The sequence below is a fragment of the Macaca mulatta genome, chromosome X (assembly GCF_049350105.2).
Source record: "Macaca mulatta isolate MMU2019108-1 chromosome X, T2T-MMU8v2.0, whole genome shotgun sequence".
In the NCBI taxonomy this organism is placed as follows: domain Eukaryota; kingdom Metazoa; phylum Chordata; class Mammalia; order Primates; family Cercopithecidae; genus Macaca; species Macaca mulatta.
Genome location: NC_133426.1, coordinates 136,173,429 through 136,234,376, shown reverse-complemented (window position 1 = coordinate 136,234,376; position 60,948 = coordinate 136,173,429). Strand labels below are relative to the sequence as shown.

The following is a 60,948-nucleotide window of genomic DNA, read 5'->3' as shown; positions in this document are numbered from 1 at the left end:
TGTAATCCCAGCACTTTGGGAGGCCAAGGTGGGAGGATCGCTTGAGGCCAGAAATTTGAGACCAGCCTAGGCAACATAGAGAGACACCATATCTACAAAATAAAAATTAAAAAAAAAATTAATCGGGCATGGTGGTGCATGCCTGTAGTCCTAGCTACTCAGGAGACTGAGGTGGGAGGAGCGCTTGAGCCCAGGAGTTCAAGGTTAATAGTGAGCTATGATGGCGCCATTGCACTCCAGCTTGGGTGACAGAGCAAGACCCTCTCTCTAAAAATAAAAAACAAAAAAACAAAAGGACGATTTGTGTATGTACGTATCTACCTATCATCTTACCTATGCACTTTTCTATTCAGATTTGAAGCTTGAAGGAACGTAGCTCAACACTGCCATCACCATTGTTGTCATAGCTGTGTGACCTCCAACAGGTCTCCTTGGGTCTCAGTGGGTCATTAGAGGCAGTAAGGGAGTGACAGAAGCACACACTGAAAGCAAGAGCGGAGCCATTGAAGAGCTGAGTCAGTATGCTGCGATTTAGTCCTTGCTCTGGCCCCAACGGACTGTGTGACCTTGGGCAAGTCCCTTCCTCTTCCTGGGTTGCTGTTGAAGTTTCCCCATCTGTACACTGAAAGGACTGCACCAGGGTTGTGTGTGTGTGTGTGTGTGTGTGTGTGTGTGTGTGTGTGTTTGGTCATGGAGCTCCTATTCAGGATTGGCTCTGGAATTTTGGGGGCCTTGTGCAAAATGAAAATGCCCGGTGCCCCTTGCTTAAAATTATCGAGAATTTTGAGACACTGACAGGCGAGCATTAAACCAAGCATGGGGCCCTTCTAAGCACAAAGAGGGAATGCACAGGTCCTACATCCGTGAAGCTGGCCCTGCAACTACTTCAAGTACAATTTTATGGGAAGCCCATCAGGGCTACTTCGTGCAGCAGCTGTTTTCCTCGACAGTCCCTGTGGTGTTTCTGAGGCATCTCAGGCTCCTGGGAGCATAGTTGGAGAGACATAAACTAGATGTTTGCTCCAGAGCCTTTCTAGTTTCGACTATTTATATATAAAACTTGGATCCCAGACCTTTTTCTTACCTACCTGCAAAGTTGAAGCTGAGTTGAACTCGTGCTGGGCAAATAACAGCAATATCATTTCTTGTCTGTGTGGCTTCCTGGTTTAGAGTGCTGCCACATCCGGGTCTCATGAGCTTCTCACTGTAACCTCACCAAGAAGGCAGTATGGGAGATTCCAGAAGGGATAACTGAAGACCAGAGAGAAGTGACTTGCCCAAGGCCACACAGCTGGCACAAGTGGGACTCAAATCCCAGAATCTTAACTCCTAGGAAAAGGGGCTTTTCCACATGGCCCACTCCCCAGGCAATCAGCAGGCGAGGAGAGGTTTGCTAAGCCCCATCCTCCAACATTAAAACAAAGTACTAGAGCCCAAGGGGACAGTTCCTAATGATCTTTCATTCCTAACGATGTCACAAGAGTCCCTGTGTATCAGCCCTGGTGTATGTGCCCTGAATGTTTTCCTGCCTGACCTAGAGTTAACCCCTTAAAGCAAGAATGGTCAAGGCTGGCCATCTGGGTCCCAGGGGAGGGAGGAGCTGGGGTGACTGTGAGCCCTCGTTCCAGCCATGTTCCAGGGCTGGGTTCTTCCTCCCAGAATGGTAAGCTGGAAGGGGCAGTTAAGGGGAATCAGAGATGAGGTGGAGTCCCGGGTCTCGCACTGAGGAAAAAAGCACATGGGCTGCCTCGGGCCAAAAGGCCTGTGTGAGGGTGTTGGTCAGGTGCCTGGTCTTGCCACCCATGACCTGCCAGAACCCCAGGAGCAAGTGTCAGCGTACAAAGGGAAAGGTCTGGCAGGGTCTGGGGAGGCATTATGGTGTGGATCTGCTTCTCACCAGCGGTGTGATCCTGCTTGAGCCTCAGTTTTCCCATCAGTAAAATGATGAAAGCCATACCACTCGCCCTTTATTTTATTATTATTATTATTTTTTGAGACGGAGTCTTGCTCTGTTGCGCAGGCTGGAGTGCAGAGGCACGATCTCAGTTCACTGCAACCTCCGCCTCCTGCGTTCAAACGATTCTCCTGCATCAGCCTCCCGAGCACCTCGGACTATAGGTGTGTGCCACCACGCCCAGCTAATTTTTGTATTTTTAGTAGAGACGGGGTTTCGCCGTGTTGCCCAGGCTGCTCTCGAAATCCTGGCCTCATGTGATCCTCCCATTTCAGCCTCCCAAAGTGCTGTGATTACAGGAGTGAGCCACCACACCTGGCCAGGACTCGCCCTTTCTTGAGAGTGGATTCTAGAGTCCTCTGACTGGTTTAAATCTGGCTTTTTTCATTTACCTAATGAAAAAAGTGACTTAGAGCCACTCTCTATGGGCCTCACTGAGTTCCCTCACTTGTAAAATGGGAATAAGTAAAGGCCCTTCTCAGAGGTTGTGAGGATTAAATGAGAAGATGCATGGAAAGCTTCTTGCATGGTGGCACATAAACACTCAGTAAATGGTAGCCATGATCATGATGATGGTGATGATGATGAAGGTGATGATGACTTTAATTCTATTAGTAGTCCCTGTCTGTGTGGGGTTAGCAGGTGAGGGAGCAAATGACTTAGCAAACAGAGGCTCATCTTTGGGTACTCAGTAAGGCTTGGTCAGGGCTGGGGCCTCTGGATGCAAGCATTGGTGATGGTAACCATCACAGGTCACCCTCACCCTCAGCAGACTAGGCCTGATGGTTCCAGGCCAGGAGACTTTTCTGCCTGGTGCCTTTGCCTGGCACCCTGCACCCAGAACCTTGGGTCTTTCCTTCCACCAACTGGGCGCTGCTTGGCAAAGGTGCTAGCCCCAACTTTTCTGGACAACATTTGACAAGTTTACCAGTGTAGGGCTCCTTTCTCTCCCCTCCACAAGGTTACAATACCTTTTTAGCACAGGCTGGAGGTTGGCTGATTGGGTGTGGTGTGCACGTGCATCTGTGCACATGCGCACACATACTCACATGCATGCCCCCACACACACTCTCAAGCCCATGTGCTCCCCCGCTGAGCTTCTAGGAGCCTCATGTCCCCACCCCCACCGTACCCTCTCTTCTTCCTCCCCCACCACAAAAGCCACAGGTGACAGCAGTCTCTGGCAACACAGCAGACACAATGCAAAACCCAGAGGCAAGTGTCTTTGTTAGACTGTTTTAAACGTCTTAGCAGGATGTGGACCCAGGTGGCTAACGGCCAATTTGGCCGGAGCAAATTCTTCTCACCACAGTGGGTTCAGAGAATGAGGAGAGGGCTGGGAGGTGGGCTCAGGGACTCTGCATGATGCTGAAGGGTGAAAGAGCTGGAGTGCCGGTTCATCCGGCCCCATCAGCTCTCAACCAAATGTATGTGTCCTTGGGCAAAACCTATCCCCTGTCTGAAGCTCAGTTTTCCTGTCCGTAAAATGGAGAAACCAGATACTGTCCACACAAGGTGAAGGGGCATCCAAGAATGTGGGAGGATTTAACAGCATTGTAGCTGTGGCTGCACTTTGGAAAGTTCAAAGGGCTCCTTGAATGCCAGGGAAGTCTAGAATAGTGACGCGCTCCGGCTGCCCAAGTTTGTTTTCCAAACTCTGGTAGGGTCATATTCCAGAGTGCCTCACCGCATTCCCTCCTACTCCACAGCCAAATTCCTGTGGCTTAACTCCCTCTGCCGTTACTTGGCATAGAGCCCACCCAGGGTTTAGGAATGATGGGTTCACATGTGGGGGGTTGCTGTTTCATGCCCTGACTGGGTGGGAAAAGCTCTGGCTATACCCAACAGGTGGTGATAGGTTTGGACTCTCCTGGGACCATGGCACCCTGGGGTGGTAGGGGCATTGCTCTCTTGGGGTTTTGTTTGGCGGGAGGGGAGCAGCTGTAGCAATCTGTGTTAGGTTATAGGTTAGGCCTACTGAGATCACAGGAGAGAAGAGACCAGCTGGCTCTCCTATCTCGGGGCCTGGGGTTAGGAGCCCAGGATGCAGTATACAACCCCGGGGTGCAGGGAGGTGTCGTCTGGGGCCAAGAAGCCCCGTGTTCCTGGGGCCTGGTCTTGGAGAAGGAGGATGAATGCAAAGGTTTCCAGGTGATGGGCCAGCAGGGACCCTTGGGGTATGTTCGGTGCAGGGTGAGGGCATCTAAGCAAGGGAGCCCCCCATCTAGATGGAGGGTTACCAGGGTAGTCTGGAGCCTCTAGACACTCCAGCTGAGGATGGCAAGAGTGGAGACCACTAACACAGAGGCCCAGGAGGCGGTGTCCGGGGCCCTGGCAGCCAGGGGCTCTGTGTGCTGTTGAAGCCACTTGAACTCTTCCAGCAGCTGGCGCCTCTGCAGCTCTGGACCCACCTTCTCCCGGATGGTCTGGTAGTAGTGATTCAGGTACTGGAGCTGCGAAGGATAGAAGGGGTGAGAGCCTCTCCAAGCCAAGCTGCCAAGAGGTGAAGTCTTGGTGACACCCAATCCCCTGCTGTGGTACTCCAGCTGTCACCGTGGTCCAGATTGCCACAGGTCCCCCACCATCATCAGGACTCAGGAATTCTCTGGGGCTTTCCAGAGGCAGTTCCCTCGGTGGCTGTTTCATGTCATGGTGATGTTCATGGGCGGTGGGGTGGGTAGATTTCAGGCCCGGTAATGGGAGTAAGCTGGGCAGGCATTCTTATCCTCCGCTTACAAAATAGGAGACTGAGGCGAAAGAATGGAAGGGATCACTTATAGTTCCAGGCCTTGTAGTGGCTGAGCTCAGAGGCCCAATCTCAGACCCCTCCAGTTATTCACTACCTGGGGTTGGGCAGGCTGGTCTGACTGGAAAGTTCTAGAAGCTCTGGGGTCTCTGATGAGCTGGGGAGGAATGCCCTAGTGTGTGTCTGCAGGTGCCACCAGTGTGGACCCTCCTGGGGGAGGTGAAGGGACAGAGGATGTGGTGGCAGGTAGCAGAGGCAGGAAAGGCCCAGGATCAGGGAGAAGGCAATGCTGAGGGGCACTCACATGCTCGGGAGACAGCAGGCTGACATCGATGAGGTTCCGGTCATAGGGCACAAATGATACCACTTCAAAGGTCAGGTAGCTCCCTGGGTACTGGGAGTCCACAAGAGAAGGCAGGTAAGCAGGACAGTGAGGGAGGAGGAGGAGCTGGGCTGAAGGGAAGGAGGGAGCACTCCACCCAGAGGACACAGGGAGCTGGGCTTCATCAACCCTGGACACTCTGGGTAGATCTGAGCCTTCTAGAGTCCCTTCTCTTCGCCAGCCCCCTTGTCTGCCACTTAGTGCTTCACCTTTGGTGCTTCCCTCCTGATTCTGGAAATTTAGACTTGAAGTATGCACATCAACAGCACTTAGGGAGCATGATAAATATGCAGATTTCAGGGCCCACCTCCCAAACCTACTGGAGGCAGAATCCTTAGGGCAGGGCCCAGAAATCTAAATTTCAATTATTTTATTTTATTTTTTTGAGATAGGATCTCCCTCTGTTACCCAGGCTGCAGTGCAGTGACGTGATCACAGCCCCCTGCAGCCTCTACCTCCTGGGCTCAGGTGATCCTTCTACCTAAGCCTCCCAAGTAGCTGGGATTATTGATGGGCACCACCACACCCAGATAATTTTTGTATTTTTTGTGGAGATGCAGTTTCACCATGTTGGCCAGACTGGTCTTGAACTCCTAAGCTTAGGTGAACCACTCACCTCAGCTTCCCAAAATGCTGGGATTACAGGCATGACCCACCATGCCCGGCTGATCTGATGGTTTTATAAGACAGTTTTCCCTGCTCTTGCTAGTTCTCTCTTTCCTGCCACCATGTCAAGATCCTTGCTTCCCCTTCGCCTTTTGCCATGATTGTAAGTTTCTTGAGGCCTCCCCAGCCATGTGGAACTGTGAGTCAATTAAACCTCTTTCCTTTAAAAATTACCCAGTCTTGGGTAGTATCTTTATAGCAGTGTGAGAACAGACTAATACACCAGTTTCTACAAAAAAATACAAAAGTTAGCTGAGCATGGTGGTGTCCATCTATAGTCCTACTTATTTGGGAGGCTGAGGTGGAAGAGTGGGAGGATCACCTGAGCCCAGGAGGTCGAGGCTGCAGTGAGCTGTGATTGTGCCACTGCACTCCGGCCTGGGCAACAGAGTGAGACCCTGTCTCTAAAAATAAAAGAGGTTGGGTGCGATGGATGGCTCACGCCTATAATCCCAGCACTTTGGGAGGCCGAGGTGGGTGGATCATTTGAGGTCAGGAGTTCAAGATCAGCATGACCAACATGGTGAAACCCCGTCTCTACTAAAAATACAAAAATTAGTAGGGCATGGTGGTGGGTGCCTGTAGTCCCAGCTACTCGGGAGGCTTGAGACCACAAAAGATGTAGAGGAGAACCTCTATCAACTCATTTATAATCTCAGGGTGGAAAAGAATCTTTCTGTGCAAGACCAGAAGCCATAAAGGAAAACATTAATAACTCTGACTAAACTAAATAGAAAATGGAAACAATGTTTATGGAAACAATGCCATAAACAAAGCCAAGAGATGTGTGACAAATATAGCACATATCACAGAGAGATGGTGAATTTTCTTATTTACCATGAGCTTTTACAAATCCATAAGACAAAAATAGGCAAAACAGGAAAAAATAGGGCAAAGGACATGAAAAGGCAATTCACTAAAATTAACACCAAATGGTCCACATACATGTGGAAAGATGCTCAAGTCCATCCTTAAAGAAATATAAGGCCGGGCATGGTGGCTTACGCCTGTAATCCCAACACTTTGGGAGGCCGAGGCTGGTGGATCACGGAGGTCGGGAGTTTAAGACCAGCGTGGCCAACATGGTGAAACCCCATTTCTAATAAAAATACAAAATTTAGCCGGTCATGGTGGTGCGTGCCTGTAATCCCAGCTACTCGAGAGGCTGAGGCAAGAGAATCACTTGAACCCGGGAGGCAGAGGTTGTGGTGAGCCAAGATCTCGCCACTGCACTCCAGCCTGGGAGAGGGAGACTCCATAAAAAAAAGAAAAGAAATACAAATCAAAACAACAATAGTATACCATGTTTCGCCTATCAGATTGGCAAAAATTAGTGACTTTGGTGATTCTCAGTGCTAGTGAGTATGTGAGGAAATGGGCACTCTCACACACTGTTGGAGAAAGTACAACTGGTGCAACCTTTCTGGAGGGCAGTTTGACAATATCTATCAAATTACCTATTAAAAATGCTTGTACTTTTTGTCTCTGAAATCCCGACGCCAGATATGTACCTTCTGGATATAGTCCCAAAAGCTCACCAAGATGTTTATACAGTGATGTTGATTTGTAGCGTTGATGGTAAATATAGTAAAAATTTGGAAACAGCCTCAATATCCACGGCTGGTTAAATAAACCATGGGACAGCCACATACTGTTGTTGTGGCTCTTCCACAACCCTTAAAAAGAATGAGGTAGGTCTCCCTGCGCTATTGTAGAGCACTCTTCTAGGTTTACTATTAAGTAAGGGGCAGCCGGGCAGGAAAGGAAGATGCAGAAAAGTATGTATGGTAGAATTCATTTTGTGTGAATTTTCAAAATATATACATAGATAGATACATATGCTGTGTGTGCCTGAAATGTTCTCAGGAAGGAAACTGAGCAAGAAAGATACTTTTTTCCCCTTCTCTTTTCTTTCTTTCTTTTTTTCTTTTTCTTCTTCTTTTTTTAGAGACAGAGTCTCGCTCTGCCAGCCAGGCTGGAGGGCAGTGGTGCGATCTCGGCTCACTGCAACCTCCACCTCCCGGGTTCAAGCGATTCTCTTGTCTCAGCCTCCTGAGTAGCTGAGATTACAGGCACGCACTACCATGCGTGGCTAATTTTTGTATTTTTTAGTAGAAATGGGGTTTCACCATGTTGGCCAGGCTGGTCTGGAACTCCTGACCTCAAGTAATCTGCTCACTTTTGCCTCCCAAAGTGTTGGGATTACAGGTGCCTAGCCCTGATTTCTATTTTTTTGTTTGTTTGTTTTGAGACAGGGTTTTGCTCTTGTTGCCCAGGCTGGAGTACAATGGCATGATCTTGGCTCACCGCAACCTCCACCTCCTGGGTTCAAGTGATTCTCCTGCCTCAGCCCCCCGAGTAGCTGGGACTACAGGCATGCGCCACCACACCCAGCTAATTTTGCATTTTTAGTAGAGATGGGGTTTCTCCATGTTGGTCAGGCTGGTCTGGAACTCCTGACCTCAGGTGATCCACCTGCCTCGGCCTTCCAAAGTGTTGGGATTACAGGTGTGAGCCACTGCGCCTAGCCTTGTATTTCTTTAAGAATGAACTTGAGCATCTTTCCACATGTATGTGGACCATTTGGTGTTAATTTTAGTGAATTGCCTTTTCATGTCCTTTGCCCTATTTTTTCCTGTTTTGCCTATTTTTGTCTTATGGATTTGTAAGAGCTCATGGTAAAATAAGAAAATTCACCCTCTCACAATGCCATAAACAAAGCCAAGAGATATTTGTCACACATCTCTTGGCTTTGTTTATGGCATTGTTTCCATAAACATTGTTTCCATTTTCTATTTAGTCAGAGTTATTAATCTTTTCCTTCATGGCTTCTGGTCTTGCACAGAAAGACTCTTTTCCACCCTGAGATTATAAATGAGTTGATAGAGGTTTTCCTCTACATCTTTTGTGGTCTCATTGCTTACCTTAAAACTTTGGTCCATCTGGAATTTTATTTTGGAGGTTATTCAGTTTAATCCCCCCAAATGATTAGCCGTTTGTTCCCCCTGTCCATTTGCTGAATAATCATTTTTTTCTTACTGTTTTGCAAAATCAGCTTTCTTGTAAACTAAATTCCCATGTTGTTTATGGAAATAAGAGGGTTTATTTCTGGACTAATTGTTCTGTTTCATTGTTACAGCTGTCTATTTCATCTCCAGTGTCATACTATTTTAGTTGTGGTAGTTTGTGTTCAAATTTGAGAGAGCTGGCTTTTCTTATTGCTTTTTTTTAGATGGGGTTTTGCTCTGTCACCGAGGCTAGAGTGCAGTGGCGTAATCACGGCTCACTGCAGCTTCAACCTCCCTAGGCTCAGATGATCCTCCCACCTCAGCCTCCTGAGTAGCTGGGTCTACGGGTACATGACACCACACCCAGCTAATTTTTTTTTTTTTTGTATTTTTCGTAGAGATGGGGTCTTGCCATGTTGCCCAGGCTGGTCTCAAACTCCTGAGCTCAAGCAATCCTCCTGCCTTGGCCTCCCAGAGTGCTGGGATTATAGGCATGAGACACTGCACCTGGCCCTGCTCTTCTTTTTCAGAATTTTCCTAGCTATCTTTGCATGTTTATTTTTACAAATAAACTTTACTATCATTTTGTGAAGTTACAAAAATATCCAGTTAGCATTGGAATTGAGGTTGTGTTGAATTTATAGATTAATTTAGAGATAAATGATATCTTCATAATATTGAGGCTTCTCTCCAGAGAGCACCATTTACTTAAATCTTTTTTATGTCCCTTAGTAGAGAGTTTCTCCATGTAAGCCTTTTTAAGTTTACATCTAGGTATTTTATCTTGTTGGCTGCTATTATACAGAATCTTTATTTCTAACAAGTTCCCCTGGCGATTATTATGTGCATTGAGGACCAATGATATAGGGCAGGGATAATGATTCACTTGGTATGGAGTGGGGCCTGGGCATGGGCATTTAAAACATGAGAAAGCTCTCTGGGTGATTCAAATGTGCAAGTGAGTTTGAAAAGTCTGACTTATGGAATTCCTAAGGAAGACTCCAAATAAATTCATGCCTGCACACTAAATGTCCTTCTCCTTTGATCTTCCTTCCCAAACCTTTCCTCCCATGCAGCCCAAAGTCACTAACGTGCTGCCCACACCTCCAGCCCATCCTGGTGGCAGTTTACCTTGGTCTTTGCTTCTACCACGAGAGCCACGTCTTCGAGACGGATCCCAAATTCTCCATCCTTATAGTAACCAGGTTCTGGGAGACACAGAGATGCTGGTGGCATTAAGCCGGGAGAGGGTCTAAGCCCAGGCTTCCTGTACCTACTGATGAGTGGCTGGAGGGACTGGCTGCCTGGCTGTCCCCTGGCTGTTCCCTGGCTGTTGATTCTGGTAGCCCCACAACTGGTTAGATGCTTGGCTAAGCAGAGGCAACTCATCCCTGTCAGGCCTCAGATCCCCCACAGCGGCATCTGTGACTCACCCTCTCTTCCCTGTAGCCCAGCAGGGAAGACCTAAAAACCCACTTGGGTCCTGAAGGTACTACCATCTCTCTGGATGCCACTGTCCTGTTACTCCAGCATTTGGCAACTCCAGAGTCTGGATATACCACTGGGTCTACGGCCATACCACCCTCAACGCGCCTGATCTCGTCTGAATATATAGCTGGGAACCAACTCCCAAGGGCAAAAAGAGGGTCTGGGCTGAGCGGAGCTGGGGTTAGGGTGGGACAAGTCATTTGGGGCTGGGTGTAGGGGTGGGAATGGGGAGGTGAGTCCCGAGCTGTACTAGTGCCTGCTGTGCTCCTCTGAAGGCTGGTATACCCTAGCCTGCAGTTCTGGGCTAGCCCTGCTCTGGGATGGGGTGGTGAGGTAGAGGGGCCTGAGGGCCATACCAATGGAAGTGAACATGCCCTTGGCCATGGCGATGTTGTTGGACTGGAATCCCACTGGCCCTAGAAAGGAAGACATAAAGATGGTATTAGTTATCGTATACTCACCAGCTTGGAAGTGAGCAGCTTCCAAGGAAGAGCAGGTAAGTGAGGATCCCGGAGCATCTCTACGAGCACAGGTCCATTACATCATTGTCTGCCTGGGCCTGGCACACACCAGATTGGCTCTGGCTTTAATTATTTATTTAGGTATTGAGGGGGTCTTGCTGTGTTGCCCAGGCTGGAGTGCAGTGGCGCCATCATGGCTCACTGCAGCCTTGACCTCCTGGGATCCTCCCACCTCAGCCTCCCGAGTAGCCGGGACTACAGGCACACGTCACCACACTTGGATACTTAAAACATTTCTTTTGTAGAGACAGGGTGTTGCTGTGTTTCCCAGGCTGATCTCAAACTCTTGGCCTCAAGTGATCCTCCCACCTTGACCTCCCAAAGCAGTGGGACTACGGGTGTGAGTCACCACATGCACCTGGCTCTGGCTTTTATTTCTCTGGGGTCTATATAAGTTAGCCACTAGACTTTGACCCTCTTTCTGGTGCCCTCTTGAATGCCAAGCAGCCAGCAGGACTGGCCTGCTGCTGGCATTCCTCACTTACCCTGTGGAGCTGGGTAACCTTGGTTAGATCACGGCATCTTTGTGGGTCTTTGTCATTTCCATACCTGTGAAATGTTCTACCTTCATAGAGAGTATAATAAAAGGGGGGGGCTGGGGAGTGCTGAGGAGACACCTACACTCATGCACACACAGGAAGTTGCCAATGCCGTGGCCTGTCCCGTGACCATAATTGAGCCCAGCATCCCACAAGGCTCTGCGGGCAAAGGCCTCCACCATTCGCCCTGGAAGGGAAGAGAGATTGACCCCAGTCAGCTGGCTTTACCAAAGACTGTCCACCTTGCCCCTTCCTGCTCCACTATCAGAGTGGTGCCCAAGAAGAGGGGCCCCTGAGAGGCCGCTAAGTATGCACTGATGCAATGATGTTGGGTTGGGATGGAGAAGGGCTGATGGATGGAGTTAGTGGTTCCCTCGCCAGACCAGCCCATCACTATCTCCAGCTTACTGTACATTGTATCCATTACCTGGATTGATGCCTCTACTATAATTTCTCCCTGTCTGTCAGGGCTTTGCACTTTGACACCTAATTCCTCTAAGAATCCTCCCATAACTGCTGTGGCCCACTGATGTCTCTCACCTCTGAGCAACAGTGTTAGATTAAGAAACTTGAGTTCAAGGCCTGGGTCTCCCGCTAACCTTCTGTGTGACGTTGGGCAAGTCACTTTCTCTCTCTAGGCTGGATTTTCTCACCTACATAAGGGATGGGATGATGACAAAATCCTTGCCCCACCAGCCTCCCAGGGTGATGGTCTGAGTCCTGGTCCTGTGAAATCAGGGCCTGAGGCTGTGTCCATCCTGGTTTCTGAAACCCACCTGATGTAGCAGCAGGAAAGATGAGCCTGGACAAGTCAATATTTCCTATCAGCACACGGGTGTACGCCTCCTGATAGGGAGAGGAAGAGGTGATGTGGAGGACGGGAGGAGGAGCCAGGGGAGTTTCTAGTTGCTTGGCCTATGGATACATGGTGCAGGGCCCAGGCCTGGGTGTGTGTGGGCAGGGTGGGGGGAGTTGCATCGTCATCTGTGGCTGCCCAGGTTCTGGAAGATGGCCAGCAGAGACTGAAGAGGGCCTTCCCAAAGCTGGGGCTCCATCACGTGCTTCTCTATGGCTGGTTTATGAGGGTCATTACAATATCTACAGGAGACACTTGGTGACGGTGAGCCGAGGCTGTGACTCCCTGGGCTGAATCCTGACTCAGCCACTCACTCTGAGACCTTGGGCAGGTGACTTTAACTGCTGTGTGCCTCAGTTTCCTTATCTGCGATGGGAAGATAACAGGACCTAGCTCCTAAGGTTGTTGGGAGAGGTGGGCAGACTAATGTACAGAAGGTGCTGCCAACAGTGCGCATGCTTCGTGGAAGGTTAGCGCTCTCATTCCTGTGGTTGTGACGGCTGCTGAGTTTTCTTAAGGCCTTTCATGAGGGTTGAGGTTTGCTGACTTGGCAGCTTAGCCTTCCTCTGTCAGGGGAGGGAGGTGGGCTGACAGTGGCCTCTTCTGGTCACTTCCAGAGGCGATGTGGTAAATCCCCATCACCACACACAGTGCATAGGCTTGTCACTTTGTGCAGGACAGCCAGAGGCAGCAGACTCTGCCGCTAAACTGTGAGCTCCTGGAGGCCTGCACAGCATTTTGTTCCTCTCTCTGTGTTTCCAGCACAATGTCTGCCCCATAGTTGGCCTGCTGCATGCAGCATGACGGCAGCTCGCTGCTCCACCCCCAGGGCCCTCTGGTGTACAGAGACAATGCCTTCGCCTCTGCCCCAGCTGGCCAGCCTGAACACCTCTGGCTCCTTTCCACCGTGGAGGCTTCACTTGTGCTGTTTTCCTCCACTTGGGATGCCTTTCTTTCTTCTTTCTGCTGAGTATAGGGCCAGGCACACAGGCAGCAACCAAAAAATATTTGTGTACTGATTTACCAGAATAGGACGAGGCTCAGCTTGGGCTGAGGCCTTGTCAGTGGCCTGAAATATCCCCAGGGAAGCAGCAGGGAGCACTGGGTTTTCTGGCACCATGTATGACCTTGGGCAAACTACGTAACCTCTCTGTGCCTCAGTTTTAGCCTCTGAAATGGAAGGGATCTTGATTGCTTGGGTGCCCCCTTGAGGGAGGGGGGAGAGGGGAAATCTGGGCCCATGCTTACCTTCTGGAAGGCAGACGGGGTGCCCCAGTGGACTGTTCTGGTGATGTCTGTGGTCCCGTCCCTGTGGAGAAGGAAAACCAACACGTCCTGCTCTGCCAAATGCCTGGGGCTAGTGACTGGGGCCATGTGCTTTCTGTGTGCTTTCCATAAGTGGCAGGGCTGGGATGGGATGTGTGGACGGCAAAAGGAAGAAGACAGCTACCATAATCAAAATCACCTCTTCAGTGCCTATGTGTGAAAGGCCTCTGCAAAGCTATCAAGTTAAAAGCCACTAAGTTGTCTGACAAGTGTGATTCCCTGCCCTACACACTCCTCCCCCATCGCATCATTTTGGCTGTTTTGTAGATCTGGGTTTCCTTGGGTCTGGCTGGTTCTCAAAGCAAGGCTTCTTCCAGGTTTCCTGGGAGGCAGAAAGGGGATTGTCCCCTTTTTACAGCTGGGGAAACTGAAGTCCAGAGAGATTATGTTATCATAACACTCTCATATTCAGATAGTTATTGACCATTTATAGGACACTTTTGCTGCTCCCCGGGAAGAATGGCAGAGGAGGCCTCATTATCCCCATTTCACAGATGAGGCCATTGAGGCCATGCAACTGTTTCCCTCTCTGAACCTCAGTGAAGCCAGGCCTAGAGGAAGCACTGCCTTTCCACGCAGTCCTCTCCATGGCAAACACAGATCTGACCCAGTGATTTGCTGAGTTCCATTGAGGTGAAGCCTCAGCCCCAAGGTCTGACTCTCAACCCTCAGCTGCAGCAGTTGCCACAGGATGGTCCCTGTGATCACGCCTTGGTGAGGGAGAGGGGAGAAATGGTCCCAGGGCCCTGGGGCTCCTCCTTGGGTCATAGGGTGTGGTGGCCTTCTTCTTCAGAAGGAAAGAAGAGGAAGTGAGGTGACTATTTCCCCGGCCTCACCCTACTCTGAACACACTTCATTCCAGCAACGCCCCCACAAATTCACTTCCCCTTTGCTCACTGGCCATCTCAAGTACACCCAGCATCAAACTCCTGACCAGCAAAGGCTGCTAAGCTGAGCGTCTGCTACTCCAGATCCCCGAGAGCTGTGCTAAGAACAAGCAAAGAGCCTCTGTTGTTAGCACATTCGCCATTTCCACAGGATAGAGACTGGGAAACCATTTGAAACTACTCCTTGCTCCTCCATCAGTTCAGCGCCGCCCTTCTTTTGCCCCACCCCATGCTTCCCACAGTCTACTTCCTTCCTTAATGAGAAGGGAAAATCTTTCAGGTCAGCTCTGCTCAGCTCAACTCTGGTGTGAATGATTGGTTACACGTTTGGAAGGAATAGGGTTAGCCTTTTTTTTTTTTTTTTTTTTTTTTTTTAACACAGTCTTGCTCTGTTGCTCAGACTGGAGTGCGGTGTCACCATTGCGGCTCAGTGCAACCTCCGCCTCCCGGGTTCAAGTGATTCTCCTGCCTCAGCTTCCCTTGGGAAGCATGCTCCACCACACCCGGCTAATTTTTGTATTTTTAGTAGAGATGGGGTCTCACCATGCTGCCCAGGCTGGTCTCAAGCTCCTGACCTCAGGTGATCTGCCTGCCTCAGTCTCCCAAAGTGCTGGGATTACAGGTGTGAGCCACCATGCCTGGCCAGGTTAGCCTATTCTGCATGGCTGTCATGTCTGAGCATTCAGGTTGTACACTGTACAAGGGTAGCCCATCGAAAGGGTTGCTTCTCTCATCTGCCCCCACCTCCACCCTGAACAGTGCCATGGGGAAGAGGGGGCTGAGGAGTCTGCATGATGTTGGTGGTGCAGGGCTGTCCAGGGTGTGCACGAGTGGGTGACAGTAGGGTGTATGTGTTTGTGTAGCCAGGCAGGGACATTGAATATAGTTGCTCAGACTGTGTAATAATACGTGGACTTAGAAAACATTTTACTTGAGGCTTGGCATGGTGGCTAACGTCTGTAATCCCAGCACTTTGGGACAGCACTTTGGGAGGGCAGGGCAGGTGGATCACCTGAGGTCAGGAGTTTGAGACCAGCCTGGTCAACATGGTGAAACTCCATCTCTCTCTCTCTCTCTCTCTCTCTCTATATATATATATATATATATATATATATATATATCCAGGCATATGGTGGTGAACACCTGTAGTCCCAGCTACTTGGGAGGCTGAAGCAGAAGAATCGCTTGAACCCAGGATGCAGACGTTGCAGTGAGCCAAGATCACGCCACTGCACTCCAAACCTGGGCAACAGAGTGAGACTCTGTCAAAAAACAAACAAACAAGCAAACAAACAACCCACACAAAACAGTAAACATTTTACTTGAGCAAAGGAAGTCTTTTCCTAATTCCCACAGAGGTGCTGCCTGGGTCCTGCCACTGTTCCAGCCTCTGTGTATTTCCCACTGTGCAGGGACCCTGTGTGTGAAAATGGGAAGGATGTTTGGGGCTCATTCCAGGTCTCTCCTTTCTCAGACGAAGAATCCATGGCTCAGGAAGGGAAAGCTTTGGCTGACTCTTGGCAGGCTCAGGAGGTCTGAGCAGAGACATCTAGGCCAGGGTGAGGTGAGGGGTACATACCAGTACTGCCCCCCAGAGTCCAGCAGGTACATCTCATCTGAGGACAGCTTGCGGTTCAGCTCCTTGGTCGGGCTGAGAAGGGGAAGAGAATGCTGAGAGGGGCAGCCTAACCCTGCACTGGATCACATGGGGGCCCTTGGTGGGAGGACCTCTGGGGTCTGGGCTTCCAGGCCAGTCCCTCTGGGGGAAGTCATTCTATCCCAAAGGGCCCTGGAAGAGAACTCAGCTTCCGTTGCTGCTGTCTTCAGCACAGGTCTGCTAATCTTGCACCCGGCTGAGCCAGGCCCTGGACCCCGGGAGGAGAGAGAGGGTGAAGTCCAGAATGTGAGAGCTGGGAGAGCCCTAGAGACCCCCCAGCCCAGCCGTCTCCTTTTCCATAAGGAGAAGCAGGCCCGTGGAGGCCAAGGGGCTTGCACGAGGATGCGCGGTACAGCGGCGAAGAGTTGGGCCTCTACCTGGATGCTCCCTTCGGCCCTTTGTCTCTAACTTCCTGCTGCCTCTGAGAGCAGAGGGCCCCGAGAAGAAGCAGAGCACAGGAAGGGAGGGTTCCTCCAGGGTGGGGCTGCAGAGCAAGAGGTGGTAAAGCGGAGGAGCACCCACCGCGACACTCTAGCCCGAGTGGGTAGGAGGGCCTGGGGCAAGGCAGCCAAAAGCGTGGGAGACACCAGGGGACACCAGGGAGGGAATTCTGGGACATATCAGGCACTCCCTTGGAGGGCACTGACCTCTCCCTGCTGTGCCCATGCCAGGCGGAGGCAGCTGGTCAGCTTGGCCCCCCACATTTCATCAGGCAGGCCTGCAGGGCTTTGTTTTCTATAGGGCCAAACACCTGGCTAGCCTGCATCTTGGGCCCACCTTGGTTGGTTCAGACTGAGTGAACAGGCCTCTCTTCATGTGACCTCGTGAGCTTTAAGCATTAGCTAACATTAAGCAACACACGGGAAGCCAGGGAAAAGCATCCAATGGTGTCTCCCTTCCAGGTCCCCTAGCCTCCAGTGCTCAGGCCTTTTCATTACACAGCAACTCCCTACTCCACACTGAGCTCCTCTCCCAGCCCCCACAGGGCTAAGAGCCTCAGACCTCCAATGTGGACTCAGTTCCCAGAACATCCCCCTCCCCTCACCCTGTTCCTCTATACACACAATGGGATCTCCCCAACAGGGCCCTAGAAAATTAATTTTCCTCAAGTACCTGTAGTGGGCCAGGGCAGCATTCAGACCACTAGCAGAGATGGTTTCAAAACTGGGTCCAGAGGAGAACTGTTCTTCTCTGGAAAGTACAAGGCAAGGCATGGTCAATGAATCGGCCCCTGGACTGGGCTGGGCCTGGGATATCTAATAAAATCCAATGAAGGTCACGGCTGCCTCTACCAGACACCATTTGGCTCTCCCAGCCCTCACCTCCTGGTTCCATCTCCCCAAGCCTTGACCTGTCATTTATAGAGGAAGATCAGAGGACACACTGTAGACACCAATTATTCCCTCTCCACCTCCATTTTACGGATAGTAGTGAAGAAACCCAGCTCTTTGTATCTGAAAACTCCCCCAGTCCTGGAAGAGCATCCTGTACCTCAAACCTACAATCCGGGCCCTGACTTGGGCCAAGCATGCCTTCGGGAATCCTCCTCTCTACCTGCTATTCTCAAGTGGTCCAGGGGCTGACCTGGTCTGAGCCACAGCCTCCCCCAAGGAGAGCCAGACCATGCCTGAAGCAGACACTAGGGGACGCTATTGAGTTGTGGCCCTTCAAGTTGTCCTGCTTTCAGCGGGGCGGGAAATGTAATCCAACGCCCCCTGCTCAACTCCCCCACCAACCAAGAACCTGTCTCTCCTTGTTCTACAGAGCCCTCCCCCACCCAGCCCGCATATGAGGAGGATCTTCCTTCCCGTTAAGTAAGGGGACAAATTCCCCCTCCCTGCCCCCACTGCAACACAAAAAAGGATGGCCGTGGCTCTTCACCCTCGGAACTTGTCCACGAGCTCTGCCCCCGAGAACTCGTCCACTGTGCCTTTGGGCACATTCTTCTCCAGCCAGACCAAGTACCGTATCACAGCCACAGCGTCCCGCACCTGGAGTTGGGGAAGCAGGGAAACAGAGGAGCTGGCTGAGGTCTGATTGCAGCCACAGGCTCCAAGATGATGGAGATCAGATAGCTGCTCCAGGATGTGGAGCTTTAAAAACACTGGCTATTTGATGTCAAAGAATTCTTGTTAGTGTTTATATGTGATCACAGTGTGTTCCTGTTTTTGAAAGAGTTCTGTGTTGACAGCAGAAATGACACGCTATCTAGGATTTACTTTTAAAAGAATCCAGCAGCAGAGGGGGTGGTGGTGGTGGTAATGAACATGGGGTTATAGACAAAACAAGAATGGCCATGAGTCAAGGATTGTTGAAGCTGGGTGAAGGGACACTGGAGATTATGATGCTATTTTCTCTACCTTTGTGTGTCTTTAAAATTTCCTATAAGATAAAGTTTTTTTTTTTTTTTTTAAATGAGGTGGTTTATCTTAATTTTAACAAGAATTCTTTTTTAAAAATTGAGCCATCCTCTTGCCAGTGTGAGGAAATCATTACAGCTAACATTTAACACTTAGAATGTGCTAGATGGTGCTCAGAGCAATATACATATTCATTGAATTCTCACCACAACCATATGCTGTAAGATTACTATTATGATCCTCATTTTACAGATGGGGTAACTGAGGCCCAGAGAGGTAAAATGACTTGGCCAAGGTCACTCAGTTAGGAATTGGGTGGAACTGGGGTTTGAACTCAAGGCACCCTAGCTCCGGGGCCTGTGCTCTAAACCACTGTACTATATTGGGGGCAAGGATATGTGGTACATGTGGGCGCCTGGGAATAATTTGGTGTCTGCTTCTCTATTCCTTCCCCTCCCCTCCCCTCCCCTCCCTTCCCTTTCCCTCCTCTTTCTTTCTTTCTTTCTTTCTCTTTCTTTCTTTCTTTCTTTCTTTCTTTCTTTCTTTCTTTCTTTCTTTCTTTCTTTCTTTCTTTCTTTCTTTCTCTTTCTCTCTCTTTCTTTCTTTCTTTCTCTTTCTCTCTCTTTCTTTCTTTCTTTTCTTTTTTCTCCTTCCTTCCTTCCTTCCTTCCTTCCTTCCTTCCTTCCTTCCTTCCTTCTCTCTCTCTCTCTCTCTCTCTCTCTTTTTGACCTAGTCTCACCCAGGTTGGAGTGCAGTGGCATGATCTCAGCTCATTGCAACCTCTACTTCCCAGGTTCAAGCGATTCTCATGCCTCAGCCTCCTGAGTAGCTGGGACTACAGGTGACTGCCACCATGCCCGGCTAATTTTTGTGTTTTTAGTAGAGACGGGGCTTCACCATGTTGGCCAGGCTGGTCTTGGACTCCTGAGCTCAAGTAATCCTCTCACTCTGGCCTCCCAAAGTGCTGGGATTACAGGCGTGAGCCACCACACCCAGCTTGCTTCTTTGTTTCATTGAGGGTTTTCTTCAGGCTCTTCTGGAAGCCTTTCCTTTCTAACTCATTAGGCTGGATACTCCCAAAAGGCCATGTCTGCCTGAACGTGGACTTACGTGGCTGGCCTTGAGGAGGGCCTGCTCCTTGCTGTTCTTCACTGCCTTGGTCATCATCACTGGGGAGTAGGTATCTGTCACGAGTTTCTCCTGTTGGGGGCAGGGAGGAGAAAAGGAGGTCTGGGGGCACAGTAAAGGAGGCACAGGGGTGTTTTCAAAGGACTGGCAGGAGGACCCAGCAGAGGTGAGACTTGCCACCGTTTCTTGGCAATGCTCTCTCCTCTGTGTGCTTTCTCTCTTTCCTAGTTTTCCACGTCCAGCTGAACCTTCTCTCCTTCCAGGAAGGCTTCCTTGATTGACACTGCCTTGCTTGGCAGTGAACTCCCTATCTTTGGATCCCACCAGCACTCTGGGATGGATCAGAGTCTGGCCTGAGTCAATCGACAGGCTATTCTTTTTTTTTTTTTTTTTTTTTTGAGACGGAGTCTCACTCTGTCGCCCGGGCTGGAGTGCAGTGGCCAGATCTCAGCTCACTGCAAGCTCCGCCTCCCGGGTTTACGCCATTCTCCCGCCTCAGCCTCCCGAGTAGCTGGGACTACAGATGCCCGCCACCTCGCCCGGCTAGGTTTTTGTATTTTTTAGTAGAGACGGGGTTTCACCGTGTTAGCCAGGATGGTCTCGATTTCCTGACCTCGTGATCCGCCCGTCTCGGCCTTGCAAAGTGCTGGGATTACAGGCTTGAGCCAGCGCGCCCGGCCTCGACAGGCTATTCTGACTGTAAGTTTCCTGTACGTATCATGACAGCTACCATTTATTGAACGCCTACCATGTGTCAGCCATATACACTATCTCCTTTAAATCTCCACTGAACGACTCCTGTGAGGTCGGGACTCTTATTGCCATTTTATAGGTGAAGAAAAAGACCCAGATTGGCTAAGTTGCTTGTCCAAAGTCACTGCACAGCTAGTTAGGGGCGGAGCTGGAATTCATTTTCAAGTTTGGCTGACTCCAAAGTCTCTGCTAGATCAGGCCATATACTCTCCAGCCTCCTGACAATTTTATGAACTCTCTGGACGAACATCCCTGTTTCCTATTCTGTCTCTTCCCAATTAGGCCAAGAAGGGAACTCACTGCACAGTTGTTGGCTGACCAGGTGACTGAATGGCTGAGGGGTTTCATCCCACTTTAGATTAAGACTTCTCAGGCCTGGAGCGGAGATTGGTGCCTGGCTTGGGCTGGGGCCTGGTAAACCCACCTTGGGTATCACTTCATAGATCCCATACATGGTATAGCTGGTCCCGATCCAGATCCTCACATCTCCCAATGCATAGGCCTGGATGCTGTCACGAACTTGACTGTAATCCTCGATTTGCACACACATGGGGCCTGTGCAACTGGAGTTCAGATAGCTCAAGGTTTCAGAGCTAAAGCGACTCTTGTTTGCAAACAACCTGGGTGGGGCGGGAAGGCAAGGAGGGTCCTGAGCATCTGTTAAGAATGCAAAGGACCAGAGGCAGTCACAGTCCCTTTGTTCCTGGAGGTCAAAGGAAGCCAGCCCCAGGGAGCCAAGCAGGCCAGATTTGGGATTCAACAGGGACAGAGTTTTAAAGAGTCAGGAAAAGCCAACAGGGGGTTTTCTAAAGGGTTGTGCTGGGGCAGGCACCAAGCTGATGGGCAACCAGAGGGCTGTACATTAAGGCAGGATCAGTGGTGGGGCATCGAGAGGGTGGAAGTTGGAGGAAGTCCACGACAGCAAACTAAGGAAAAGCCATACCTGATAGAAGAGTCTGTGAGCAGTGTGTAGGAATAGAAGAAGGGGTTATAGGGGATGTCACTGGCTCGAAGGTTGAAGAGCCCTGGGAAGAGAATTGACAAGGACTATTTAATGCTGATCTGCCTGAGGCAAGCTTTTCTTTTCTTTTTTTCTTTCCTTCCTTCCTCCCTCCCTTCCTTCCTTCCTTCCTTCCTTCCTTCCTTCCTTCCTTCCTTCCTTCCTTCCTTCCTTCCTTCCTTCCTCCCTCCCTCCCTCCCTCCCTCCCTTCCTTCCTTCCTTTTTTTTGACAGTATCTTGCTCTGTCGCCCAGGCTGGAGTGCAGTGGCAAGCTCTCACTGCAACCTCCACCTCCCAGGTTCAAGCAAGTCTCCTGCCTCACCCACCCAAGTAGCTGGGATTACAGGTGCCCGCCAACACGCCCAACTAATTTTTGTATTTTTAATAGAGGCGGGGTTTCAACATGTTGGTCAGACTGGTCTTGAACTCCTGACTTTAGATGATCCGCCTGCCTTGGCCTCCCAAAGTGCTGGGATTACAGGCGTGAATCACCGTGCCTGGCCTGAGGCAAGCATTTCTGACACTTTTGCCCTACGGTTTCTTTTGGCCCCCAAAGATTACCAGCAACATGTTTGCATCATCTACCCCTGCATGTTACTCAATTTTTTTTTTTTTTTTTTTTTTTTTGGGAGGGGGGCGGTCTTTGAGATGCTGTTGAGAGTTATGGCTCTTCCCCCCCAGAAAAATGCAGATACTTAGCAGTCAGCACACAGTTCCAGTGGGTCCCTGGAATATCTGAAGCCCAGCCATAGGGATCAGACAAGAAGTCCTGAGCCATACCAGAAAGAGTAGGGTCCCACTGGGTGCTAAAGCTGGGAGTGTGAGTGCCCTGGGGTAGTGGCTAGGTTGTTGGGAGGCATTTGCTGGTCCTCCTCCCCTTAATGAGACGGAAGCACTTTGCTGCCATGGTTAGTTCATTCCTCTGGTGGCCTGTGGGCTGGTACCGGCTTGCTCAGGGCTACCTTGTGTCCTTTTTCTGCAGCCATGAGCTCCTGCCCCCTTACCCTTCTTGGTTCTCACGGGCTGTGGCCATGGAGTTCTGAAGAACTGGTGGGCACACGGTTATTTGGGGAGGAGCTAGCTTTGTGCTACAGGGCCTGGGAGGCTTGGGGCATTGGGGAGACCCAGGTGGCTACCCATGTCTGCAAATCCACACTCACAGGCCGTCTCCTCAAGCGCCGACAGAAGGACGGCAGTTGGGGCCTTCTGATGCTTCTGCATCTGACTTCGGACGCCAGATACTTTCTCCTGCCAAGTGCTCCCTAGAAGCAAAGGAGCCCAAAGAAAGTGTAAGTGACAGACCTTGCCTTTGGCACTTGGTTCCTGGAAGGTCAGCCTTAAAGTAACAGTTTTGCATCCTCCTAAAAAGCAGCAGAACCCTTTCCTCAAACAAACTCTTAATGACATGGGCCCTGCACCAAGATGGGGCTCAAATCCTGGCTTTGCCATTACTGGATGGGTGATCTTGGGCAAATTACTTAACCCCTCTGTGTCTCATTTTGCACATCTGTAAAATGGGGATGAAGTATAATAAGTATCTGCCTCAACAGGGTTGCTATGAGGATGGAATGAATTAATATTTGTAAAGGACACTAAATGGTATCTTGAGATGTAGTAACTCTTATATCTTTCTGATTAATAAATAAGCATGCAGACTGAGATCAGGAGAGCAGTTCTAGTTGAAGGACAAAGGGGTAGGGCTGGGGCTATGTTCAACCTTGTCCTCTGCGGTAACTGTAGTATTTACTAAGCCACGGGTACTGGTCTAAGTACTCCATGTGCATTGTTCTAATGCTTACCTATCCCATTTTACAGATAAGGAAACTGAGGCTTCAGAGAGGTAAAGTGACTTGTCTAGGGTTTCATGGATGCAAGACGCAGAGCTGGGATTTGAACTCTGGTCTGTCTGACTGCATGGTCCACGCTCTTAATCTGTACAGACACTACTGTCTTGATAACATCGTCAGTCTCCAAATCTGTCCTTAAACTCTGTGTCACAGCACCGTCCTTTCTCAGATGCTTATATCCAGGTTCTAGGACTTTAGTTTTCATCTTCTGTCCCTGCCCCCTGCAAGGTATTCAAAGAATCTACACCAGGCAGGACTAGGAGTTTGCTGGCCGAAGGCCATAAAGAGTCCTAGTTGGGTTCAGATATGAGCGTAAATAACTTAATGACGTGAAAAATATTTCGTGTAAACCGGTAAAACTATTCAACAATGACCAAAGCTTTGGGTACAATACATTTTGCAGGTTTATTTTACTACATATTTAACACATAATTTATGTTATGTGTAAAATACACATAGCATAAAACGTATCATTTTAACCTTTTGAAAGTGCACAATTCAGTGGCTTTCAGCACACTCACAATGTTGTGCAACCATCGCCACGATCTAATTCTAGAACATTTTCATCATCCCCAAAGGAAACCCTGTGCTCACTAAGGAGTCACTCCCTATCCCCCCTCCCCTGAGCCCCAGGAAACCACTAATTTATTTTCTGTCTCTATGGATTTGCCAATGCTGGATATTTCATACAAATGGAATTGTACAATTCCATTGAGAAGGCCAGGCCTTCTCTGACTGGCTTCTTTCACTTGCAATTATGTTTTCAAGGTTCAGGAATATGATACCTTTCTGAGAAACCAAATGAACCCAAATTTCAACGGTCTGGTGCGTACAGGTATCTTTGAGTAGCGAACTTTTCATGTTCTGCCCTTTGCACTCTCCTTTCTCCTTTAAAACCTGCAAGTGGCTGGAAAGTCTCTCTCGTCTCTCTAAGCTTATTGAAGCTGAACTCTGTTCTTTAGCTTCCAAACTCAAGCTCCAGGTGCCTTTTTCTTGAAGACTGGCAGTGTGCGATGACTCGGCATCCCCTCACTTTTGGGAAGTGACAAAACCCTTCCAGCCCGAGAAAGGTTTTTCTGTTTTTTCTCCTCTCCTTCCCGACATAACTTTGACTTTCTTTATCTGAATAAGATGAGTTTTATTTATGATTTAACAGTCTTGGATAGCAAGTTTCTTTTAAAATGGTGTCAAGATGCAGAAAGAATGATTCTACAATTTATATCAGAACAGATAAAGAAAAATGGACACAATTTTCACTTGTTTCATCAAGGCTGCTATTTTGAAATCTCCCTTCTGCTTTATTGGCTCTTTTCTAAATGAGAAATTGTGTGGACTTGCATGTGGAAAGGGATCTCTTGGCTTGATCACTGTTACTAGGAATCCAAGTTCATTGGCTCATTCAGAATTCCCAGGGAGATAGGAGTGGTTGGTGGCCAAGATACTGATTCATAATCAGTAGCCCGGTCCTGGTCAGGACTTTAGTTACGACTTACAGGAATCTTACAACATACTGTTCTTTTGTGATGTATTTAGATAGTGTCAACAGGGTCAAGGTTATTGATGTTATATTTTTCTAACTTTCCTGATTGGTCCAGCAAAACCTGAACTGTCATCTGTGCTACAGAATGACTCTGAACTTAGTTATTTACTTATTCTGTCCACTCCTGGCCCACCTGACCCCAGCCATCTCACAAATCTAAATTCTTCATCACAAGAGGGTCACAAGTAAAGGTCTGAATGATTCATTATGAATCAGTCTCCGCCACCAGACAAGCAAATCATATCATGCTTTTTTATCTCTCTTGAAAGGGGTTGGATATTTCCTCTCATCTTTCTCTGTTTTCCTTCTTTCCTCCCTTCCTACTCCATCTTGCTTCAAATCCTAACATTCTTTAATCCAACATTTTCTAAGTATGGTCGGAGGACATTTTGATTCAGACTCCTCAAGGGGAGGGGGCCCTGAAATCTGCATTTTAAACAAGCATCCCAGGTGACTCATGTGCATGCTAAGGTTTGCAAACCACTGCTTTGGTACCTCTGATGATGAAGTTCGCCACCTACGGAATAGCAGCCGGGACTTGCGTTGCTATAAGTTGGGAAGGAAACTGGGCTTACTGAATCACCTGTGAATGCCTCCTGCAGGGCATAAATGGGTTGATTTGGAACAGGTGGCCTTTCTGATCCCCACACCAGGTCCACAAGGTTGGTTGTGATGGACACCAGCTGTCTGTTAGAGCCTTGGAGGGCCAGATTATAACTCTCCCAGGTGTCTGCAGAGACAGGAAGGAGTCACTTGTCCCTTGCCCATTTACACCTCAGGAAAAAATTGTGATTCAAGCAGTTAGTCCTGGTTCCCTTTGCCTCCATTTGCAGCCCAGCTGCCCTGAGCCTGCCCCAGCAGCCTGCCCCCCCCCCCATCCCCCGGCATGTGTGCCCATGCTGGGGTATGTTTCTCATCCTCTTTCTGCTTTCCAAGCCTAATGCCCTGAGCCTACTCGAACACTGACCGCCACAAATTGGCTAAGCTTGTCTTTTACATTGCCAGTGGCTGTGGGTGGTCCTTCTTTTGGGCACTAATTATTTTATCAGGGCTTCAATGTCACAGTCCAAAGGAATGGTGATGTTCTGGCCATTGGACAGGCTGGCAATGAAGCCAGTTCTAAAGCACAAGCCTTTCAGTACATATTCATAAGGACTCCCCTTTGGGAGAATGGGCTGGCCAGCTGTCTGGGGCCCCAGAACTCAGAAAGTTGTATTCTCAGGGGCCTTTTTTTTTTTTTTTTTTTTTAAAAAAAAAACAACTCAGAGGCCCTCCCAACTCTTTTGACCCTTCTAAGCTACCTTCCAGAAGAGGGTTACCATGTGATTCCAGCACCATCATTGGCAGGGTTCCAGGGCACAGAGGATGGTTCTGAGTTCAAGCACATTCTGCCTATTCATCCACTGGATCTTTAATGATTCACTGAGTCTTCTAGGTTGGGTCTCTGCACTCATGGATTTTAAAATATTTGTACTGATTCTTTTAAATGTATTTTAATTACACAATTCCATGAATACATCCTCATTGCAAAACATTCTGCAACTACAATTTCAAATGCTCTATCTTTATAGTCCCACCGCCCCTCCTTCTACCAAGGTCCATTTCTTTATATCCCAGGAAAGCTAAGTCACCCTTGTTGGCATGGACAAATTCAGGGGCTGAGGGAAGACCATACCAATGGATAAGAGGAAGGGGTCAAAGCCCACACACCCTCCAGCAGGAATCTCGGTGAGGAGCCAGGTGACAATAGGAGTGGTGCCAACTGAAAGAAAGATAGGAAGGAATGCAGAGGTCACCCCCAGGGCCAGCCCAAGGCCCTGCAGCCAGGGGTTCTGTCTGACGGTCCTACCACGTGTGTCTTCCTTGAGATCAGCCTCGAAGGTCAGTGATGGCCTCAAATTTCCTAAGCTCCCCATAGGGACCCAGCATGGTCTTACATGCATGCTCTCACCTATATCTTCCTGAACCTAGTCCAGGTCCCAAGACTTGGGGGACAAATCCATGCGGCCCTTCTACCTTCCTTATGGAGCTCCCAGTTGCAGTCCATCTGCCGCTCAGCCTGAGTCCAGTAGCGACTGTCGGTCCAGACAGCTGCTTTCTTCATGGTCACCACTGCAGTTCCTGGGGCAGAACAGAGAAACTTGCAGGTGAGGGTGAAGGGGAGGAACGTGGCATTAGCTGATGGATGTGCAATGCAGTGCTGGCTCTGAGAATGCCACGAGGGGCCTCTGGAAAGAGATTCTCTCCTCCATTGGAAGGAAGTGAGGAAGGAGATGTTAAAAAGAGCTATGGGGGGAGCTGGCAGAAAGGTGTCCTGAATCAGGCACCTCTGCTTTGTGTCGAGGGCTGCTTGTGGACTTTCAGCAGAAGTGAGGTCAACTTTTGGCTGCAAGTAGGCGCTCTCAGGAAAGATGGGGCTCAGCGTAAAGACTCGGTGGCTGATCGGGACGCTAAGGCAGAGGCTCAGCTGAGGACTGGTGGGGAAGAATAATCCAGAGATTTTGGCAAAGGGAAAAAGAGCCTATGATGCACGAGGCAGGGTAGTTTGAAGCCCAAGGAGGAACGTTTGAGGATCAGAAAAGGAAACTTGGATTTCATTCAATGGGCCAGGATCACGGTGCGAGGCCCCTTCAGACACTGTGATCTCATCAAGGGCTTCTGTTTGTGTCTCATTTGGCCATGTGAAGTGATGTTGTCTGTAAAGCAACTGGCAAAGGAAAGCTTTGTCCCCAAATGAGCCCTCATGTGAAGGGAATCGGCAGATTCTTAGTGGTTAGAGGTAGAAGTAGCAACTATTCAGAAATGGAGCCCAGGAGTGCCAGACTGGGCCTGGCTGCAGCAGAGGTAATGAGCATGGGAAGGCAGCCTCTGCCTCATTTCTACACAGAAAATGGCTGGTGGGCTATGAGATATGTGCCCTGGGGAATATGATGGCTTTGGGCTGGTGGAGGGAGACAGAGAGAGTAGAAGGGTTTTCTCTACAGTAGGTTCTGGGGTCCCAGATGCCGAGACACTAGCCACATTAGGTCCTCTGTGACCACCTCTGGATCTACCAACAAAAGCAATGGGGCTGCGTAATGATTGTCACCTGCAGACCCTGTAAAGCCTGTAATCCACGCACGCCTCTCGTCATGTTGGCCGATGTACTCATTCTAGGAAATCAACAACACCATCATTAGCCTTTTTCGTGGTGTCAGATCCCACATGAAAGGCCCCCAACCACATCCCAGTTATTTCTGTCTGTCAGCTCCAACCCCTTGTCAGCTACAAGCCCAAGCACACCAAGTGCCTCTTCCAGGAAGTCCTCTGTAACTCTCCCAGCCTTCAATATCTTCCCTTCCTTTGAGCAACCGTAACTTTTGCAATTCAACACCCCCTGCCCCGCCCCATCCACACTGGACTCAGTGCAACACTGGACTGTTCTGCAAAGGAGCCTTGTTGCCCTGCCCTGCAAATTCTATGCAATCTAGGGTCCTGTCTTTTGGTTCGTTTGGGATTTCCCCTCCAGCTAACCCTTCTCCCTCCTGAGTCAAGCACAGTAGACTGGGAACATCATAACTTCTGCAAAGGGCTTTACATATTACCATATTTTGATCCTCATAATCCTTGGAGATAGATCTCATTACAGACCCATTTCTCTTTGCAGAAGAGGAAACTGAGGCTCAGGGAAGTTCAGACACTTACCCAACATTCTTAGCCCTTCCCAGCATGTAGGAAAACTAATTCAAACAAGCTCATTGACACTGAAAATGCCCTCTCTCCCAAATGGGCTGGTGTTGGAAAGGTGGATGGTATGGAAGGTGGAGCTAGTGATGGGAAACGGTGGGATGGGTGCCCCCCTCCACAATCAACCCCGTACTCCCATAACCCAGGATTTTGGATCATTTTGCCACTCCATTCCACAGAGTATGGGAAGGCCTGGGCCGGAAGGGAGCTTAGAGTTCTTTCAGTCCAATTTCCAGCCCGCCTTCTAACCTCCTAGGGCAGGGATACCCTAAACATTCATTCTGGATCTGCCTTCTAGGAATTGATGAAAATTGATTCTGAAGTTGTTTATAGTTTAATTTCTTGAGGTTAAGGAGGTTTGGCAATGTCTCCCTGCCTATGTAGAAGGATACATTCTTTCAGTTGCCCTAAAACTACCATGTCCATGCTCTCCACTTCCCTCCCTTTGCCTGTCAGATCCTTTCTCTGTCTTCATCTTCTGAGTTTTAACAGCTACTGTTTGTGGTCTCTGACCCAGGGTATCAGAGAGGGCAAGGGGGAGACAAGCTGTCTCTTACCATGTGAGCATCCGTGTCTGGGATGATGTAGGCTGAGAGATTCTGGGTCTGCATCTGCTGGCGGAGGGCTGTGAGTGACACTGTGGTGTTGACCACAGTAACTGGAAGGTGCTGACAGATGACAAGAAGATATCGAGACACAAACAAACAGATACACATGTTGCTTAAAGAAAATCACACATGGGCCCCTGGCCTCCAGAAGAACCCCCAGCCTCTCCTGAAGCAGGAGTTGGGGAAAGTTAGGCTGACCTGGCTTGGGAAGGGTTGGGGCGGCAACTGATGTTACCACTTAGTCTAGATAAAGATGCCTGGGCTGGGTGGAGATGGAGGTGTTGAAGAGTTTGGAAAGGGACCCCTTGTGACAGTAACGGGACCTGAGTCTGGGATGCGGGTGTGGGTGAGAACTGCAGGGGTCTGAGCTCTGGCACTGGGCCAGGCCATGCAGATGGTCCTTCTTTGGCTACCTGGGGTAGGGTTGCCAGATTAGTAAATAAAAATACAGGACACTCACCTAGTTATGTTTGCATTTCAAATAAACAATGCATAATGTTTTAATGTAATACTTACATTAAAACATGCACAATTTGGGGCATACTTGCAGTAAATTCTTATTTGTTATCTAAAATTCAAATGTAACTGGGTGTCCTGTATTTTATCTGGCAACCTTCCCTTGGCAGGGCTTTTTCAGGTTGCCACCCACTGGTCCCAAATGGCAGAGGAGAGTGAATGAATGCCCCCAACAGTTTGAGATATTGCCCAGAAAGACCCTTTCCAGACCAGTTCTCTATTTCTTTACAGGTCGTTTTAGCTTTAAAACGAAACGCATGTTTTCGTTTGTGCTGTTTTGCTTTCTACTCCACAATATATCCATGTTTGTTTTAACATAAAAGTAATGTGGTTCGCCCACCCACCTGCCTGCCCTAGGGGATCCCATAAAGTTGATATTGCTAGCAGATGTACTGCGTTTTTCCCATGGCTTACAGTGCTGCTGGCATGCCTACCCCTTAGCCCCTACTCTGATTATAGAAAGAATCACTCTGCTCCCCAGCTAGGAAGCTGACTACTCAAGCCCCTTCTGCGGGACCTTTTCCTCATCTTCACGCCCTAGGCCTCCCTCTCTTGCCCTTCCTTTGGCTTTTCTTTGGTTTTGGTTTTGTTTTGTTTTGTTTTTGAGACAGTCTCGCTCTGTTGCCCAGACTGGAGTATAGTGGCACGATCTCGGCTCCCTGCAACCTCTGCTTCCTGGGTTCAAGCAATTCTTCTGCCTCAGCCTCCCAAGTAGTGGGGATTACAGGGACCCGCCACCATGCCTAGCTCATTTTTTTTTTATTTTTAGTAGAGACGGGTTTCACCATGTTGCCCAGGCTGGTCTCGAACTCTTGACCTCAGGTGATCCACCCGACTTGGCCTCCCAAAGTGCTGGGATTACAGGTGTCAGCCACAGTGCCCGGCCTCCGTTGCCTCTTCTAACCCCTGTCTTCCTCCCTCTTCCTTTCTGTGCTTCTCCTTTTGCTGTCACTCTAGAATTTGTCTTTTTTCCCTCCCATCTTCCTAGCCTCTGCCTGGCCTCAGCCAAAGGCCAGCTAGGGCCCTCCTGCCCTCCTCCCACCTCCTAGCGGGGTTTCCCAGACCCAGATCAGCACGGAAGCAGATAACCTGCTGCGGGGAATGAGTGGGAGGGAGGGGAGGGCACTGATGTGGAGGGGAGGGAGTGGAAGGGGTAGGGGCCCCAGAGTCCGGAAATCAGGAGAAAGCCTGATAGGGGGAGGGGCTACCAACTGAGCGAATGGGGGATGGAGAAGACGATAGGGCACAGCGGGGGTGCCTCGATGCAGGGGTGAGTGGGGCAGGGTGGCGGGGAGGTGCGCTGGGGGGGAGGGGGCTTGTGCGCGGGGCGGGAGCGGGGGCGGGGGCTACTCACAGGAGGGTTGGTGGAACAGTTTCTCACATCCTGCCCTCCAAGATCCGCTGGCTTTGGGTGGCCCCAGGCACAAGCTAGAAGCCCGGAGAGAAACCCAGGGTCATTTGGGGACCAGCTAGTTACCAGAGAGGGAAGGACCTCAGCCCGCCCCACAGGGCCTCCGTCCTTTGAAACGCACGAAGCTGGCCAGCTCTACTTGAGGATAAAAATAATCACATTTCATAGGAAATCAGGTTGAATTGGATAGCACCCTGGGTCACAATCAAAGAAATCTGTTTCATAGACAAGTGACTGCCACTTTTGGATGGGTTTTAGTGCTCATTAAATCAATTTTTCTTCTAATCTAATTGGGTCTTTTCAGGGTTTAGTGAAGTGGAAAAGTTGTGTGTAAATTAAATTTTTGTTATCAAATTTTCTTTGAAATGCTCTAGAGGATCACACTAATTAATCACCCCACCTTCATTTTAGCCTTTTATAAATCTAATTGTATAATACACTGGGTTGACTTCAATTTAAGGCCTGCTTGCACTGTTTCTTATAGTCCAAATCTTTGCCTATCGTTCCAGGCTCATTTTCAATATATTAGACAGAAATCCCAGTCTTCCATGGTGGGGAAAGGTGGATTAATTAGCATTTAAAGACACCCTACTATGTGCCAGATACTGAACGTAGCAATTCACCTACAGTATCTCATTTGATATTTGTGACATCCCTATGAGGTGGAAATTATTGTTCCGTTTCTGCAGAGGAGCAAGTCAAGGCCCAGAGAGATCTGGTAACTTGTCTAACTTGTGCCACCAGCAGTCAGTGGTAGAACAGGGATTTGAACCCAGGCCATCTTAATACAAAAGAGGTGAGTGTCCTTTCTGTCCTCCCACTCTGCCAAGTATGAGAGGCGGGCCTGGAAAGGGTGATGCCACAGAAGGGACAGAGTATATGGAGATCTAGTTTCCAGTTAGGGCTCTGCCCCAAATTTAGAGTGACTCAAGAGTGACCCCCCCAATATTGAGCAAACATCTAAGCGCCTACTGTGTGCCAGGCACTGGACTAAGTTCTCCAGGCTCTGGACCTCTGGAAAGGAGGGGCTTGAATTAGACAAAGTCCCTTCCTGCCCTGAAAGCCCAGTGGCCTCTGATAGTTCTTGCCTCTAACCCCTCTGTCTTTTAGGGAGGGATTTCCCTAGAGGGTAATGGGGCCCTGAGTGTGGGGAGACGTTACACTCCCCCTGGCCTCACCCCTTTTTTTTTTGAGACAGAGTTTCTCTCTGTCACCCAGGCTGGAGTGCAGTGGGGCGATTTCAGCTCACTGCAACCTCTGCCTCCCGGGTTCAAGCAATTCTCCTGCTTCAGCCTCCCAAGTAGCTAGGACTACAGGCATGCACCCACCACACCCAGCTAATTTTTGTATTTTTAGTAGAGATGGGTTTCACTATATTGGCCAGGCTGGTCTCAAACTCCTGACCTCAAGTGATCCACCTGCCTCGGCCTCCCAAAGTGTTGGGATTACAGGCGTGAGTCACTGCACCCAACACCCCTCTGCACCTTTTTTTTTTTTTTTTTTTTTTTTTTTTTTTTTTTTTTTGAGATGGAGTCTCCCTCTTTTGCCCAGGCTGGAGTGCAGTGGCATGATCTTGGCTCACTGCAGTCTCTGCCTACTGGGTTCAAGCGATTCTCCTGCCTCCACCCCTTGAGGAGCTAGGATTACAAGTGTGTGCCACCATGCCTGGCTAATTTTTGTAATTTTAGTAGAGATGGTGTTTCACCATGTTGGCCAGGCTGGTCTCGAACTTCTGACCTCAAGTGATCCACCTGCCATGGCCTCCCAAAGAGCTGGGATTACAGGCATGAGCCACCACACCCAGCCACACTTTTGAGTGGGTTGAGCTACAGATGCAAGGAGGGTGGCTGGGGTTCATCACCATGAACGCTCTGCGTGATTTTGTCTTGGTCTCATAAACTCAAGGATCAGATGTGACTCATACTGTTTATTTAAGAAAATGAACACCCATTTCTGTAGAAACAGATCCCTGGCAAAATGTTGGCACTGAGATGCTAACATAAGAAGCGGGACACAGCCAACTTATGTCTCTCTGGACACCAGAATATGCTGTTCTCTGAGGCAGCAAAGCAGGGGTTCCCAAGAGTAGGCTCTGCAGCTGAATGACTCTGTGGTCCCTGGCACAAGGCCTGGCTCTGGGTAGGTGCTCAGGAACTGGACACTGAATGATCAGGCCCTGCCGACAGATAACAAAGAAAGGAAGGCTAAGGTGGGAGCGCTGGGCTGGGCACCTAGTTGAGGACAGAGAGGGTGCCGCAGGAATGATGAAGACTCTCTCCCTGACCAAAGTTTAGTTAGGCTCCCCCAAAGCCTCTTCTCCACTTGGCCTTGACCTTGGCCTTCTGTGTCTGTCCTGCCCTTGCCAGGCCTGCATCACCCAGTCTTAGCAAGAATCTTGCTAAGTCAGTTTAGACACCCTTGATATCTGATCACTCTGGCCTGCTGTCAGCAAGAATCCTGTTCAGTCGGTTTAGCAAGAATCCCCCTACCCTTGCTATCTCCTCTTAATACTTTTCCATCCACTGACCCCCTCACTCTGCTCCTTGGCTACAGATCCCTGGAAGTCTTTTCTGTAATCAGAGTTGAGTCCCATCTCTCTCCTCTATTGCAATGCGGTAGTCTTAAATTAAGTTTTCCTTACCGTTTTAACGAGTGTCAGAATAATATTTTTTCTTTAACGGGGGAATGTAAAGGTGCCAAACCAGACTCGATCCAAGTCACGAGGGCCCCCAACACTGGCCCTGAGGTGCCTCTTCCTCAAGTCAGAGAGAGGAAGCAACAGAAAAAGAGACTCGTGCCCCACCCCTCACTCCAACCCTTTCTGAGCTCAGAGGGGAGAGGTCAGAGGTGCCTTCCAGTGGAAGCTAGGATGCACATACCACAGAGGAGGACCAGCCAGGGGCAGCAGCCCCAGTGAGCCCGGGCCATAGGGTCTCCAGATGCAGGCGCTGGGTGGATGGAGGGACAAGGGAGAGAGGGAGGGCTCTTTCCCCGGCCTCTTCCTTCAGGCCTTTCCTGGGCGCGAGCAGACAAGGGGTGGGGGCTGGTGTCAAGAAGGAGGCGTCTGGCTGCTGGATGGAGAGTGCCTCTGTGGTCTTTTGTTTTGGAGGGCTCTGGGAGCCAGAGGAGCTTTGGGCTGCCCGAGGCGGACTCTGCAAGTTCCTAGTTGTTTACGATAGGGTGTGAGGCTATCCTGGGCAGAGTCCAAAGATCTCAAGAGACAGAGGCACAACAGCTGGTCTCAATCAGCCTGCTTTTCCCAGCCCCCTCTCAGCAGCCGAGCCCCCGCCATTCCTTAATTTGGTCCCCTCCCCTCCAGCAAGCTGATTCCCATTAGCTCCCACACTCTGGGCTCTGGCTCCAGCACCTGCTTTTGCTGTGGGGATGGAGATTTGCCTCCTGCTGCTGCTCCTCCTCCTCCCCCTCTTCCTCCTCCTCCTTTTCCTTCTCCTCCTCATTTTTCCTCCTTCCCCTCATTTTCTGTTTTCCTCCTCCTCTTCCTCTTCCTCCTTTTCCCTCTTTGTCCTCCTCCTTTTCTTTTTTCCTCCTCCTTCTCCATTTCCTCCTCATCCTCCTTTTTCCTCTTCCTCCCCCTCCTTTTTTGCCTCCTCCTCTTCCTCCAAGCTGGCTGGAAAAGCCAGTGTCCTCTCTTCTTGCAGTGCTTGGCAATTCCCACTGTACCCCTTGGGAAAGTTGGTTGTGACTGGAGAGTTACTTTCTTGAGCTGGGATGAGTACCCCCAGGAGCGCCCACTCTGAGGAAGTGATGCCAGCTCTTCCCTTGGGATCTGGGGAGTCCCATTCCACTGCATTTTCTGAACCTGCACTCTGGGGAACCGAGGCTGTTAGAGTCACTCACACCTGGGAGGAAATGAAAGCCCAAAGATGCCCCTATCTGGAGGGTTTGAAGGATGCCACTGAAGAGGGAAGAAGACCCAGAAAGGGGAGTTTGGGCGCTCTGAGAAGACTAACTTGGTGAACTGGAAATGCTCTTTCTGCCATAGCTTCTAGAACAGTGATTTGGTTACCCCGAAGTGTCTCCCCACGAGGGAAGTGGAGAAGCTGAGGCCTGCCTTGTCTTCACGCCCAGCTGAATCAGAGGGCAGCATCAAGTCAGCTCCTAGTAAATGCTCTACAGAACCCTTGCTCTTTGGGCTCGAGGAAGGTGATGTCCCAGAGAGGAATGCTTTAGAGAGACAAACAGACCCAATGGGGTTGGGTGCTCACCTAGCCTGGAGGGCCCCAGAGGCAAACCGCCCATTCCTTTTGTTTCTATTTTTATTTTTGAAACAAGGTCTTATTCTGTTGCCCAGGGTGAGTGCAGTGGCATGTTCTCGGTTCACTGCAACCACAGGCTCCCGGGCTCAAGCAATTCTCCAGCGTCAGCTTCCCGAGTAGCTGGGACCCTAGGTGAGTGTCACCATGCCTGGCCACCATTCCTTTTGTTTCTATTTTTAATGGATTTACAGTCTGCTTATGTCCACATCAAGTTTAAAGCAACTTTCAACAATCCAAGAATGACAAAATAGGCCATTTTGAAGAGGGAAAGAGGACCTTCATGGGAGTCTCCGAAGGGGCAGAGTCAAAATGATTGAGGTGGCTCAGTGAACTTCATTCTCAGGAATAAAAGCAGAGGGCAGGAGCCCACAGCCTCAGAGGACAGACCAGGAACAAGGAGAACTTGAGAATGCTGTCATTCAATAACTGCTGAAGCTCCCGCAGCCTTTTCCCCAGGCTCCTCTCTCCCACCCCTTCCACAGTTGGTAGTGAAATTATTCCCAGAGACCAGAGCACTGGGAAATGCCCCCTCAAAGCCGCCTCCCCGCTCTGTTCACTGTAGTAGCCATCCTGAAGGGCAAGCAGGCAGAGCTGATGGGATTGTGCATGGGAAGACCCCTGAAGATAGCCTTTGAGGACAAACACAGTCCTGTTTTTCTGTCAGTGAATTGAGCCTTGAAACACTGACTTGGAAGCCATCTGCCTGAGTTTCAATCCCAGCTCTGGCACCCACTAGCTGTGTGATCGTGGACAAGTGACTTTATCTCCCTGAATCCCCAGTGTCCTCACCTGTGAAATGGAGTAATGATAGTACTAACTTTTTAGGGTTGTTATGAGGATTCAATGGGCTAATATTTGTGATGCTCTCAGAACATGCCTCGCGGAGACAAGAGTAAATGTTCTACAAATGTTCGTTAACTCACATACTAGAACTAAATAAAGCCAGTCTCATCTGTACTTTGTTCTTTCTCTCCCTGGCATCCAGCACTCCTGAAACGGCAGTTGTTATAGCAAAGATCAGCTGAGCTGAAGGGCCAATCCCTGAAGCAAACAAACTAAACATGGATTTCACCTGCATCTTCTGGACTCTGCCCAGGGATGGTCCCCACGTAATACTCAGCCCTCTGGTTTCATACTTCTGGGTCCCAGCCTTAGCCCTGGTGGCAAAGATAACTTCACTTGCCTTCATCAGCTCCTTCCTTATCTCCCTATTTTGAAACCACTGTCTTTACTCTTATCAGTTGAGAGACTTCAACCCAAGTTGGCAACAGGCTTGAAGTGGAAAGAAATGATTCAAGGTGGGGAGGGTTGAATGGCCGAGTCTTTGCATCAAAGTTGTTTGGAAGATGCATGCGTCACTAGAGTCTTGTTCTGGCCTGCTCACGCAGTGGACTTCTGCTTGTTTTACTTTTTGGTCCAAGGCTAGCCTAAAAGCCAAATTCTGAAATCGGAGGTGATCTTCTCTAGAGTATCTCCTGTCTGTGCCTCTTATTTTGCATCCTGATGCCACCCCAGGCTTGTCACCCTGACTTACAACATGAGCCTGCCCTCTCTGGGCACCAAAGCCTCCTTGACTTCCATCAGAATACACCTTCCTGACTTATATGTTCTCTTGCCAGGTGACAACCACTAGGTGTCCTGAATCACAGATGAGGTCACAATAACAACTCATGTCATGAGTATGAATGAGAAAATGCATATAAAGTGATGAGGAAGCAGGAAGCTCTAGCACCAGGGATACAAACAGCTCTGCTGTGGGAGCCCCAGGGAAGGGTAGAACCTGGAGGAAGGCCAGGAATCAGAGAGGTGGAGTGAACCTTGGCAGTAGAGGTGCAGAGATGGCATTGCAGGAGGTGGTCACAGGGAAGGACAGCAGTCTAGGGGCAGATTGGCAGCAGTAATGTGAAAAGCAGCCTGAGGAAGCACAGGTGGACAGTGCTATGGCCTGGAATAGCTGGTGGCAACAGGGAAGTCAGAGACCCAAGGGGGATATGAGCCCTGCAGAGCATCCCCTGGGGATGTCCCAAGTTACTGAGGATGAAATCATGAAACGATACCTGAGGTTCTGCAGTTCTGCAGGTGGGAAGGAGACTTTTGAGCTAGCACATGCCCAGTCTAACTGTTCATGTGACCTCAGAGGCTGAGGGACTGGGGACGCTTGGCCTCGTGGGCACAGCATGTGATCTCTGCTTCCAAATTCCCTTTATAATCTCCCATCAGATTCCAGCATCTCATGCTGGGAGACAGGCAGGGTTCTCAGCAGGAGAAGAGAAGACAGACTTGGAGAAAAAAAGTGGCTTTGCCTAGGTCCAAGCTGACCTGTGGCAGAGCTGGGACTCAAACCTGGGTCTGGGGAACTTAAAAGCCCATGCTCTGTCCATTGGGCCTCATTGTCACCCCAATCTGAAGATCCTCCATGGCTCCCACTCCCTCAGGGTAGAATTCAATATCCTCAGCTCAGTGGCCAAGGCCTTCCTCCCTAACATTACCCATCTCTTCTTGTCCACATTCTCTCCATCCATCAAAGTCCAGCACAAAAGTCATCTTGTCTACCAAGCCCTCATCACCTCAAATTCATCTTGGAGACTTCCATAACATTTTATGGGAGCTTCTATTTTCAAAGACTCACACTGACCTTTTTCTTTCTCAACAACTCTTCTGTCTTAGGTCACCCATCCCCAGGGGCAGGAGCTTGCTTTTTATAAATGTTTAGATCCGGGACAGGTCCTGTCCAGGACAGAGCCCAGCAAAAAGCGGGCTCAACACAAGTTTGCGGAGTTGATGCATTAACTCCAAAGTCCAAAATTCAAAGTCTCATCTGGAAATGAGTTCCTTCCACCTACGAGCCTGTAAAATAAAAAACAAGTTATTTACTTCCAAGATGCAATGGGGGGATAGGCATTGAGTAAACATTTTCATTCCAAAAGGGAGAAATTGGGCAAAATAAAGGGCTACAGACCCCATGCAAGTTTGAAACCCAGCAGGGCAGTCTTTAAATGTCACAGCTCCAAAATAATCTCCTTCAACTCCATATCCCACATCCAGGCCACACTGACACAAGGGGTGGGCTCCCAAGGCCTTGGGCAGCTCTGCCCCTGTAGCTTTGCTGGGTTTGGCCCCTGTAGCTGCTCTCACAGTTGTTGAGTGTCTGTGGCTTTTCCAGGTGCAGGGTGCGAGCTGTTGGTAGATCTACCATTCTGAGGTTTGGAGGACTGGGGCCCCCTTCCCACAGCCCCACTAGGCAGTGCCCCCAGTGGAGACTACATGGGGGCTCCAACCCCACGTTTCCCCTCTGCACTGTCCTAGCAAAGGTTTTCCATGAGGGCTCTGCCCCTGTAGCAGGCTCTGCCTGAGCACCCAGGCTTTCCTATACATCTTCTGAAATCTAGTCAGAGGCTGCCAAGCCTCCTTCACTCTTGCACTCTGCACACCTACAGGCTTAATGCCACATAGAAGCTGCCAAGGCTTACAGCTTACACTTTCTGAAGCAGCAACCTGAGCTGTATCTGGGAACCTTTGAGCCAAGGCTGGAGCTAGAGTGGCCAGGATGCAAGAAGCAGTGTCCAGAGGCTGTACAGGGCAGCAGGGCCCTAGCCCTGGCCCATGAAACCATTTGGTCCTCCTTGGCCTCAGAGCCTGTGATGGGAGGGGTTGCCTCTTAGATCTCTGAAATGCCTTTTTTAGTTATGCAAATATCTCTAGCAAGTGGTTACCCCATAGCCTGCTTGAATTCATCCCCTGAAATTGGGCTTTTCTTTTCTACCACATAGTGAGGGTGCAAATTTTCCAAACTCTTACACTGTGCTTCCCATTTAAATAAAAGTTCCAACATTAAGTCATTCCTTTCCTCCCACACCTGAGCATAGATTGTTAGAAGCAGCCTGGTACCTCTTGAATGTTTTGCTGCTTAGAAATTTCTTCTGCCAGATACCCTAAATCATCAATCTGAAGTTCAAACATCCACAGATCCCTAGGTCATGGACACAATATAGCCAAGTTCTTTGTTAAGGCATAACACAGGTGACCTTTGTTCCAGTTCCCAATAAGTTCCTCATTTCAATCTGAGACCTCAGCAGCCTGGACTTCACCGTCTACATCACAAACAGCATTTGGGTCACAACCATTTAACTAGTGTCTAAGAAGTTCCAAACTTTCCCTCATCTTCCTATCTTCTTTGGAGGCCTCCAAAGTCTTCCATCTTCTGCCCATTACCCAGTTCCAAAGCCGCTTCCACATTTTCAGGTATCTTTATAGCAATGCCGCACTTCTTTGGTATCAATTTTCTGTATTAGGCCAACCTTGGATTGCTATAAAGAAATACCTGAGACTGAATCATTTATAGTGAAAAGAGGTCTGATTGGCTTGCAGTTCTGTGGGCTGTACAGGAAAGCATAGTGCTGGCATCTGCTTCTGGGAGGGCCTCAGGAAACTTACAATCAGCAGAAGGCAAAGAGGGAATAGGCATCTCACATGGCAGGAGTGGGAGCAACAGAGAGAGTGGAGAAGGAGGTGCCACACACTTTTAAACAACCTGATCACTTGAGAACTCACTGACTATCATGAGGACAGCACTAAACCATGAGGGATCTGCCCCGTGACCCAAACATCTCTCCCCAGGCCCCATCTCCAACATTGGGGATTACATTTCAACATCAGATTTGGCAGAGACATATATTCAAACATTATCAGTGATTATGGTCCAGGAACTTTGCTAGTGAGAACCAGTGGATCTGGCTAGAGCCCTGTGTAGGCCAGTTAGCTTGGTTCACTTCAGTGGTCACAGACTGAGTCAGATCCTGAGCCCTGGCTGAGTTCAAAGCCCAGCCAGGCATGTCACAAACCTATGCTGCCCCCTCAGGGGCCTTGCACTGCATAAGGATGCCACATAGAAGTTGCCAAGGCTTACAGCTTACACTTTCTGAAGCAGCAACTTGAGCTGTAACCTGAGCAGCAACCTGAGCCTTGCACTGCATAAGGATGCATGGCTATAGCACCACTGGGGCTCACCAAGGTTCTAGTCGATTTCACTCAACCCTTCATTTGGTGGTCTTTGGGCACTCTCCCAACCTTCTGTCCTCTCCAGGAACCTGATCTCTTTACTTCTCAGCCATCTTATGCCCCTCTCCTTGCCATCTCCAGTCTAGCCATATGCCATTCTTTCAGTCCCTCTTACCGTGTCTCCTCTAGCAACAGGGTCTTTGTCTGTTCTTTTCCCTTCACCCAGAATACCCACCCTTCCTTCCTCTTTTTGCTCTGTGAACTCCTCTTCCTTCCAGTCTTGCCTCAAATGTCATTTGGTCTAGAAGCTTTCCTTGATTTCCTGACAAGGTTGACTTCCCCTATTAGTTCTGTTACTGCCTTTGTCACAGGTCCCATCATCTGCCTTTCAACACTTCCCCAGTCATGGAAAGGACCACAGCAACTAGCTCATGGTTGCCTCTCCCCAACACATCTGCCATTACCATAAGTCATATCAAGGTTCCTGTAAATGACCCATCTAATGTCCTTCTTCTTCAAGTCCAAAGCTCCTCAGCTCAAGGCCCTTTCTCCTCCACTCCTCCACTCCTCCTCTCCTCCTCAGCCTCCCACAACCAAAGTAGCATCTTGGGCCTTGCCACTGCTTGGGATCGCTGTCCTTTGACATACTGAACTCCAGCCCCCCATTCTCTGAACACACTCTCCTGTGCTTCTCTCCTTCACTCTTACTGCACCTGACTTTTGACTTCACCGAAACGTCCTGTCCTTTGCCCTATGCTCTTCCTCTCCCTTTCTCAGCATCCCTTGGTTTCCCTTCCCTCTCTATTTGGCTCAAACTATATAACCCATCACTCCAACCTCCCTTTTACTAGCACATTTAACTCTTCTGTTCCTTTGTGCTTCCACTCTATGTATCCTGCCAATGTCTATCCCCAAGTAAAGCATGCTCCCATCCCAGGGTCATTACATATATCATTCCCACTAACAGGAATGCTCTTTCTTCAGATGCCAACATGGCTCATTCCTTCGCTTCATTCAGTCCTCTGGTCAGATGTCCCCTTTTCAGAGAGGCCTTCCCGGATCTCGTTATTTAAACAGTGCCTCTGCCACTCTTTATTTCCTATTCTGTATTATTACCTCTTCAGAGTATTTTCCTGACATTATATTGTGTATCTATTTGTTTATTTTTGTCCACTGCTATATCTCAGGGCCTAGAACACTACCTGGAGCTTAGTAGGCATTCATAACTATTTGTTGAATAAATAAGTAAACCCCAGGACATTTGAACCATCTGTCTTCTGTACAGGAGAATATATCCCAACCCTGTGGGTTGGGATCACTTCAAATTGTTGGTGTCCAACCTCAGCAGGCCTCTTGGTGCTGCTTGGCAATCCTTTTCCCTGTCTTGAGTCAGCTATATTTTCCATTGCCCTTGTGGGAGATTCCAGACCTTTATCCTTGTCCTCAAATCCCTACCCCGCTTGCATTTCATGACCGATGGACCTTCGGGTTGTTTCTGACTTTGCATTGTTACAAACAGGGGCCATGAAAATCCATGCACATGAAGTATTGATCTGGGATCCACATCTAGAAATAGAAAAGTGCACAATTTTGTCATGTCAGTAGATTCTGCCAAACTGCCCTCCAAGAAAAGCTGTAGCAGTTCACACTTCTACCAATAAAATAGCTGTTTCCATAACGTTATCAACACTGGATAACATCAATGGTTTAAGGTTTTACGAATTTTATGGGTGAAAATTGGTCTCTTGCTGCTTTGTGTTTACCTTCTGGCTGGTAAAGGTTGACTATGCTTCCTTATGTTTTATTTGCCTTTTATTTTTTTCTTCATCTTTGAGTATCCGTTCCTTTCATTAGCCCATGTTCTCATTGGGTTGTTTGGTTTTTTTTTTCTTATTAACTTAAAAATGAGATCTTTATATATTTTGTGCATTCTTCCTTTATCTATTTGACAAATATTTTCTCCCTTTTAGCTTTGTTTTTAATTTTAGAGACTGAAATTTTTTTTTGTGTGTAGCCAAAAACCTATCAAGATACTCTTATAATTTCTAGGACTTGTGACTTACTTAACAAGGAAATACTGTCCTATACATTCTTAGAGAGTTTCACATACTTTTTTGTGAGTGCGCATGTGTTTAGCTCATTAATCCATCTGGGAATTGTATTTGGATATGACAAGAGGTACAGATTCAAGAATATTGCGCCCTAACCCTCCCACCTCCAATTTGACAACTAATTGTCCCAACACCATTTATTGACGGGTATACCTTTTCTTCATTAATTTTCAATGCCTTATGTAGTGTATATTATAGTCTCACCTATACGTGGGGTTGTACTAGACTCTTTTGTTCCATTGATCTATGTTGTGATGCCAACATTACACTGCTTTAATTACTATAGCTTGTGTTGTGCTTTGATAGCTGGTAGTGGAAGACTTCCTGCCCATTTTTCAAACACTTCTCTGCCATATTGCATATTTCCTTCTCTAGATGATCTCAAGATCAGCTCATCAAGTCCTATACAAATTCCTGTTATGATTCAAACTGAGATTGCGTTAGACATTTGGATTAATCTGGGGAAAATGTCTGAGTTTTTAAAAACATCCTGGAATATACCTTGTCTTTTCATTGATCCAGGTATTGTATGCCCTTCTGTAAAGTTGTCTACCCCTATCCTCGTCCACAGTGGTCTGATTTGAGCCCGACCACTCCACCAAAGGAGCTCTTGCTAGAGTCATTAATGACCTTTGTGGTGCTCGCTACTGAGAGGTGGCAGGTTGAGGGGATGTCTCTGTCCGCTCCCCTTGAAACTGGGCAGGGTTTTATGAGTATTTTGACCAATGGCAGATGGTGAAAGGGAACTTTCCATGTATTTTGGTCTTCTTTAATTTCTATATGCAATGTTTTGTAGTTTTCTGAATACAAGTATTTCACTTCCTGGGTTAAATTTATTGATAAATATTTTATTCTTTTACGTACTACTGTAAATGGAATTGTTTTCTTCATTTCCTTTTGGATTTGTCATTGCTGATGTACAGAAACATGGTATATTAGTTTGGGCTGCTGTTACACATTACCACGGATGTAGCTTGAGCAATGAACGTTGATGTCTCACAGTTCTGGAGACTGAGGAGTCCAAGATCAAGGTGCTGGCAGATCAGGTGTCTGGTGAGAACACTCTTCCTGGTTTGCAGGTGGCCATCTTCTTGCTATGTCCTGATATGACAGGTGGAAAGAGAGGGAAGGAGAGGGTAGAGAGAAAGGGGGCTCTTGGGTCTCTTCTTATAAGTGCACAAATCCCACCAGGAGGGCTGGACCCTCATGACCTCTAATCACCTCCCAAACTTCCCCATCTTCAAATACCATCACATTGGGGATTAGGGTTTTGACATATGAATTTGGAGGCACACGAGCATTCTGTCTATAGCACATGGGACCCTTTCTCTTGGTCTTCAGTTGCCATACAAGCAGGTCGACTGCCCGGAGACCTCCAGACTGTGAGAAAGCTCAGAGTAGCCGCTGCAGAGAGGTGGCATGGAGAGGCCCTGAGACCACAGGAAGAGAGAGAAAGAGAAGGCCAGCCAGCCCCCAGGCCAGCCCCCAGCTCCCCGCCACCCAATGTTCTAGCTTCCAGCCCCTCTCTGACTACAACAATAGGAGAGACCCTGAGACAGATTCCTTGCCAACCCCAAATTCCTAACTCACAGAAACCATGAGAGATGATAGGATAATACCATGATGTTTATTGCTTTAAGCCACTAAGGTTTTTTTTGCTTTTGTTTTTGCTTTTTTACATGGCAATAGATAACCAGAACAGCCTTCTACTTCCCAAATCTAAAGGGCCATTTTAAGGGCAATGACTTCTCTGTGGTAGTCGACTTAGCAGAACTGTTCCCTCATTGAACCTCTCCTTTTCTTTGACTTCCTTGACAATTGTTCCTAGTTCTTCTCCTACATCTGTGCCTACTTTTTCTTAGACTTTTTCCTACACTTCTTTTATTCTCCCTTCCCCTTAAATATTGAAGTCCTGGCCTCAGCCTTCTTCTCTTCTGATGAGTTACACTCAACTCTCACCCATATCCAAGTCGGTGCCAGCCCAGGCCTCTTTCCTGAGCTCTAGACTCATAAAACCAATTGCTGGCCGGGTGCGGTGGCTCATGCCTGTAATCCCAGCACTTTGGGAGGCCGAGGTGGGCGGATCACAAGGTCAGGAGATCAAGACCATCCTGGCCAACATGGTGAAACTCCATCTCTACTAAAATACAAAAAATTAGCCGGGCATGGTGGTGCCTGACTGTAGTCCCAGCTACTCAGGAGGCTGAGGCAAGAGAATCGTTTGAATCCAGGAGGCAGAGATTGCAGTGAGCCAAGATCGTGCCACTGCACTCCAGACTGGCGACAGAATGAGACTCCATCAAAAAACAAACAAACACACAAACAAAAAACAACAACCAAAAAACCAAAAAAAATCCAATTGCCTACTGACCTTCCCTACTTTCCCGACCTGGATGCCTCTTACTCCACATGTGCAAAATGGATCTCTTCATTTCCCCCATGCTGCAACATGTCCCTGTCCACCCAGTTGCCTAAGCCAGAATTCTGAGGGTCATTGCAGACCTCTCCCTCCCCCTTGCCTTGACACCATGTCTTGTCAAGTCTACCTCCTACATGTATCTAAAGATCATCACTTCCTCTGCTTTCTGCCCTGGACTATTACCATAGATCCTAAATGACTAGTCTGCTTTCACTCTCTTCCCCTCCAAGCTACCCTCCACACTATGGCCAGTGGTTAAGAACACCAGCTTTGGGGCTAGGTAGATCTGTTTTTCTGTCCAGTCTCTGCCATTCATTGGCTCTGTGACCTTGGGCAAGACATTCACTTTTCTGAGTCTCAGTTTCTTCATCTTTAAAATGGAAGTAATAATAATAATTTTACCTGCTTGGAAGGTTGATGCCAGGATTCAATAAGAATGCATATTCAGCATTTTGCACAGTGCCTGGCACACAGCAAATGCTTAATAAATGATTGCAGAATGTTTGAGAAGGGGGCTTAGATGAGAATATGGGTGGCTCTAGCAGCTTCCTTTCTTTGCTGAAAAGAACAGTTCTGAACTCATGGACTACACCAGATGTGGCTTGGCTGTCGAGTCTGAATAGGAAAGACTGTGCATTTGTCCAGATTAAGGGACAGCACGGATATTGCAGAGGACATCTGAGTTGTATTCCTGAGGTAACAGTGGCAGCTAGGGCCTAGAAAAACTGACAGGTCCTTGGAAGCTGACATAACTGGCCCAACTGGAACCAGCACATCTGGAACCAGACAGCAGAGGGCAGCAGAGGTTGGTGTGATTGCAGTTTCCTGGGTTGGAGTTGGGGTTGGGGAAGAGAAACCTAAAGCAAAAACTTGGGATCCAAATGGGGTTTTGGCTGGGGGAGCTGTCCAGAGGATAGCAGTGCTCTTGAGCATCCTTTCCCTTAGGGCCTGGGATGAAGATGGTTAAGGAAGCAAGGTTGCTTGGGAGGAAAAGAGGGGGCTAAAATTTAGAGGTGGGAGATGAGTGAGTTGGAACTTTTACAAAATATACTAAGAAAAATGAGTCTATCCTAGTCTTGTCTATTTGGGCCTTTGCTCATTTCTAGGAATCCCAATGGTCCTTGTATGGGCAGAGTTATCAACTGGGGACCCCAGAGGGTGGAGATGCTTTTATGTGTGATAGATGATGAGTTTGTAGTACAGGTAGGGGCCACACCCCTAAGGTATGACTGAAAGAAGCTTCAGGTTCATGAGGAAACCAAGGCCCAGAGAGGGGAAGTGACTTGCCTAAGGTCATATAGTTAGGATTAAGAGTGAAAGCCAATACTTACTGAAACCTTCTAGCTATTGCTGAACACATTCCATGCATTACCTCACTTAATCCTCACAATAACCTCACGAGGCAGAATTAGGTGTTGTATCATCACATTTTACAGAGGAAGAAACTGAAGCTCAGAAAGGCTAAGCCAGTTGCCCAAGGCCAAACAGCCAGTCAGTGTTGCACCAGGATGCAAATCCAGGCAGCCCAGTTCCAGGGCCTGTGAACATAACCTCCACATTCTGCTACTTGCCTAGGTCAAAGGTTAGGTTTCTGGACTCCCAAATCAAGGCTCTTACCAGTATAGACAATTACTCTATATTGTCTTGGATGGGAACCCAGTTTCAGTAAGTCAAGTCCTGGTCTCAAAATAAGTACACTAGAAAGGCAGTTTGCTACTTTAAATGGAGCCTCAGGTAATCCTTTTGTGAGGTAAATACTGCCATTTTTCTTCTCCTATGTATAATTTACCTGCATTGTGATGTTTCTACACTGTGTGAACTGTCCAGGGGACATACGGTTGGCATGCTTCCTACAAAGCATCGCTGCTGATACAGGCTCTGCTTTAAAGGGCTTCTTTCCCGGTCAGCTCTGGCTTTCTCCTGGGCTGCCTTCCTACACCACATTGTTGCTGTAGTCCAGGGACGGTGAAAGAAAGTCAGTTAAAGTGATTTTTTTTTAAATCTCTATTTTGTTTTCCTTGTACTATTGCTTGTTGTTGAGCAAGCAACCACTCTTATTCAGTGTCTGTCTGCATAGAGGCATTCATTCATTCATTCATTCATTCATTCATTCATTCATTCATAAAACACTTGCTGGGCGCCTGCTATGCTCCAAGCACTTTGCTAGGTCCTACGAGTACAGTGATGAACAAGGAGAGCATGGTCCCTGTCCTCATGGAATTTTGAGTCTAGAAAGGCAGTATGTCAAATCATCCCTCTCCGGTGCCCCTAACTGAAATTGGAAACCGCCCATCTTCTCCGTCACCATTGCCTTAGCTTGAGCTCTTACCATGTCCCTTCCTTGGATTACTGCAGCTGGTCTGCCAGTCTCTGTTTCTCTCAACCCCCACCACAGCCTGCACACAGCAGACAGCAGCAGACAGACTCCACCTTTGAAAACATCCCTTCAAACATGTCACATCCTTCCCCTGCTCAACCTGCTCAAAATCCTTCAATGACTCCCCATTTCCTGTCAAATGACATCCACATTCCTTCACCATCTGGCCCGATTCAAGCAAGCTCATGAGCCCATCCTGCCCTATCCTCTTCTCTATAACCTCATTTCCTACCTGGCCATCTGCTTTAGTAGGTTTTCTTACTGTCCCCATACACTTCCAGCTCATTCTTCACCTGTAGTTCCATCTCCTCATATCTTACCCATCCTACGGAAGCTCCAACTGGGGTACCACCTTCTGTAGGAAGCTTCCCCAAGGACTCCCTCCTTCCTCTGCTCTCCCTTCTCTGTGATCCTGGGTCCAAGGCCTGAGCTGGTGCGAGGATTAAATGGCATGCCATTACGGGCAAATACTTTGTATTGCATCGTGGAGACTTCGTATCTGTTCTCATAGCTATCATTTATTGAGCACGCGTTCTCTGCTAGACAGTGGAGCTCAGTGGCTTAAAGACACCATCTCGTTGAGTCCTCATGACAGCCTATGAAATAGACAATATTGATTAGGCCCATCATTCAGATGAGGAAATTGGCTTAGAGAAGTTGGGTATCTAGCCCATGATCACACTTATAGATAGGTCCATCTGGGGATCCTGTGCTCCTTCTGAAGGTGGTCCGTTGGACTGAACTGGTTTGAATTCCAACTGTGCCTCTTTTTAGAAACCTGTAGTGCAACTTTATGTGACCTTTCAGGTCTTTAACTCTTGATTTAAAACTTTCTATTAATATTTTCCCTGGTCCTAATTCTCTGTTTTTATTTTGTCATTATTTTTTCATTGTCATTAACAACCTCAAAGTCTTTGGGAAACAAGGTGGGCTCTGCAAGGCCTTGAGGAAAAGGCAATTCAAATCAGAAGCCAAAGGTCAGTTCTTTCTGCGAAATAAGAGTCCATGCCAGGTTCCCTATCAACATGCCTGACTGTGGCATGGACTCTTATTTCCTTGCATAGTTTTATTTTTATTTTTAAGGAGCCATCAGGTGGTAATGGATGATTCATGCTTTACTTAGTCTTCTTGTTTATTTCCCTTCCTCGACCTTCAGAGCTTTTTCCCCTTAATGTTTGTTCCGGGTTTTGACAAAGCACCGAGGTACTTGACTTGAGTTGGTAACTTTTTTTCTAATGTCTTCTTAGGAAAAAAAAAAAATAAAAGGAAGTGACAGTATTCCAAAACCATATTTTATTTCATCAGTGGATGGATTGCACCTGCTGCTCTCCGATTGTTTCCTTTTACAGTAAAACCTCATTAGAAGACACTCCATGAGTACCAAATGGGGATAGCTTGGGCCCTATCTGTCTTGACTTTGTCTAGTCTCAACAAAGTCATAAATGAATTGAATAAATGGACCCTGTGCATTGAGTTTCTATACTTCAAGGCAGCAAACTGTATCATTTCCTTGGCAGGACGCTTTGCATACGAATGATTGATGCTGGGGATTCTTTTCATTTCATTAAGGCAAGTCTCCTAAGACCTCGATTAAGCTGCAGTTTGTTAGCTTACTTGAAGCTACTGTGAATTATTCAAAACAATAAGCTTCGTTTCTTTACAAGTAACCTACAATACAATGGTTCACTAATTTGAAAGGCTACCTCCAATTAGTTTGAGTAAGTGAGGTTGGACTGCATTCAATAGCAATTTATTGATTTCTTTCATCATACAAATCACTCTCCCTAGGCAAGAATTCTTTTTAATAGCCCCAGTACTCCATGAAGACTGGAACAGTGGCATCTCCCTCAGAGACAAAGATCTGGTGCCTACTCACTCACCTGTCTCTGAGTTGGAATCTTAGTGGTAGAGGTCACTTGCACTGATACATCCACACGCTTGAAATCTTGTTCTTAGTGGCTAAAATTCACGGTCAGTATATGGCTGGGATGGAGGATTGGTTCTGTGTGATGCTGGCCAAGTTGCATTACCTCTCCAGGTTGGAGTTTCTTCACTCTGCAATTATATACTCAGTCTGTGAATGATATTAAGGGCAGTCCGTTACCAAGGTTTAGGCTCATTCTTTGAACAGGGTTAGGGAACATTCTAGGCTAGGGTTAGTGTTCAGTCAGTGGCCAGGGTTAGAGCTTGCTTTGTGGATGAAGAGCTAAGTGAAGGGGACTTTATTTTCTAATCCTATCTGCCTGCTTATAGGTAGCGCTATGCTCTACCCCACTGAGCTGAGGACATAAGACACCAGTAGCAATGAGGCAAGACTGGGATTATAGGACAGGGACACTTAGGAAGACAGGGAAAGATACTGGAAAATTTATATTCCCTGTCTAGTACCTCAACATTTTCTGTAAAGATGACAAGATGGAGAGGCTCACTTGCACAGTCACTGATGTTTCAAGGAATCATCATATTCCAAATAATTATTTGAAATGGGTGCCTTTCCTTGCTGTGAATTTCTTTCTCAGGGACTCTGGCCATGGGGTGCTGCTGGGATCTGTTCCAGTCAAGTTATCTATTCTCTATGTCCCCTATGGGTGTGGAAGAAAGGAGATGGGCTGGGCCACCTTGGCCATGTTTGAGTTAACAAATGACAATAGAATTCCTGCTTAGAATGCTAGGGAAATGGGTTTCTCTGATCTCCTGGGAGGAATTGTAATCACCAAGTTTTGAAAAGGCTAGGGAATCTGTAACTGAAGGCTGCTTTTCATTTGAGACAGGAAGAGACAGACACGGAGGGTGAGACTGATAAGTGAAAGGGCGTGAAGCACCATTTACCCACTCAGGATGCTGGGGCTGGGCTGGAGAAGATGCAACAGGAGGTGGTGGTGGTGATGGGGGAATCCACTGTGCCTGACCTACATGCTCACAACCACCCTATGGGCTCATTACCATATTATTTCCACAGATGAGGAAACTGAGGTACAGAAAGAAACAGAGGTCACCCTGCTAGCGAGTGCAGTGCTGTAATTTGAACTGCAGAACCTCTGAGAGTTATGGTTCTTGGAAATATCAAGTCAATTTGGAATGGCAGGAAGACAAGGAGAAGAGGTGGAGGAGGTTATCATATCATGATACCTCAAGTGCCCGGAGGTGACCTCAGTGCCAAGAGGTAGCACAGTGTAGTGGTTAAGAGCATACACTAGGAACCCAACGGTCTAAGCTGACAGACTTGGTTCAAATCCTAGATCTCCCACTTTCTGGCTGTGTGACCTCAGGCAAGTTAGTTGACCTCTCTGTGCCTCAGCTTCCTCATCTGTGAAATAGGGACATAGGGATAATAATAGTACCTACTTCATGGAATTGTTATGAGGGTTGAATGAATCAATGAGGGAGAATGTTCAGACAACACCTGACACCTAGCGAAAGCTACCTGGCTGTTTAGCATCTAGTGTAGTAATGAATTGCCCACATGCTGGGTCTGTGGTTGGCTGGGGGCTCTTTGAGCCTCAGCTTCTCCCTACAACCTGCTTTAGAGTTGATGTGAGACATAAATGAGGCAAGGTACATCGAGAAGAGCACACCATGAGCTGTTTAGCATTACTACATCAGCCCCTTATAACCCAAAGGTAGAGTCCACATTGGTGTAGCATCTGTGAGTTCAAATGTTGCATTAAATGAGTGGGTCAGTGGCAAGGGATGAAGAAAACCTTTTGATCTGCAAGGAATTCTGTTTTCTTTCAAAAATTTTTAAGAGATGGGGTCTTGCTCTGTTGTCCAGGCTGGAGTATTGGGCTTAAGCCATCCTCTCACCTCAGCCTGTTGAGTAGATGAGACTACAGGCACACGCCACCACACCTGGCCAATTTTAATTTTTTTTTTTTTTTTTTTTTTTGTAATGTTGGAGTCTTGCTATGTTGCTCAGGGTGGTCTTGAACTCCTGGTCTCAAGTGGTCCTCCCACTTCAACTTCCCAAAGTGCTGAGATTATAGATGTGAGCCACCACGCCTGGCTGGAATTCTGTGTTCAATCTAACTGACTTTGGATCCTGCTGACACACAGTGAAGAGGGAAAGGGCCATGGCCTCAGATACCACTGGGCCCAGATCCACAGCCTCAAGAAATCCACACCCTGCAAGGTGGTAGAGCCAATGGGTAAGAACTCAGTCTTCAGAGCCAGACCTGTCTAGGTTCAAATCCCAGCTCTATCACATATTGTGTGACCTTGGGCAAGTCACTTTACCTCTCTCAGCCTCAGTTCCCTCATCTGGAAAATGGGGGTAATATTTGTGCCTTCCTCATAGCGGTGTTGTAAAGATTAACTCCATGAACACATGTGGAAAGCTAAGAGCAGCGCCAGGCACGTAGTATAATATTTGTTGATTTATTTCCAGAGAAACCAGGGAGATGAGTGAGAAATGAAGGAAGACTGTGGCGCTCCTCTCCACCCTCTCCCCTTCCCCACCGGCTGGAAGATGCTCCTGTCCAAATGGGAAATTGAAGCCAAAATAGCACAATAAAGGAAAGGAAGCGCTCCAGGAGCAGATGGGCTCCCACTCGCCGTCCTGAGGAATGTGCTGACTATTCAGGAACAGGCCTTTGGCAGTCACTTAACACAATCACGAAGCAAAGGGAAATGATCGAGTCTGTCACCAGGGTCAGTGCCAATTTGTTTAAGAACGTGGTGAGGCTGAAAAGGAGGATGTGGGGAATGGGAGGCCCTGAACATTCCTGGAGCCAGTTTGCAAAACCTCCTGGGCAGCAATCCCAGGTGTGTGTGACTGGAGACCTGCCCTCCCCATGTGCCCTCCAAAGTTCCCCAGTAGGCAGCCTTGGCCATGATGGGGGTGCTGGTGGCCTACGTGGGCTGGGTCAAGTTGGGGACCACATGCTTCCTTTATTCTTTTCTGCAAACTTGTACTGGGTGCCCACTCTGTGCCAGACATTGGGCTAGGAGCCATGGGGTATGTGGGGGAGAATGATACAGGTAAGGTCCTTGCCCTGGAAGAAGTCCTAGAGGATCAGAGCTGTGTCACCTCCACATGGGGAAAACATCTAAGAAAGGCTGAGGGGTCAGGGACTGAACAACTACCCCTTCCCAGGGGTTTTACCTGGAAAAAAAGAGAATATCTGGAAAGGATAATGTTTAACATGGAGTAACTTCTAATGATGGAATTAGTGGGGGTGTTATTTCCTGGTGGGTGGAGGGGCCATGGCAGACTGTAAACTTATTAAAAGAAAAGCTTCTGCTTCTGTGAATTCCTTGACCAGTAGCTAGCATGACTGTACACCTAAACAGACTTTTAGGCAGAGCATTTAGAGTGGATCCTACCAGCTCTGACTGAGTGCCTACTATGTGCCAGGGATAATACCAGGTGCTCTCCTATGCTTTAATATCACAGAAAATCTATCTGAGGTGGATTAATGTAAATATTGAATGACTGGACATGAATCACAGGAAGGCCCTTGGGTAGAATGTAACCTAGTAGTTCTCAAAGTGTGGTCCCTGGACCAGCAACATCCGTATCACCTGGGTGCTTGTTAGAAATGCAAATTTTCAGTTCCATCCCATATACATAGTCGGAAACTCTAGGGGTGGGCCCAGCAATCTATTCTTACAAACCCTCCAGGTGATGCTGGTGCACACTCAAGTTGGAGGCCCACCTCTCTAACCCAGCGGTCTTTAAAAGGGGCTCTGGGCTACCATGGAGGTTCTAGGGGAGCCTCTGGGGAGGGGAATAGGCTGAGAGCAACTCTATTTTCATCTGCCACCTTACATGTTGAGCTGCCCTGTTAGATTTTGTTTTAAAAAAAGTGTTCCAAACTGCAAAAGTTTGAAAACCATGATTCCGGTAGAATCAACTGCCCTCCCCACTTGACACATCCTGCCTCATCATTTGTGCAGATGGAGAACACTAAAGCCCAGGGAGTGGAGGGCTCTGGCCGGCGGGATGGGACTAGCACTCCGGCCTCCTAACTTCCAGCCTGGGGTGCTTTGTGGCATCTCAGGCTGCCCCCTCATGAGAGAAGAAACAGGAAGGCAAGCCTTTGGGCTCTCTTTGAGTAAGATCCTGGGGCTATCTGCTTCTTTTTTTAGTTATGCCCGGAAAGGCCAGAGGCTTCTGGGGTTCTTGGAGGAAGCCTTTCCGGTTCCTCTCTCCTGTGGCCCAGGGCTTGTAGCCCCGGATCTACCTCGCAGCCAACCTGGACTCTCCTCCTGACCACACTCATCTCAAGGTAGAATATCATGGGAAGTCTGCCTGCACGTCCAGACTCACCCCCCCCTCCCCATTCCTCAGCCAGGACTCTCAGGCCCACCTGATGTCTGAGGCTCTGAGTATGTGCATTTCCCTGGCCTCTATTTCCTGCCCATCCCCAATCCGGACAATGTTCTGTCATTGCCCTCACACTGTGAAGGGGTGGGGATCACTGTGAGCCTCTCCTGGGGGGTCATTGCTTACTGTACTATATGTCTCTCCCTCCCCAGCCTCCAGCACTGCCAGGTCTATTTCCCCAGTGCGCAGCTCACAGGGCTTGGCAAGCGAGGGGCAGAGATATCAGTGGGGTTGGGGTCTGCCCTACCTGCTGCTGGTTCTGTCCAAGGCTCAAAGATCCAGCTGGTAGGACTTCCCCACTGCTGCCTGGGTCTTTTCTGATATCAGGCATTGCCTTTGACTTCATACTTAAGCCTCTGCCAATCTCAATGGCTGTCTTCCCCCAGGACAAGAGCACCGGCTCCAGCCATCTCCACAATAAAGGGGAGAATGCAATAGCTCCTCCGGGTGCCAACTGAGGACACTGCTGATGCTGGGGTTGCAGTCTCAAGCTGCTGAGCCTACGTGAACAAAGTCAAGGCAACTGCGGCATGGTGTGTGAGTCAGCTGCTTGACTCTTCTGTGTGTGTGCGTGTGTGTGTGTGTGTGTGTGTGTGTGTGTGGTGAGGGAGGTGGATTCTGGATGAGTGAGAGACTAAAAAGAAATTGGAAACACGACTGCTAAAAGACTAACATTTTCAGACCAAGTCAGCTCATTCCCCGCGGCAAAAGAGCATTTGAAACCCTAGCCAGTCCCGCTCCTGTCCGACTTATTAGACCCCGTGGACTGGCTTATAGCAGGGATTTTACAACTGATAGAAGTCGGCAGTGTAGGGAAAATAGCAAAAGGGCTCTGGAGTCAGAGAGATAAACATTGAAATCTGGGCAAGGGACTCACCTCCTTGAACCTTGGTAAAAGAATTCGGTAACATTAGGTTGAACCATATGAAAATGCTATTTTGTGAGTCAAAAAAGATTGAATATTGACAATTTCTTATGGTTCAACCCAATATCCCCTTCCTCCCAGAGTTACTGTGCAGATTAAATGAGCTAATATACAAGAGTGTTTATACCAGCATGTGACACATGATAAATGTCCAATAAAGGATAATGATGATGATGGTGATGATAATGGGTATTTAACACCTAATTTTGACCACAGAATGAGCCCTGACGCTGGCCATCTCATAAATACAAGTCCTGGATAGGCTGAAATACCTCAGGGACATAATCTACGGGGTTAAAATATTTCCCTGACCAAATAACATCCCCCCACCCAGGCTGTCCCAGCTCTTAAATTTTTTTGCTTATAGGTCACTCTGTGGTGCAACCACTCTTCAATGAAGGCTCCCACTAAAGAGTCCCCAAAGGAGAAGACATTCATTCACTGATTCATTCGTTCATTGAACAGCTTGTATCAAGAGCCTATTATGTTGCCAGGCACTGTGCTAGGTGCTAGATTGAAGAAGGTATGGTCCCTGCCCTGGAGGAATTTGCAATTAGATATGAGGGAAAGCCCCCAGACAGGTACCAACAGTCCACTTTCGACCAAGAGTCACAGCCATAAAAAGTATGTCCCAAGATTTGCGGGTCACTGAGGAGGGATCATCCTCTCTGAGGCAGGATAATAGGTTCTGGAGTCAGGGAACCTAAGGCAGTTTCACGCTGAGTTCCTAGAACTAAATTGAAAGGAGAACCCTAACTTTCCATGCCTAAGTAACAAAAGGACCAGAGGCTACTCCCTTTGCAAGCCCCCACCTTTTCTGCGTGGCCGATGGGAAATTGAAAGTACCTCTGATTGGTTGTTAGACATTTGCAAAGGAGCGTAACTTTGAAACTTCACTTCAGCCTCCATAGGTTGTCCACAAACAATCAGACTGATTGCAGGCCAAGTCTTCCTTTGCATAGAAGTGCAACTATGTTAACTTCACTTGAGTCTCTGATTGGTTACTGTTTGCAACCAATCAGATCTTTGCATAAAAGTGTGCCCGTAGTAATTTCACTTCAGCCTCTGATTGGTTGCAATCAGACTGGTTGCAGACCCACTTCATTTACATGAGGTGAACACCGAGTGACCAATGGGAAACCTCTAGGTGGTATTTGGACCCGAGAAGATTCAGTATCTGGGCCCTTGAGTGGCTGCTCAGGCCCACTTGCACGCTGTGGAGTGTCCCACGCTGTGGAGTGTACTTTCGTTTTCAATAAGTCTCTGCTTTCGTTGCTTCGTTCTTTCGTGCTTTGTTTGCGTGTTTTGTCCAATTCTTTTTTCAAAACACCAAGAACATGGACACCCTCCACCAATAACACCTCCATCCATCTTAACGCTGTTGGGTGGTCAGAGATGACTACACAGAAAAAGTGGTATTTCAGATGGATTTTGAACGATGTGTAGGAATTTCTTGCATGGAAAAGGTGTGAATTCAAGCAGGGGAAACCTAATATGTAGAGGCACGGGATTGCAAAGGGGTGTGAGCACTTTTAGCGACTGGTTCTAAGTTCAGTGTGTCTGGAGTACGCGTCAAGAAAAGGAGTATCAGGAGCTGAGGATGGGGAGGCACGTCAGGGCTGGGCTGGAAAGTGCACCCTGGATGTAATTGTCTAGGCAACTGAGAACCAACAGATGAAAAATTCCCAGTGTCCAGACAGAAGACATTCTGATTTGTCCAGAATGGGGCCTGGGAATACACGGTCTCCCCTCCCCTCCCCTCCCCTCCCCTCCCCGCCCCTCCCCGCCCCTCCCCTCCCCCGCCCCTCCCCCGCCCCTCCCCTCCCCCGCCCCTCCCCCGCCCCTCCCCTCTTCCTTCTTTCCTTTTACTTTTCTTTCTTTCTTTCTTTCTTTCTTTCTTTCTTTCTTTCTTTCTTTCTTTCTTTCTTTCTTTCTTTTTCTCTCTCTCTTTCTTTCTTTCTCTTCATTTCCCTCCCTCCCTCCCCCCACTCTCCCTTCCTTCCTTCTTTTCTTCCTCTTTTTTTTCTTTTCCTTTCTTCTTTCTTTCTTTTTCTTTCTCTATTGCTTTCTTTCTTTTCTTTCTCTCTCTTTCTTTCTCTCTCTCTTTCCTTTCTCTCCTTCCCTCTCTTCCTTCCTTCCTATCTTCCTTCCTCTTTCTTTCTTTCATTCTTTTTTTCATTCATTCTTTCTTTCTCTTTCTTCCTTCCTTCCAAGATGGGGTCTCACTATGTCACCCAGGCTGGAGTGAAGTGGCTATTCACAGCTGTGATCACAGCTCACTATAGCCTTGAACTCCTGGGCTCAAGTGATTCTCCTGCCTCAGCCTCCTGAGTAGCTGAGACTACAGGGTTTTCTTTCTTGGTAGTAAGTATTCTCTATTGAGGTATAATTTATATGCAATACCATGCACTCATTGTAAGTGTACAATTCAATGATTTTTGATAAATGTCTGCACCCATGTAAACCAGTACTACCTTAGACCTGGGCAGATGGGGTTTCTGTCCCATGCCCTGCATTTCAGGAGGAACCCACTGCACTTTGCAGCACTTTCCTTAAAATTTTCAGGTTCCTGCCAATGTCTGAGACCAGAGCCTTGGTCTCAGCACACCATGCTACAGTTGCCCTGACTTTGTTCACATAGGCTCAGCGGCTTGAGACTGCTGCCCCGGAATCAGTGGTGTCCTCAGGTTGGGCTTTCCTTAGCTCAGAATGGGTCCCACCTAGACATAGGACCTGGTCTGTGTTTTTCCAAGCACTCTTTGAGTCTCTAGACATCCCCCTCCTGTGCTTGGGACCCACAAGATGTCCTAAGGAACTCCAGGATTCTCACCTACGGGATCATCTATGGTACTTTTGGTTGAGACCCGGTTCCAGGAGAGCAGCATGGTAAGTGGATTGCTCCACTAGCCAAAGCAATATATCTTTGACAGAAGTGCATGGAAGTGGGTCAGCCAGAATGGTATTGGCACACTAATTTTGGATGACTCAAATATTGTGTGTAGACAGGGGTTGCACACAATATATTTTGCCAGGTTCTGAGCACCTTAGGAGTGGCCCTGTGTGTAAAGCCACTGCTTCAATTGAGATTTACATCATTTTCATCATGGCAAAAAAATGTCCTTGAAGACTTTTGCAATCCCACTCCCACTCCTGACCCTTGACTACCTCCATCTTGCTTCCTGTCACTATAGGTTAGTTTTACTTATTCTAGAATTTCAAATAAACAGAGTTATATGGTATCTAGCCTTTGTGTCTGGCTTCTCAATTACATAATGCTTTTGAGGTTCTCCATGTTGTAACATGTATCAGTAGTTTATTCCTTTTAATTGCTGAATATCCATTGTATTAATATGCCATTGTATATGTTGTATATCCATAAAAGTTTCAATGTATGTGATGTATGATTGTATTGGTATACCATTGATCCAATCTATGGATATACCACAATTTGTTTATTTATTCACCTATTGCTAGACACCTGAGTTATTTCTAATTTGGGGTTTTCATAAATAAAGCTTCTATGAATACTCTTGTATGAGGTTTGTTGTGGGCATATGTTTTTATTTCTCTTGGATAAATACCTACAAGTGGAATTACTGGGCCAAAGCATTAGCTTATGTTTAATTTTATGAGAAACTATCAGACTAATTTCCACAATGGATGTACCATTTTGTACTCCAGCGAGAAATGTAATTTTCATTGCTTTATAGAGTTTTCATTGATTTATATCCAATTAGTATAGTTATTTTAAAAAATTTTTCAGCCATTCTAAGTGAATGTGTACTAGCATATCATGGTGGCTTTAATTTCTATTTCACTGATGACTAATGATGTTGAGTATCTTTTCATGTGTTTATTGGCCATTTTTACATCTACCTTAGTGAAGTCTCAGTTCAAATCTTTTGTCCATGTTTTTGGGTACAATTTACAGACAATAAAATGCACCCATTGTAAGTATACAGCTCAATGAGTTTGATAAATATACACAATCATATAACTAATACCGCCTAGGTAGAAGTTTATTATTTTTATTGATATTTTCAAAGCACTGACATTTGGTTTCATCTATCTTCTCTATCTGTTTGCTAGTTCATTGATTTCTGTTCTTATCTTCGTTATTTCCTTTCTTCTACTTATTTTGGGCTTAATTTGTTCTTCCTTTGTCTAGTTTTTTTTGTTGTTGTTTTTTTTTTGTTTTTTTTTTGAGGCAGAGTCTCGCTCTGTCACCCAGGCTGGAGTACAATGGTGCCATCTTGGCTCACTGCAAGCTCCACCTCCCGGGTTCACGCCATTCTCGTGCCTCAGCCTCCCGAGTAGCTGGGACTACAGGCGCCCGCCACCACGCCGAGCTAATTTTTTGTATTTTTAGTAGAGATGGGTTTCATCGTGATAACCAGGATGGTCTCGATATCCTGACCTCGTGATCCACCCGTCTCAGCCTCCCAAAGTGTTGGGATTACAGGCTTAAGCCACCGCACCAGGCCCTTTTCTAGCTTTTTAAGCTTGAAGCTGTGAAATTAAGTTTAGCATGAAACTGCCTCCTTACGTATTTTAAGTTCGGCCTAAAGGTTTCTCTGGGCATAGTGAACTGTAACCTAACTGGATGTGTAAACAAACTGTAACCTGCTCTTGCACCAGTCACTGAGTTTTGGCAAATCACAGGTGGCCAACTGTTCAAATTGTGTTCAAATAAGGCAAACATTGAGCTGTAATCAATTCAGCTGGTTCTGTACCTCACTTCCATTTTCTTTTTCTTTCTTTTTCTTTTTTTCTTTTTGAGACAGAGTCTCACTCTGTCGCCCAGGCTGGAGCGCACTGGCACAACCTTGGCTCACTGCAACCTCTGCCTCCTGGGTCTCAAGCGATCGTTCCTCCCTCCTCAGCTTCCTGGGTAGCTAGGACTAGAGGCGTGTGTCACCACACTCGGCTGATTTCTGTATTTTTTGTAGAGTTGGGGTTTTGCCATGTTGCTCAGGCTGGTCTCGAGCTCCTGGGCTCAAGCGATCTGCCTGCCTTGGTCTCCCAAGGTTCTGGGATTACAGGCATGAGCCACTCTGCCCAGCCCACACTTCCGTTTTCTGTACATCACTTTTCTTTTTCTGTACATAAGTTTTCTCCAACCACATGGCAGTGCTGGAGTCACTCTAAATCTATTCTGGTTTAGGAAGCTGCCTGATTTGCAAATTGGTCTTTGCTGAATTTAACTCTGTTAAATTTAATTTGTCTAGAGTTTTTCTTTTAACAAAGCTGAGGTCATTGATCTAAGACCTTTCTTCTTTCCTAATATAGGTATCGAGTGCTATAAACTTCCCCCTAAATACCGCTTTAGTGACATCCAGCAAATTTTTACATGCTGTCATTTTCATTCATTTAAAAATGCTTTTCAATTTTGCTTTTGATTTATTCTCTGACTGATGGATTGTTTTGAAGTGTATCATTTAATTTCCAAATATTCAAGGATTCCATAGATATCTTTTTTGTTATTGATTTTGAATTTAATTATGTTGAGATCAGAGAACATACATTACATGATTTTAGTCCTTTTAAATTTATTGAGACCTGTTTGATGGTCCAGCTTATGGTCTATCTTGGAGAATGTTCCATATGTGCTTGAGAAGAATGTGTATTCTGCAGATATTGGGTGCAGTGTTCTATTCATGCTGATTAGGTCAGGTTGATTGATGGTGCTGTTTAAGTGGGGTTTTTTTGTTTGTTTTTGTTTTGTTTTTGAGACAGAGTCTCTCTCTGTCACCCAGGCTGGAGTTCAGTGGTGCTATCTCAGTTCACTGCAACATCCGCCTCCCGGGCTCAAGTGATTCTCCTGCCTCAGCCTCTCTAGTAGCTGGGATTTTAGGTGCCTGCCACTATGCCTGGCTAATTTTTGTGTTTTTATTATAGTGGAGACGGGGTTTTACTATGCTGGCCAGGCTGGTCTCAAACTCCTGACCTCAAGTGATCTGCCTGCTTTGGCCTCCCAAAGTGCTGGGATTACAAGTGTGAGCCACCTCTCCAGTCAAGGTGTTGTTTAAGTCTTATATATGCTTACTGATTTTCTGTTTACTTATTTTATCCATTACTGAGAAAGACCTGTTGAACTCTCCAACTATAATTGCAAATTTGTCTATTTCTTGTTTCAATTCTGTCAGTTTTGAGTTCATGTATTTTGAAGCTTGTTAATAGGTACATACACATTTAAGATTGTTATATTGTCGTGATGACTGTTTTATCATTAAACATCTCTATTCCTGGTAATATTCTGTGTCTTAAAGCTTACTTCGAAATTAACATAGCCACTCCTGGTGCATCTTTATCACTTTAGTTTTAACCCATCTGTGTCTTTATGCTTAAAACATGCTTCTTGTAGACAGCAAAAATGTTGAGTCCAATTTTCTTTTTAATACAGTAGGACAATCTCTAACTTAATTGTACTGCTTAGAGTCCCCTCACATTTGATGTCGCTACTGCTATTGTTGAATTTAGGTCATCCATTTCTCTATTTGTTTTCCATTCTTCCTTCCTATTCTTTGTTAACTTTTTCCTCTATTTTTGCCCTCTTTTGGGTTGAGTGTTTTCTTTTATTTTTGTTGAGATGCAGTT

The 60,948-nt window shown here is 47.8% G+C and overlaps 1 protein-coding gene across 1 annotated transcript; it reads right to left on the bottom strand.

Annotated features, from left to right (window-relative positions):
- Positions 1–3,178: 3,178 nt before the first annotated feature.
- XPNPEP2 (X-prolyl aminopeptidase 2) lies at positions 3,179–34,350 on the bottom strand. The gene is made up of 21 exons (XM_001091201.5): positions 33,799–34,350; positions 30,863–30,936; positions 28,942–29,052; positions 27,747–27,810; positions 26,675–26,779; positions 26,334–26,420; positions 25,242–25,388; positions 22,432–22,533; positions 21,215–21,296; positions 20,696–20,891; positions 19,501–19,590; positions 17,912–18,021; positions 17,144–17,221; positions 15,953–16,024; positions 13,409–13,469; positions 12,081–12,150; positions 11,387–11,491; positions 10,601–10,660; positions 9,888–9,964; positions 5,005–5,094; positions 3,179–4,407 (listed from the first exon to the last, which is right to left on the bottom strand). Exons 1-21 carry the CDS (start codon positions 33,845–33,847, stop codon positions 4,213–4,215), a joined length of 2,025 nt encoding a protein of 674 aa, XP_001091201.2. The 5' UTR covers positions 33,848–34,350; the 3' UTR covers positions 3,179–4,212.
- Positions 34,351–60,948: the final 26,598 nt, after the last annotated feature.

Bases quoted from the DNA above. Each gene is read 5' to 3' on its own strand.
- XPNPEP2 (XM_001091201.5), bottom strand. From the start codon at position 33,847: ATGGCCCGGGCTCACTGGGGCTGCTGCCCCTGGCTGGTCCTCCTCTGT. The intron at 30,937-33,798 runs GTATGTGCATCC...CCGGGCTTCTAG, and splicing joins CTGGCTGGTCCTCCTCTGTG to CTTGTGCCTGGGGCCACCCA. The intron at 25,389-26,333 runs GTATGGTCTTCC...CTGTCTCTGCAG, and splicing joins CCCCTTCCTCTTATCCATTG to ACACCTGGGAGAGTTATAAT.